A 72,089-nucleotide genomic window follows, 5' to 3' on the forward strand; every position below is an offset into this window, starting at 1 on the left:
CCACGGGCATCTGAAAGTCTAAATCCGGCCCTGGGTGAAGCTAATGTTGACATGGTGTAACAAATAACCTTAGATAGTTTAAAATTTTACTTAACGTTTATATGAAAATTTCCCATACATGATAAAATATTTTTATTGACATTTTATGTTAAAATTTGGACGAAATTAGATATTTAAACGAAGAAGAACAATGTTAGTTATATTTATATCGTAATTCAAAAACATTATTCTTGGGGGCTGAGAACTTTTATGTATATTATATATTTTAATATACGCAAAGACATTTTAAAAATATTTAGATTCAGAGATATATAAAACAACGTAATATCTAGTTTTATACATCTATGTTTCGATTAATTTAAAGCTATTATCTATTGTACCATGAACCGATGAACCTATTCACACTGTTCTATGGTAAGGTGGCATTGACTCAAAAGTTAAAAGTTAATACTTATTAACAATAATGATAGAAATATAAACTATTATAATAATTAAATATTAATTAATATACCTAATAAAATAGGTATCCAATATTTTTGACAAATCAACTTACCATATATCGTGAAATATACTTGATCTCCGCTCAGAATCGATTTTCGTATTTAATGATATCATTGAACTCAAATTTAATACATCTATTACAGTGACACCTATAATTTTACGGTACAGCAGGTATCCACTTTCCCGCCTATTTTTTTTTTAAATTTTAAATTTTGATATCTAAGGTTTAAATAATCAATACAAGGTTTCTCCTAAGTTTTTCGTCCAAGAATTTAAAAAAAAAGTAGCGTTAAGCTACATAAAAATATAAAATCATTTATAAGTGATCGAATTTAAAATGTTGACGAAATTATGCAAAATCGTGAAACATTTAGTAGACATATACGACAGACCCTAAAAATCGTTTTTATCATAATAAAACATATTGTAGACATTTTTTTTCGTACATATATTTTATTTTGACCTAGTTTTTGTGCTATCATAGTAGGTGGTACTGCAACAGTTAAGTACACATCTAGTCTTTACCACTACAACGATGACGTTCCTATAACACGAAACACGATAGTATAATATTAATAGCATCTTATGCCACCGCCATCGCCGGTGTCGTTTATCCGAACCGGATTCAAATAAATAATAATACGCATAGCCATGCAACGACCGTCGTCGCCGCCGTCGTTCAAAACGCTCGGGACCGTCGGCACGATCGCTCGGTAAAACGCACATACTTTCTCAATAACACATTACGCTCAATTTCTTCTAGTCCTCTCACTGGCCACCCCCGCGGACGATATTTGACTTAGCGTGTTGCCTTTATTTTCTCTTTTTTAAACCCCGTCCAATAAATCATCAAAAACGGCGTCCATATTCTCAGAGGTGTTCAACTCGGAGGACTCGTTGATCGGACCCATCGTACTCGGGTTCGCTGTCATCGGGTTCTTCGCCACGTTGCTGCTGATATGCGACGTGCTCCTCGAGATCGCAAAGGGATGTGCGGCACACTTGTTGCCACTGGTGATGCCCGACCGGACTCCACTGAGTGTCAAGTACGGCAAATGGGCAGGTCAGTCGAAATGATGATAAATAGTAATATACATTAGGTCGGTTTTGCAAAAATATACTTATAAAAAAGCCCAAGTCTTGTATACAGTTGAGATTCACAAAAAATTATGGACGTTTTAGGAAAATATATTTGAATGCAAATACAGGTACAAGCATTTTATTTAAGTTCTAAACTCAACCAATTCTTAATATTTTTCATGTTTGTACATGTTAGGTAGTAGATACATATACTCAAATATTTTATTGGATATTTTAAAAATATTTTTACTTATTATAGGTATAGTTCGTTCTATTGTTGATTAGACATAATTTTACAGTAAAATTATTCTTGATGGCTGATGTTTAAGATATATTAAGATTAAAGATCTCTAACTCATAGTTTCATTATTTTTAAGTTGGATTATTAACGGTTAGGCATACATTTCTACTGTGTGTAAGGTTACATATAAAAACGAATAATGTAGGCATATTAAGTACTTTATTTTTCGTATTGTTATTTAACATTTGAGATAAGCAATCTTTAGATCGACATTTTCTAAAATAAAATAACATAAGTATTCATAGCTATTAATTGAAAACTTAATACAAAATTATAGTACAATTTGGATAGCTTACATTGAAAATTCATAAATTTACTTCATTCCGATTGATATTTTAACTTTTAAGTTAAGCTCAATAATTGTAAGGGTAAATAACTAAAAAATGTAATATTAATATTAGTCATTAAAATCAAAATGTATTATTTTGTTGTGTTGTGTTAATGCTTAGTTCGGTCTGTATGATTTAGTTACAAAAAATAAATATTAATTTATATATTTTTAATCAAGGCAAATTTATATTAGTTGAACAGGTTTTATAAAATACGAACTGTAGGAAATTTAAGCTTTGTTGTTAAGTAATGTTATTTACATACCTATATAAATTGTAATATATTCATTTTGAAGCGGAAGGATAGAGATGAATAATTTAACATTTCGTTTACACTCTAGGTCATTTGGTAGGTACACTGTTTCACTGTGATTATATAATTATATCGCGTGTCCATTAAATAAGTGTAGAAAAAACATTTTAATTTTAAATGCAAATTTCACGCAAATAATTTGCACTGGAATTCAAATCATCTGTGTACCTAACTATAGCGATTACACGTATGCAAACGTCATATGTAGATATAGGTAGGTACATAAATACAAAACAATATTATTATTATATTATATTTTTTTTAATTTAAAAAAATAATTATATATTTGTAGTTACTGGGTATACATATTATAAGTAAAATATAATACAATATAAGTAGGTACCTACTTACGTAAGTATCTCGTAAGCATTTTAATAGGTATACAATCTTATAAATACCAAAATGAAAAATAAGTACTTATTAGGGTATTATTATTATTTATTACTTTACTAAAACCTGTACCAGATACCTATATCTTATGCACAAAATACAAAATAAACAAGGTATATGTGGTTGAATTCCAACGTTTTAATCATTTCTCGTTGATGATTAGTAGTTGTAAATTGTAATAAATATAGGTACCTACATACCAGCTAAACAAGCGTAAACCGTGCGTACAAATTAATTTCCTGCATTTATTGTTGAAACGTGTTTACGCTGAAACGTGTGTGATGGCAATTGTATTGCTTATGCTAATTCGTAGACGACTGCGTGTCTCCCAAGTCCTAATATTTGACTTTTTTTTATATCTGACAGCTTATCACCTTTTAAGGTGCCTGGAGGGGACAAAATGTACAATACCTAACATTATGGTTGTAAAATATTGTAAATGAAAACTAACCTGGAACTTATTACACACTAAATGCTTGTTGTGTACAGCCGTATCCGTATGACGTAGGAACCTTCATAGTACTTACTCGTTGTTTTTTATAATTCCAGACGGACAAGTTTTTATGTTAATTTTTTACTGGTTTAATAATAATGAATATAAAATACCCAAGTTGTTATTTGATTTCACAGTCTTGTTAAACATATAAGGAAATGAGTTTGCACCAAATTGATGATTAGGTACTCTGTAAAATTTAAATATTAATTATTCATTGATCGGTGATTTATTACGATATATATATTATAAATGGATTCTAGATGCATTTTAGAGTTCATGAATTAATTGGCTTGTCTATAACTACATTAATCTGAAATAATTATCAGAAACTAGGTAAAAAAGTTACCGAGTTTTAAAGTTAGAACATAGATAAACCCTCAATGTATCGTTACATCGCTTAATTTTACCATTGTTTAATTAAATCTAATAATTCATTATACCTACAATGAATCATTCACGCAGATTCAATAATATAACCTACAATATTTTAATTTAATTTTTAAAACTCAAAATATAACGTAATTATGTTATATGTTTTTTTACTGCTACCTACTAGCCGACAATACAGCATAATTTGTTTTAGGGAATCACTGTAAATCAGTAAATGTATAATAACTAATTAAATAAATTAAACATTATACGCCATTGACGGGCCAATATATTATTATATGTTTTTATTCATCGACGATGTTTTAGTCATAAATAATTCAAATAATTGCAGTACTTTGTACTCATTTACCTTCATTAGAGTTGTTTAACTGACGCCCTACAGTAAGTTTTGTATAGGTTGTAATAATATAATATTATCATCTTTACAATGAACATTTTCGATGATTCTGTATTTCTGTAGTATATGTAACTGTGAACTCGGAGATCGAAAAAATACCATATTATCTAATGTATAAAAATCTCGGGTCATGGTGTATAATATTTAATAGTTTGGTTCTGTTAATATGAAACCATATAGTAATCATCGGTTATTACAAAATAATATCAATTTGGCCAAGAATCGAGTTTTTTTTTTTTTATTTAGAAAGGCATTCGGTGATTATTATTCACTTTTATAATCTTACAACGGTGGTTCCGTGAAAGTCGAGAAATTGTACGACCTGATGACGTTGCGCTACAGTGTATAATATACAGAGTGTATTATCGTGCTTGTCTCCATATTATAACCGCCCACTTACTATACCGGATGATTCATTAAATAGTGAACATTTTTTTTATTTTTTAAACGGCAACTTATACTTATGATTTTATAATATAAAACAGAATACTTTTGTAAACATATTAATGTATCTATATAAAATACGTACTGTTATTATCAAAAGTTAAAAATAAATAGTTAAGTCAGTATAATTTATATATTTACCTATTTAAAGTTATAAATATTGGTTGTCATTTGAAACTTAAAAGTTGTAGACTGTATTCTGATGTTCAAAACCAAAATTAAGACAAGGGAATAATACAACATACAACATAATACAATTTCATTACATATCTTACTCTTTATAAGCAGGAAATATCCAATAAACTTTTCAAAATAATGAATATAGATTGACTGTTAAAATCACTAAAATAATAGATAATGTATATTACTTAGTATCTATATACAGTACTTAACTATTCATTACTCTACTATACCTTCTTGCCTTCTACATATTATGTTACGTGTAAGTACACTGTACATATATTAACAAATTATTATTTAAAACTATAATTTTAGTTTTTATAATCAATGGTAATAGTCTTTTATTAATTTAAAAAAATATAATGTTAAGAACAATCTGTATATATATATATGTTATCCTGACCCGTCACATCCTGATTATCATTATATATCCGTTATTGTGTATATTGCCTATTGCCCTATTATCTATACTAGGTTCTACGTCAAGATATTCCATGACAAAATATAACTTCAATAAAAATGAAAAATATATTATTTATATTTTTAAACTGAATAATATTTTAAATTTTTTAATTAGTTGCTGAGCGATAACATTTTCTGTGGATAATATTTGAATATTTCCCATTTAAAATTGCATTCATATTATAATATTATACCTACCACATGACTTTTTTTAAAAGTTTTTTACTCGATTACCTATTATACGAATATGTAATCTAGACTGGACGAATTATATTCTTTATTTTATTAAGTATTAATGTATTATGTATATTATGTATAGGTATAGTTACTAGTTTAATATTTGCGTTAAGTGGAAACAATAATAAAAAGCAGACACCTACTCAGGAAGAAAGAACAATATTTATTATGAAATTGAATTGCGTTTTATTCTTAGGTACACTTTTGTATAGAATCCGTGCAAACGTGTTTGCGCGTAACTGCAATTATATTATAATGTGTATGTTTTATACTATGTACCTACCTATGTCGTATACAAATATTTTTTATACACGATTTGTTTGCGTCATCTGTGATATAATAGTAGATGACGTATTGACATACATCTACGGCAATTATGTATTATCAATATGACAAAAATAATAGTTATTATAACTTTAATAGATATTGTAATATTGTAAGACAAAAACAAGTAAAATAAAATCACATGTGCATCAAAGTCCACATCGCTCACGGAGGTAAAAATAATTTCACTCATACAAATGGTATAAACGATAATATTGGTTTTATGTAATTTTGTACGCTTGGACATTAAAAATGTGAAAAGCTGAGACTTTGTACAGTCGGGTAAAATGAATATTTCAGAACGTGGACACTTTACCCGCCCGTCAAAGGTATCCTTCTAGAAGTATGGACGTATTTTATAATCATGACATTTTACGGTTTTATGCAATCTATATCTTAATCAACCAACCATTGTCGCACTGGTTAGGTTACTACTATAACTACTATTTATAAAAATAAAATAAAAATTGAAAAACATTGATTAGAATAACAACCAACATCGGCTAAATAATAATGGGCAATCCGTCTAACACAGGTTATCCCTTAAGAATAACGCCACATGTCCATAAATAGTTTGTTAAAAACTGTTTCGTGTGGAACTAGTTACTAGGTAGGTCTTTACGCCCTGTTGAAAACCAAATTTTCACCTTAAAAAGAGAGGAACCATTACCGGTTTAATATCGAATGTATTTTTCTGATATCAGTGATATGGAAAAGTTATTGTTGTCTTAAAATCCATTATTACTATGTTTTAGTTGTTTTGTTTAAATTGAATAATATTATTCCTGGGGACTTGAAGTTTTTTTAAATATATTATTATATTTTATACACACAATGACATTTACAAGTGCAATTTTTCCGGCAAAAATTAATTTAACCTACTGTAGAAACCAGTATACCAATATTAAAATTAATCACTTTAATCACAATAATATCATAAAATATGCTTGGTAATATTATAGGATGATAGACTGTCTTCGCTCAGAATTAGTTTTCGTATAGGTACGAGGTACCTACAATGATTTTATATCAATGAATTAAATTTTAACACATTAATGGCTAATGTACAGTAGAGCGTTACCCACTTATAGGTATATTATTTTTTATTAAAGACAACAATTAAATGAAAATTATTGTATTCATTTAAATGGATCATTCTGTACATATGCATTTATGTTATATAAGTTTATCATGTAATATATATTATGTTGTATGCACAAAACTGGATGTCTGTATGTCTATAGTCTACATTGTGTAATGTATAGTAGTATACATAGATATTTTAATGGTAATGGAAAGTGACACCGCAAATTCACTTTCTTGTGGACTAACTGTACTACCTATTACTTACTAGGTAGGTAACCGGCAATGTGCCGTATGTAATCCACTGACCTTAACGGTTCGTAGCCTCGTAGTATCGTAGGTAATTTATATTTTACTCTCTTTTAGTCTTGTTGATTATTATTTATTATGATCCGCATGCATATTATTGTATTTGCATGTCTATCTAGTTTGACTAAATATAAATTCAAATACATTTCCGGAAATCAACATTTATGAAATCGGTGATAGACCGGTATAAAATGATCCGGATTAAAAAATGTAACTTCACTAAGTGAAGTCATTGAAAACTAAAAACTAAAAAGCATTTATCCCCGCTGACTTATTATAATAGGTACAAGTAAAACTAAAAAAGGGGAAAGAAGGTAATCGCTCTGCCGTACAGTAGGAATCGATTGTACCTTGTCAGTGTGTAATTACATACGAAAAAACGATTCTGAGCGGAGACGATCTGTCAGTCTATTATTATATAATTTATTCTGATATTCATATAAATATATTACTATCTATTCGTTATTATAGTTATTTAGTATCATATAGTTATTATAGTTATTAAGTAAAACGGCAGTACCTATACCTATTAACTATGAATATACAATAGCTGAATAGCATAAAATTAATCTACATTTTTTGAAAATAGCATTGTGTAGGTATATCAAATATAATAAATATAAACAATATATACGTAAAGTTTTCGAATCCCTACGAAAAATAATGTTAAACTATTATAACTTAAATCATTATTTTTGGATTTAAAACGAATGTATATTCTTGAAATAACTATAACATCGTAATTCTTCGTTTAAATATCGAAATTCGTTGACATTTTAACTTAAAATGCCTATAAAAACAACCGTGTAAATATTATATTTTTAGATTTTTTTATTACAATATAAACTTCTTATGAGAAACCTTGTTTTAAATTTTAGTATATTTTTAACTATAAAAGTTTGTTATTTTGTTGAATTTAATTTGAACTTTAAATTATTATTAAAAAATAATCATATCTGTGTATCTTTTAAATTTTGAATAATTTTGATAAAATTTGAACTTCAAATACTATGAGGAACCTTACCTTAGGTATTACATTTTTAAGCTTCTTGACCCAGTAAAACAAATTTATTGAAAATTTTGTGAAAAAATATTTTAAATGTCGATGAATGGCTCAAAATTATTCAACATATACATATACAATTTTAACATGTGTAGGAAATGAAAGTATAAACCTTTGGTGAAAATTCAAGTATCAACGGTTATTTGTTTTTGAATTACAACAAAATAAGAAGATCATTTGATGCGAAGTCTTTATTTTATGCGTGGATTTCCAATTTAGGCAAGAACTTCATACGCTCATAAAAAATATTTGTGGAACTTTTTTTTTAAATTCTATAATATCAACCTACATGGAATCATGCATTAATTTTTTAAATCTTAGGTATGAATATTAAACATTTTAGGAAATTTTAATAACAAAATAATTTGAAGAATTTCGTCAAAATTCGAACTTATAAAAAATATGTCGTAGGTAGGTACTTACATGTATTTTCGATATTTTTCATTTGGTATATGATAAATACGAAGAACCTGGTATTACATTTTAACGCAGTATAAATACTTTTCCTATTGGTTTGCAAAAACAAAATTAATAACATATTTTATCACAAAATTATAATATATTAATTGATATAATAATGTAGTCTTTATAGTCCTCGTTGATATTATTTAATTGCAACTGTTTAACTGTTTCGTTAACTTTCGTTCAACTGTTTAAGTTTAACTAGTTATATCAAGTTAAACGAAAAAATTAATATAACTAGTCGGATAATCTACTTTTAAAAAAATACATCATTAAAAGACTGAGTATTTTGTACATCTTTAAAAATGTTGTAGGTTAGTACACATAATTACAATTGGAAAATTAAATTGTCTAAGCTCCCTAACCATAGATAATATAAGAATGGATATATAATATTCTATATGTGATAGTATTTCAAGTTATTTATACTCATTTGAAATTTTCGATATTTTTTTTATTCTATAACTATCTATAAAACATTTATTGCTCTGTAAAAATGTTTAAAAATGTACCTAATACAAAATTTATCATAAGTTCTTACAGAATTACAAAAATATTAAAATATATATTACAAAGGTATGATTTTTCTCATAAAAATGTTCAATATTCAAATCTTGAATATTTTTAAGTTACTTTGTATATAAAATTGTATAACATGTTAAATTTTTTAGCTACCTAAGAATTAAACAAATTTAAGAAATGTATTAACACAGTTTTTTTCATAGATATTTTTATGGGCATGATTTTATTTTTAAGACAGAATTCATCAAAATCACCAAAATTTGTAAAATGTTCAATTTTTATAGCTAAGGATAGAAAATGTAAAACAAGGTTTCTCATAACTCATAAGTACCTACAGTTAATACTTAATATTGTAAAAATATATTATTACCCCTTTTTTTTATAGTCATTTTAAGTTGAAATGTCGACAAATTTAGATATTTAAATCAAGAATAACGATGTTAGTTATTTCATTGTACTTAATTCTAAAACATTATTCTTGGGGACCTATACAATTATATAATTTACTATATGCTCAATGGCATTCAAAAATATTCAGATTAATTTTAATCTGTTACCTATTTATACCACGAATCTACGGTTTTTATAATTCTACAGTAAAATTGTCTCAAATTGACTCAAAAGTTAATAACGATAATATAGTAGGTTAATAATATAGACTACCTATTATAATAATTAAATGTTAATTTATATCTTAAAATATGCAATATTTTCGGAAAAAATTAAATCAACCTTCCGTAATATCTACTATAATAATAAAATAAGTTACCTTTAATAACAATATTAGTACACATATCTTTAAATATACTTGATATAGGCTGATAAACCTACTCAGCACAAAATCGATTTTGAGGAATGATATATCATTGAATTTTTAAACTTAACGCATGCATTAGGTATGGACATATTATGACAGAGCTGCCCACTTGTCCGCCTTTTTTTCCTGATAAAACTGCGTAAGAAGTTTCACTTCCCACGCGGGTTTTTTATTGATAAGTGTATTAGAGATCTTAAATATAATGTAATAATTTTATTTTTACCTAAATTTTTATAGTGGTCACTGGTTCTACAGACGGCATTGGGAAAGAATACGCCAAGGAATTAGCCAAGAGAGGTCTTAACATCGTATTGATTAGTAGGACAATCGAGAAATTGAATAAGATTGCTACAGAAATAGGTAAGATATAGATACATATAAACATTGATGTACAACTTAATATGCCTACTACAATATCACTATACATAGAATAATAAATTATACAATAATATTTTAAAGTAAATAAATATTTGAAGCACGATCATTTTAATGAAAAAACGTGATCCGCATAAATAGCTTTATTTAAAACGAAATATCATTAAGAATCAACTGGTGCACTCTGTGTGTACCTTCGTACGTTGTAAATTTGTTGAGCAATGGGTATATTTATTTAAAAGTTTGTCCTAGTTATGCGTTAAGGTACTTTAAATACGAATAGGTGCTAACATTGACTTGAATATTGAGTCAGAGTTATTTATTTATCAACAAAGTAGGTAAATATAACTTAAAGTAGGTTTTCAATATACTAACTGGTGTAATTATAGGTAGGTAATTAAATTAAACATAGGCATCTTATGTCATATTTTTAGAACATTGGATATTCACTCGATTTCTGATGTAGCGATTTTGTTATTTTGTTGTAATTCAAAAACTAATAACTGTAGATACTTGAACGTTTTACTGAATGTTTATATTTTCATTTACTATACACCATAAAATGTTGAAAGTTTTTTAGTTGTTTTTTCCATAATTGTCAATTATAACAAAAATTTTATTTATTGGGTAAAAGAACGTGCAAATTTAATACAAGGCTCCTGATATATTGTTACAATAGCAGTTAAAAAATATTTAAAACACATGTGCACAATTTTTTTATAAGCATTTAAATTTGGCAAAATTTATCAAATTTAAAATTGAATAATTATTTTGTAGTTAAAATTTATAAAATGTTCAACTTTTATATCTATGGATTGAAAATTTAAAACAAGGTTCTACGTAAATAGGTTATTCTGTAACCAAAAAATCTTCAAAATATATAAATGCAGTTTTTAAAAAAACTATATTTTTGTCCATGAAATCTTGTGCTTTAGAGGGTTAAGATAACAATAGTAACGTTCTTGGTGTCAGACAATTTTCGCAACGACCCCAGTCATAAGATATATCAAAAAATATTTTATATAAATCATTTTACATTTACTATTTTATTTCACCATTAAAAACAATGTTATTCTTAATACTTTTTGTATAATGAATGAAATGTTTTGCCAACCGACAAAATGGTGACAGCTGAGCTTTACTTGTAACAATGTAAATTGTATAGGAGTTTCTTATTATAGAAGTCTGTTGAAATCAATACATTAATCAGTAGCTAAAATAAAATTAACTCTACTAACTTAATTAATCACCTATAAGTTACAATCAGGCGATTAAAATAGAATAAAATACAAAATTACATTATTTAAAAACCTAAGCATGTAAATTTAAACTTTGGAAAAACTAGAATACAATCTTTTACGAGTAATACCTGTCTAACTAATGTCTTTCAGTACAAGAGTTTAACGTCGAAGTGAAGGTTATACAAGCTGATTTCAGTAAAGGGCAGATCGTGTTCGATCATATCACCAAAGAATTAGATGACATTGAAATCGGAATACTGAGTTTGTAACGTTTATATAAATATAATAGAATTATAGAATTCGATTGCTATATACCTATCATTTTCGGAGTATGCTAGTAGTTATAACTACTGTTTTTTTCATTATGTTTAAAATTATTATTAATATTTGCTAATCATTTATATGAATTGTATCTCAGTAAACAACGTGGGCATGCAATACTTGTATCCAATGTACATGACTGAAGTACCGGAATCTACTGTATGGGACTTGGTGAACGTTAACGTTGGTGCTACCACACATATGACAAAACTCGTTTTGCCAGGAATGCAAAAGCGGAAACGAGGAGCGATCGTAAACGTGTCATCTAGTGCTGAATTGCAGCCCATGCCACTGTTGGCTGTTTACGCAGCAACCAAGGTAAACAGTCCGGTTTTTTTTCCTTCAGTTTTATTTTATTACCTAGACTCTAGGTCCTAGAAGGTAACTTGACAGACACTCAATAGTTGATACTTGATTGAAAAGTCATACAAGAAGTGATTAAATAATGACTGATTTACATTTACAAGGGATGTCACATGATTTCTTAAATTTTTAAATTTTTATAAATTGTGTTTTAAGACACGAAAGATTACAAAACAAATTGTGTTGAGAACGGGTGTACTGATTGAAGCTATTTCAACTTTTTTTTTATTAGATAAATAACAAGTAATATTTAATGATTGGTTTACTTATTCTGATGCAATTGCAAAATGTTGACACATTTTTTAAATCAATTGAGCAAATTCCGTATGTGGGTGGAGGGGGGATTTCACTAAAATTTTCATGTTGTTCTAAACAATTTACTGAAGAACAAATAAGAAATTATTACAATTTTAAATTGCTTCACCGTAAAAACAAATTTACAAAATATGCACAGCTAGATATATTATTAGTATTTATCTGAACTATACATATTACATTTTATCAGTAAGTAGGTATAGCCCAATTAATTTTGAATCAAATTTTGCAGTAATGTGACAATTTCACTTTATCATTTATTGATTGGACTCACGCGAATTATAAAAAACCTTATTTACCGATTTTAAGACTATTGCTACGCACGGGATCCCTCTACTCCGCTCCTACACATAGTTAGAATATAAGAATATTTAATGTACTAGGATAACACATAGATGGTTAGGATGATGTCAGCGTAGTGCACAAGACCCTGGGAGATCAACATTATAATTGTTAGCAACAGATTCAGCATCCGCCAACGGCCAGATGATAGAACCCGAGCTGGTAAGAATATCTGTGGGAACTCCGCGACGCGCAATAGATTCTATGAATTAGATCTTGACACTGTGACAACACGGCCATGGGTATACGCACTTATTACAACGATACCCCGCATCGACCACAAAGGCACATCTGCAACCCTGAGTCATAAGTCAGTGTTCGCACTAAGAAATAGTCAACCATCTAATTATGGAAGGCCCCGCGGACTGTGATAACCACCGGCACAGTCCGCCAGTGATCTAGTAAAGGGAGAGAATAGGACTATATAGGAGCCCTGGGAGCGGTCCATTATTCAGACGTGATCTTGCCACCGTACGTACGCACTCCTGTACCTCTTCGCTTCTGGTAAATCACCATTAACTCTTTTGGACTTAATTTATTTTCATTAACGGCGTATTTCGGACTTAGAGAATATTCGAGCAATCGCTTATTTTCTAAGACACCAGTGATTGTCATTAATTCGAGTAGCTAACCAGTATAAATTAAACTTGTCTTTTTTACAATTTTCAATAAATTATTCATCGAACTACAAATTGTTGATAATTTGACGCTTCTACCATCATCCTACCTTGTCACCATCTCCTGTAAGACGGGTGCACGCAACACTATAATGTTATCATGAATAACTTGTACCTATGCATTCGTTTGTTCATTTTTTTCAGTCATACATAAAAAGCTTTACAGAAGCACTTCGCATTGAGTACGAAGAAGACAATATTACTGTTCAACATCTTTTCCCGTTATTCGTCAACACAAAAATGAATGCTTTCAGCTACAGATTACAAGAGACGACTCTATTCGTACCCGATGCAAAGACGTATGCCACGAATGCCGTGAACACGCTGGGTATGGTTAACCACTCGACTGGTTACTGGGCCCACGGTATTCAGGTAAAGCATCGACGTATCGTTAATCAATTTTGAGTTGAAATTCGTTTTTATTCAACGAAGGGTATAGTAATATCGTTGAGTATAAATTGTGCAATATATATCTACTCAATAGTCAATGGTTTATAAGTAAAATATAATGACAACGAATCTATCGATAACATTTAATTTATTAATGAAAAGTGCAGTATAACTTATAACAGTACCTAGTAAGTTATAGACCTACTTACAAAAAAAAAATTAGGTACCTACATGGTTATTTGTTAATAAAAATGACAGCTTTTTTAAACTGGTTAATGGTTTATTTATTATATATTATATTATATGTACACTATGATATTATTTTCCTCATATCGTTCGACTAAATTTATGGTGTTAGGTACCAGGCGTGCCCAACCTTTTCCAACTTTTCGACATTCAAAATTTATATTTATACTGCGGGCCGTATATACAGGTTTATTTTTATAAAATATACAATAGATAATTTCCATAATATAATATTATCTTTGATCACTAATCGAATTTATGACTCTTATCGTGTGTGTTAAGTGTTTAAAGTAGGAACTGCATATTTCCACGCTAGCCAATAGTTTGTTTTCGTCATTCAAAACTGCAGGCTCGCATTGTTTGTTTTCAAAAAATAATTTATTAAATTTTAATTATTAAAATGTTTCAAAAGCTTATTAAAATAACATTTTTATTTTTATTTATATTTATACCTATACAAATTTCTAATTTTATAAAATGGTCACGGACCTGTGTATACTGTATGTGTAATAAGTATGTTGGTACTTACCTACTATTATATTATACGTGTCTTTTTACAGATAATTTCTCAATATTTTGTTGTAACTTATTAGTGCTCGTTTTTCACAAATAATTAATTATTTTTCGTAGTACTCTGGAAAATTATAATGAAGTTTTAAGAGTTTGATGTCTTCTGCATAGTGCATGACATAGTTTGTTCAGTTTTTTTCACAGATATCTATATAGTACTAGATTGCGTACTCCTACCATGATTTGAAGCATCAAGTTCGAGGGGAAATGTATGGTATTTTATATGGTAAATAAGATTAATTATGATTTATCTTGTATTGTATTTTATTATTTCTAAACCCTGTTGTTTTTAAAAAATAAAAAATATTTTATATAAATCATTTTACATTTAATATTTTATTTTATCATTAAAACGATGTTATTTTTAATACATTTTGTATAATGAATGAAATGTTTTGCCCCCCGAGAAAATGGCGGCCGTCCACAGATGAGCTTCAATTGATAACAATGTAAATTATATAGGAGTACATTATCTAGTTAGAATAGATATCTGTGGTTTTCTTTTTTAAAAGATGCCACATTCGCAAAAAAATATTTTGACCGGGCAAGAATTACTCGGGCTATAGGAGCAGGCTTAATCAAATCGGCCTATAAAAGGCCTATTAACATTTAATACGATATTTTAGCACAACGTTAAATTACTGTTATGTATTTTTAAAATGTAAAAAGTTTATAAATAGTTATTCTTTATTCTGTTAATATTAAAATTGTGAAATTTTTCATTGTATTGTATTTTTCAGCATTTTTTTATGAGACTGCCACCAGTATGGATAAGAACTTTGGTTGGAGAATTTATGACTCATTCCTTTAGAAGCGACTATTTTTCTAAAAAAGGTTTAAAAGTAGAATAATTTTTTAGCCGTTTGTATGTTACAAAATCATTATTTATAAAAAAGTAAAAATTATATTATAGCACTTGTGTATGAATAAATTGTATTATTAATGCCTTACATAATATTACCTATAATATTTCCTTACTACCTATATCGTTGTACCCTCGTATGCTGTGAGCTAATAACTCTCCTAAATTAATTGAATTAACACTGTTAGCCTTGATGAGGTTCGATGGCATAGGTACCGCATACACTTGTCTGTTATACGTCCGTTCCTTCTAAAGTGGAGTGACTCAATATTTCGTATAGGTACCGCAGAGCAAACTTCTTGACTCTAAGTACGTATACCTAATCCAGCGCTATTCTGTTTAAAAAATAAGAACTTCAAACGATTACAATAAAATTCAAACTCAGATTTTGGTCTGAAACACTTCTATTAATAGTCAAAATAATCATCAAAGAAAAACTTAGCCCGTGTTACAGTCGTCTGTGGTAATGTGAAAATAGGATGTGCATGCAATATATACGTATTTATCTCTTTTTTACTTGTATATTATTCACTATTTATAAATATTGCGCGCACACTCTAAATTACCACCAAAAATATATATATGTGTGTACACGAATAAGCACATATATACATATAAGGATTTTATTTATATAATAAATTAACTTACCCTAACTCGACTGCAGATTTGTTAGGTATTCGATGAGCGAAAGAAGAATAAAAAGGTTTAATATTGATTTACTTATAATTATTAGTATTAATCAAGAACACAATTAATATATTAGAGATATTTAAAAAGTACATGTATTATTTAAGACACACAAATATTATACTGAACATACATTATATCCCTCATCACGTATGACTACCACCGAGGGCATACGCAGGGAGACTCGTGCAGTAATTACATGTCAAGATGACGCAACATTTGTTTTTCTATTATAATTATTTAAACAATAATTTAAATATTGAATAATGTATAAAAATATGTATATTGATATATTTTTATGTTCTGTCAAAAATACGACCACACAGACGCGGCACAAGCTACGCGGCTGTCCTTTAATGTATCTATATTTAAAGGACGCTACACCCGCATGTGTTGTCTCCGTCTTACAAATGTACAACATAGCAAAAACTGTTTTGCGCGGGAAAGAACCGAGAAGGCTACAATCATAACTAAGAAACGATATTTTCACCACATAAAAAGGAGAACTTTGGCTGTGCAATGTTGTTATTATTGTTTTGATATCATTTATATGAAAAAAGTTTTTCAAGTTTGAAAAACACAAACAAAATATCATTTCTTAAGCCGTATTCCCACGACTGGTGTACTTGGCCAATATTTGGTACTGGTGGTTACTTGCCATGCCGTCGGATCGGCATACTTGTACAATTATTTGTCGATGATTGTCGGTAAATGTGACACAAGTCAAAGGAACAGCCAATATACTTGTACTACTGATCCCACGACTGGTTCATGTAGATCAGTAAAAACAGTAGCATGATAACTTTGGTCCAGAGGTGCCAAAGTTATAGTAGGTATTAATAATTCAAATTCTATTATATAATATTTTTTTATTGTACATTAATGTATTAACAATTGTTAGAATTTTTTTGTTTATATAGTTGACAATGTTTATATTAAGCACAATGCACATGTTTGAGATCGATTAGCATTTTTTATTAGAATTTTATGGAGGTACTACTTTTAGATTCTGAGCGAAGCGATGAATGTATTGATTCTACAATGATGTGTGTTTTTTTTTTATTTTTTTATTTTTGTGTCTGTCATCACCTTTTGGGACAGTAAAAGTGCTTGGATTTTCTTCAATAGTAACTTTTCTGATAGGAAAGTGAATCTAGTTGGTACTTTGGGGGGTCAATTATAAGCATTATAAGCATTTAAAGTTCAAATTTTGACAAAATACGGAAAAATCACGAAAAATAGCAAATTATTTTGATGAGAATTCATAAAAATTTTTCTTTTTAAATCTAAGATTTGAAAATGTAATATAATATTACTCATAAGTTTGTCTACCTTTATCAAAAAAAAAATGTCTAGAAGAAACTTAAATTAAATTTTTATGAGCGTCTGAAATTTATATTTTTACAACATTTGATATTTACTCGATTTCTCATGTAACAATTTTCTTATTTTATTGTAATTAAAAAACGAATGACTGTAGATACTTGAAAATTTCACTGAATGTTTATATTAGCATTTTCTATACACCATAAAATGTTGAAAATATTTTGACTCTTTTTGAGCTGTTTACGGACATTGTCAGTTTTCAATTTTTTTAGTTTTTTTTTCTATAAATATCAATAAATTTTTATTTGTTGGGTAAAAAGCGTGAATATTTAATATAAGGCTCCTGATATATCGTTCTAATAGCAGTTGAAAAATATTAAAAATACATAGGCACAATTTTTTTTATAAGCATTTAAAGTTCAAATTTTGACAACATTTATCAAATTTATAATTTATTAATTATTTTGTGGTTAAAAATTTATAAATAATTTATAAATTTATAAATTTATAAATTTTTAACTTTTATGGCTAAGGATTGAAAATTTAAAACAAGGCTTCACGTAAATAGGTTATATATAAATTACTTTATTCACAATAATATCATCAAATATACTTGGTAAAATCATAGGCTGACTGACCGTTTTCGCTCAGAATCGTTTTTCTTATACAATGATATTATATCATTGAATTCAAATTTAACACCATCTATTACAGTGACCCACTTGTAACCTACTGTACAGCAGAGCGACATCCACTTATCCACCTTTTTTTCCATGATCTTCTATACAATTTTTATTTGGACAGGTTCTCGAATATCCGATTTTAACAATCTTTTAGGAGACTGAGGGTCTATTAATTCCGGTAACAAACATTCCAAGTAAAATCTAAAAAAAATAATATGTTTGTATTATTTAAAAACTGATCTACTTGCATTTTGACGTTATATTGTTATTGGAATAAAAATAATATTATGATAGAATCTTTACGTTTGTAGTGATTTTGCCATTTTAGTTTTCCAAAAATGGTTATCATATTGGATTTTTTCAACATGCATCCAGTTGGAAGTGTATACTATAAAATAACATATTTCTCAGAGAGAAATATGTAACTGTCCCATGATTTGGAAGAAATATGCATGGTCGTGTTTTAGTACAACCTTGTTATTAATTAAACTGCAATATTGTAACTAAAATATTTAAAAACAATAAACATATCAGATTATAATATCTTTAAAATAAATTTAAATTTTTTAATTTTTATCTTACGAGTTTTTTTTCTATTGCGTCAACTGCACTAACAGTATTTTGTGCTACAAACGGGCGTTTTGTTTCTACAACTGCGTTACTTCCAACCAAACCATCTAAAAATATGTTTAAAACAATTAAATTAATATTTTTTATTCATATTATAATATTTTTTATTCATATTATAGTATAATATATATTATATATTATATATTATATGAACTACAATTGAATAATTATACCTGGTCTAGCAGCTAGGTTTGAAATTATCGGGTCTACTACATAGGCGGACATTTGGTTAAATTTTTAGGGGGGCTATAACAATCAAATGTAAAGTGACTCGCAGGGGCTTCGCCCCCGCAACCCCTTCCTATACATAAGTATATAATATTACTAATACAAATATAAATGTTTGTTATAATAAAAAAAAAATAACATAATATATTTAAAAATAATTAATAGTTAATTTAATTTTAATAACAAATATCTGTTTTTATCATCAAAGATATTTAAAATATCATTGCTATTAATATTTTTGGACATATCTTTTTCAATATATAGTATAGAAAGATTGCTGAATCTATCTTGAAGCATCGATGTCCTTAGCCAAGTTTTTATTTTTTTCATTGCAAACTTCTTTTGCAAGTTGCTGAACTGATAGGTAGGTATCGTTAATGGTATGGTAAATAGTTTTTGCAAATTAGGGAATACTGTTAGGTTTTCTGATAAAACTCTTATAACCTATGTTCATTCAAAAACAATGATATATCACCCCAACGTTCAGAAAAGGCCACAGATGTTCTTAAACTTTCAGAAGAAGCAATGATACCTTCGATAAGATTGCTTGCTTTACCAAGAGTTGCTGTCTTCTCTTATAGTTTACTTGTTAAGATGTTAATTATAGAGAGAACGTTTTGTAATATGAATAAATGAACTGTAAATGTAACTTTTATAATACTTGAAAGTATTCCTATGAAAAAATAAATTTTAACAAAATTAATAAAATAAAAATAATTAGTAATTTAAAATTCAAAAAATTACCTATTGCCTTACTTAATTTATTTCCTGTAGCACCTCTTGAACCACTTAGCTATAGTAGAAGCAATGAAGCAAATATTGACATTTATAAATATATATTATAATAGATAAATACATTTTTTTTAAATAGCTTTCTTTCTTCCAGTCTGAGTAAAACTATCTATGCAATTATCATTAGAGCCACTACTATAATTACGGCAAGCAAAACAATAAATTGCATCTTTAGAAACACTATATTCTAACCATTCATGCTAATTATAATGTGATGCATTAAAGCTTCGATTTTGTGTTCCAAATCTAGTCAAAGGATATGACTGAAATAACGAAATAACATAACAATACAATTTTTATTGTTGGCATAAGCATATATTATTTTTAAATTCGAATACCTATTGATTTTGATGTTCTATAGGTAACAAAAAGTTTAAAAATGCTTAACCTTCAAAAGTGGACCACATGTTTCCTAGATCACTGGTTTCGTTAATAACTTTTTTTAAGTTTACTAGGTCGTCATTGTGATCGATGTTTATTTCAGGATTATTTGCATTTTTTGTTTGTTCATTTTTCACATTAAAAATTTTAAAAAAATTTGCCATGTTCAAAATTTAAAACAAAAAATCTTTCAACCGAACAGTGTACTTATATAGCAATTAGGAATTTAATTTAATTATTCAGCTTTTTTTAAAAATTGTATTCACACCACGAGGCACGAGGCAAAGACTAAGATATAATATCTTAGTAATAACCGCTAAAAGTACATAACCACAAAAACGTTGAAAACAAAACTATTATTATTATGTCAGCGCGGCACGCGAGAGACCGTTTCTATCGTCAGATTAGTCATGACCACGTGAGCTAATTTTCGAAAAAAAATTAAAAGATAATTATTGAAACAAATAATATCAATAATAAAATTTCCAATTAAGTTTCGATTTCGGGGGGTCTATTAAAATATTCAGGGGCTAAGTCCCCCTAAGCCCTCCCCCCCCGATGTCCGCCTATGGTCTACTATCAAACCTCTGGCCTGAATTTGTTCACCAATAATTTTCTGAGCTTCTTTTCGAGCTATATCCTCTATGTCACGACCATATTGTAACGATTTTGATTGGGCTTCAGATGCATATAACATATTATAAACCGTGTTCTTACAACTTGTAGTACTACGCATTTACAAATCTGACCAAACCGAGAAGCCGGAGGACGTAATCTGCGTTCTCTGTACCAAGCTTCACTATTGGTTTGATCTCGAGTATTGGATTCAATTTCATCAATATTTGAGTTTTTAAATTAAATAAGGAATTGATTTTTTTTTTCTTTAAACATTTCTGGTGATAATTCGTCAACTAAAGGCTCAGCCAAACCATAGTCCTCATATAGTCCGTTATCTATACGAGTTTTTTTAAACGTTAACTATTATAACTATTAACAGATATATATTGTGTACAAATTAAAATAACTTACAAAACCAGATGACACGTCATACTTTGTCTTATAGCCCCGTTTGGACCATTGTCCATCCACAACTACTGTAATCATAGGAATACCATCAACATCTATATCACCACAATCTAAAGCTATTCTCTTTTCTTCCTCGCCAGCCTTTTTCATTTCTTCCCATGCAGTATCTTGAACAATTTCGGCTATAGAAGCTTGTGTTTTAACATAACTACTACATGACAATGATGGTAGTTCTAAAAATTCTTTGAACTCGTTCAATTGAGTATGACCAATTCCTAAATTTAAACTTATATTATTTAACTTATACATTTCAAATTGTTTAAGGTTTAAACCTAATAAATATGACTGTGAAATTATAGTGTACCTATCCATATTAAATTGGTTACTAGATATGAATAGTTATATGGCATACATATTATATAAGTACAACATTTAAAAGTGTATGTATATTGATTATGAAAGAATATTTATTTTTTCCTTAGCATTTCTAGTAAAAATAATTCTTCGATTTTCAACTTCAGCAACTTTTCAGGTGGAAAAGTAGATCTATTTTTTTAAATTATTGTGGATAAAAATGTTTTTGCTCGATCAAAATATTTAAGTAAAAAAATATTAAAGATAGTCACGATTTTTCTTGATAAGTATTTAAAGTTAAAAATTCGTCAAAATCTAGAAAATTAGCAAATTATTTTATGGTTACAAATTTATAAAATTTACAATTTTTATAGCTATAAATATTAAAAAATTATGACAATGTATCTCATTAGTAGTTCATACTATCACCAAAAATTTAAATTCAAATTTGGACAAAATGAGATATTTAAACGAAGAATAACAATTTTAGTTATTTTGTTGTAATTTAAATATATTATTATATTTTTACCTGTAAGGTTGTACAATTTAGAATTTTTACTCTTTTAATGCTATAAGTTCACTGACCTGGTAATGATAAATAATTGTTATAATATACAATATAAAAAATGCAAACCTATAGCTAGACATGCATTTACAACTGATTTATTGACTGATATGGACTCGATATCCGAAATATTATCGGTATACAATTTTGACACTATATTACACATTTTACATTTGAAATATAGAATTGATTGTAAACCTTGAATTATTTCAGATTGGTATTCCATATCAATAAAAGAACATCCGAATCCATGTCTTTTTTTGAATCTGGTTAATAAAATATTCAATATCGACAATCCTTCTACCTTCAAGACTTCTAATACAGTCGATGAATAAATACAAATTATTTTATTATAATTGGTCAAACATATAAAATAAATTATTTAATAAATTATTTACTTGGAAAGTATAGGTCCATAAGGCTTATTACTCGATTCCACATACAACGTTTGATCAATAGTAGAATCCATCAGCTGGTATCTTGTATCAGCTGGTGTATCAAATGAGGTACTAGGTTGCTGAGCCATTGCATGCAATTTATAAAATGATATCGGAGTGCTAGTTATTATAGGTTCCCTAGACAAATTTAAAGATAGTTAAAAAATGCATTGGAATTTAATGTCTTATGCGTTTAGTATTATGCTTCCAAAATAAAAAAACAAAGAGACATTAGCAGTTTACTGTTATAAGAGGGACTGGGATTTCGATGCATTTCCCATTGTTTTCCTAGATACGCCAAGCTCGTTTTATACGAACATGTTTCATTTTCGAATCAGAATAAAAAGTTTTATTCTGCATTTTTTGACAATTTTCAATTTTAATGTAATTTTTTTATATTTAAACCTTTTAAAGGTTTTTAGTGCATTTAAGTTCAAATTGTTACGACATTTGATTGATGAATTTAATTTGATTTATTTTAATTAATTCACGAATTCACCCGTAAATTAACTATTTTCTCATTGTACTGTAATTCAAAAAGGAATAACCGTAAATACTAGACATTTTCACAAAACGTTTATTTTATTATTATTTTTAATTCAATTTGAAATTTTTTTTTTATATTATACTTACATTGTATTATCATTTGAAGATATATCAATAGTATTTGTAAATTTGTAATTATTGTTTCAGCTGCCTCTTCCAAATGTTCGTGTTCATTGTATATTGAACTAATGCTGTAATTTATTATGGATTGCACAATATATAAATAAATAACAATAAAACTGTATATTTGTATACATATCTACGTATTGGACATTTAGATAAACTTACTTCCTTTTTGCGCGTATTGCTCTCATTCTAGCAGAAATTGCTTTCGATTTACATAAATAATGCGTTCCTGAATAACCATGTGATTTTTTTGAGCCTCCCATTATAATTTAATTTGAAAAAAAAAACAATATTGTTCAATATAGAGGATAACAGAAAACGTTGCATATTAGGTAAAGTGCTTTTATAGTTCCATACATGTCTTATTTTATTTTACCAGAATATTATTATTTTACCGGTCGCAGACCATAATTGTAATTAGTTATTGGAAACTCAGATAACACCAAGTCGTCGCCCGTATTGCTGAATTTAGAATGTAAAGTGACATCAGTTCGTCGTCGACCGTCCTGTATAATAATATATACTATCCGCTGTATTTCTGTGGCAGCACATACCACGTACGGCCTAGCAAGATTTTCATATTATTTTGATTCAAATTAATTTTCGCTCTATAACCACAATTTGAATAATAATTAATATAAATAGGTAAAATGTTATTCCACCATCTGAAAGTTAGTTATTTTAACAACAGCCTAGCGTGGAGTTTTTTTTGATACCTTTTTTGTTATTATCCAAAAATTTGTGGTTAAAAAATGTAAATTTTCAAATTTTGACAAAAAAAAAATTCTTAAAAAAATGTTTTTAACAAAAACTCAACGCTCGGACCCAGTAAATATTCCCTTCTTTCATAATCTGTGACAATGTTGTTTATACGATTAATACAAAGGAGTCTGTACGCATAGAGCATGTACGTGTTTTATTACAATATATAGAATGGGTGTGTTGCGTCCTTTTAAAGACGATCTCTATGATAAGCCATCCAAACTAATTCATAGGGAATACACAACGCCCGAGCATCTGCAATTCCCAAGCTGCCAAATAATATATTAGATTCACATAATTCATTGAAAGAAAACAGCAAAAGTAATCAATATTTTTTTATTAATTAACGACTATGAAAAAAATATATTAGTTTTTTCAACAATAACTAATTTGAAGTTCTTAAGTCAAGTTGTTACAATACTTGTTGATGGAACTTTTAAAAGTTGTCCTAAGTTATTCACACAATTTTTCACGATTCACGGTTTATAAAATTGAAATAACATACATTAGTATTAACTTACATTAGTTTTTTTTATTAACTCAACCAATTGATGAATCCAAAAACAATGACATATATTCAAAATCTTTGAGAAAACCATGGTTTTATTATGTAGCATACCTATCATCTTTAAGTGATAGGTAGGAATAGCTGTTGTTGATTAATGTTTAATTAAAAAAGAATCAATTAGAAATATTAGGTAGGTACCTAACCTACTCATAGATCAAGTTGTAAAATAACGTCAATTATACGTACCTATTGGCTATTGGTACATTATTTTAACAATAGTTAAGTTAATCATTTATGTTAAATTTTTTACATTAATTGTTAACGGATGATTAATTTTCTTGGAAGAATAACAAAAATAAGCATCGTGTTATATATTTTGCCATCCCGCAGCCGTATATCGTATACGTTTATATTATTTTAATATTTTTTTTTGTCGTTGTTGACCATCGTATTGTTATCACACTACGTTTTGTAATTTGTTATTCTTATCTTATGGTTATGAGTAAAAATATAATATTGCATCTCAAAAACTATTCAAAGATAATAGTTTAATACACGGACTAAGATATATGCTTATTGCTCTGTGGTACTTTGGAAAGGAAGGATCAATGCAGGCAATAAGTGCCCACTTTGATGTAGTTAAATCTTCGGTTTACAATATTTTAAATGATTTCATGAATGTTATTATTTTAAATTTTGAAGCATTTATCCATTGGCCAAGTAGACAAGAATGTCTGGTGATCGAATAAAGATAAGTTAAAAGGAGGTATTTTAGGTACAGTATTAGGAACAGATAACAAAAAAATCATCTAGATAAATATAAAGATAACAACACTACATTTTATCTAAGATACAGATAAAAGATAAACAAATCAAATTCATCTAACAAAAAGATAAAATATTTTATCTAGATAATTATCTAAATATTTAAAAAACAGATAATTTTAGAAATCATAATTAGAACAACTAATTTAAAAAAATATATATACCGTCATGTAAGTTCACAAAATAATACACACACAAGAAAACCCATGGCTAACGGCCGTTCTTGCCGGGCTGGTGGTGTCACGTACTATTATTATTATTATTAATTAACAGCATTGAAAAGATATTTACGAGTATTATGTATTTCTGTATACGAAATAATATTTATTATTATTATAAGTCATGTGCAATTAAAATTGGTTTAGATATTGTTTATAGTCCATAGATTTATAATATAAAACATAAAACCCGAAATATATAAATAGCATCTCATATATTGCTCGTCAGACTTATCAATTGTCATTAATTTCAGACGTATTTGCAAATACGGAAAGAATAGACGGCTGGTTTATCTTTATTTCTCAATGAATAATATTATATTCTATGGAATTTTGTTTGGGACGGTGGTGGTTATAACTTGCCATCCGTTCTATTATTCGTATTTTAGTTATAGTTTAAAAATATTTATAAAATTCTGGGAATTTGACATATTTGTTGCGACAGTAATATACTAATATAGGCTAATTACATAAATTAATTAGTATATTATATTATATATTATTAACCGAATACAGAATATTAATTAATAATAAGTAATAAGTACTAAATAGGAATAATTTATAGTCTTTTCAGAATAACGTCATATATTTTTAGCCCTGGATGTTATTTTACGTACAAGTTGTACCTCAGATAATGAGAATAAAAATAAAACATTTTCGAACAGATCTAGCTAATTTTCTCCAAAAAATTTATCGTGTAAATTTATCTAGATAAGTTCAATTTTTATCTAAAATAAATGCTTAGATAACTTATATTTATTTATCTAGATAAGATAAAAGATAAAAAAATAATTATCTGGAAAATTTATCTAGATAAGTGCCGGCGCTAGGTTTTGCGGGGCCCGGGGCAAGTAAAAAATGTGGGGCCCTCATTCGTATCTTATACATTACATCCCCATTCCAAATTAATTATAGATTTAATTCAAAAGATAATTTTGTCCATCGATTTTAAAACCAACAATTATTTTACATTAAGTAGGTATGTAAAGAAAATCAAAACAATCAATGATAAATGTATAATCATATTATTATTTGCATACAAAATAAACTAATAAGTAAGGTTAAAATACTAGTAGATAAGTAATAACTTATAAATAACTTATAAAAGAAGTTTAAAAAAAATGAGTGTGCTGAACAATTAACAATATTTTTTTTTATATTAAATACATAATAAACTGTTAAAGTAAAATGTTGTCAGTTATAATTCTTTAATTTTTCTAGCTTTTTTAGATGCAAAATCATTTATTATATCTTCATAATTTAGTTGTTCTGAAAGTTCTTTTTCTATAGAAATTGTAGCAAGTCCAGTAAGTCTTTGTTGTGACATGGTACTTCGTAAATAAGTTTTTATAAGTTTTAATTTTGAGAATGTTCTCTCTGCTCCAGCTGATGTAAGCGGAATTGTCAACATAATTCGTAAGGCAATATTTAAGTTGGGAAATGCGTTCGTTTTTTTATTTCAGAAAGTACTTGAAGTGGTGCAGTATTTTTATCAATTAAATGGCGGAAAATTAATATTTCTTCGTATAAATCATAACCATTTAAATCTTTTTTGTCATTATCTGACAAACGTATTTCCAAATCTTTGCAGCAATTTAAAATTTCTAAATCAGGGACATAACAAAGTTTTTCAACATCGTACAAAAATCCAAAAACGTCATTAAATGTATTTATTTGATCGAATCGCTTTGTTATTGCACTTATTGCACCATCCACTTTAACTAAGAAGTAATTACATTTAAATTCATCTTCTGTGTTTTGTATGACGTCATCGGCTCCTTCGTATCCAAAAATTTGTTTTTTTTTTTCGTAATCGTTGTATTTTAAAGACTGGTTCAATTTTTAACTTGTTTGCTAAATCACATGCTTCTCTTTTGGCCGCATTAAAACCATTATTTCTGTACTCGGTTAAGAATATTTTGAGAGCTTTAAGTAACTTTGTAGATGTATTTAAATTAGTTTGTGGATTTTGAAGTGATTTGCTAACAATATTTACTTCATTCAAAACGCTGTACCAAATACACAAACTAATTAAAAAATTGTAAGTACACATTTCTGCAGTTAATGAATTCGTTTCACTCAATATCATGGAATCATTAGTTGTTTTATTAATTTCATCTAAAGCATCTATGATTTCCTTAACCTGAAACCTAATCGCTTTAACACTTGAGTGGTGACTTTCCCACCTGGTTTCTGAACACTTTTTAACAGTCCATTGATGGCAATGTTTTTGAAAAATACCCCATCGAGCAGTCGATGCTGAAAATATAGTAAATATTCTTTCTATAGTCCCAAAAAAGTGCATAGCTCGTGCAGAGGTTTTAGCCGTATCTTTTAGAACTAGATTGAGGCTATGTGCCCAACAAGGCATAAAAAAAGCTCGAGGGTTCTGATTTTGTGGTATTTAAATACAAGTATTTATATTATGTTAAAAATACTCTTAAAAAGTATTCAGAATGTTTAAAAAATACATTAAAAACATTGTATTTAGAATAGGTACCAAAAAATACTTCAAAAAGTATTTTAATACACGTATTCAAATACTTGTATTCGAATACTTTACAAGACTGATTAAAACAAATAAATTATAAAATTACTTACTTAAGATACAAAGAGCTACGTTGAAATATATATGATTTTCTTTAATAGCAGTCCGCACTCCTGCTTCGCTATCTTCAAAATGAAGAAGTAAAAATATAAAATAAATATGTTCTAATGTTATAATATGTTATATGAAACAAAAATTATACGTCGTCGCCCGTCGGCTGTCACTCGAATTTTCCTGGGAATCCGATAACAAATCTACCCGTATCACTGTTTAATCTTTATCGAATATTTTACGTATTTTATTTATATCTATCGTAGAAAGTAGGCAACTATTAGTATATATATATATATATATATATATTATACATGTACATATTATTAGCTACATCAAATGCGATAAGCCAATAACGACGATACAACCGTCGAGCATTTTAGTTTTAACAATCATTATAAACAACAAAAATAATTCGGTAGAACGTAGAAATCAACTTAAATTTAATGTGATACATGGGTATTTTGGGTAATATATTTTTTTTTGTTAGTATAATAGTATATCTTGGGTATACAAAGCCTCATGATCATAAATTAACTTAATTTATGTTTTTTTGGTTTCATTCAGGTGGGAGTACTATAAATATCGGGGCCCCGGTGAGGCCCCAAAATCGCGGGGCCCGGGGCACGTGCCCCGCTCGCCCCGACGATTGCTCCGGCACTGATACCTATCAACAGTAAGTTTATTGATTTTTCTGTTTTTGCTGGAATAGGTGTCATTGGGGCTATCGATGGTACACATATAAATGTAAAAGCTTCATTGAAACAAGCTGATAGTTATACTTATTGTAAAATTGGTAAAAGTATGATTGTACAAGCAGTATGCACAGAGGGAAAAATATTCACCAATATTTCAGTAGGATTTCCTGGCCGCATTCATGATGCAAGAGTATTGGTTAATTCAGAATTATATAAACAAGTAACCGAAAATGGGCAAAGTTCTCTATTTTACAATAAATATCATCTGTTAGGAGACACAGCATATCCCAACCGAGAATGGTTAATCACTCCATTTAAAAATTATGGAAAAATAACACGCCGAAAAACCAAATTCAACTACCTCCATGCTAAAACTAGAGTTGCCATTGAATGTGCATTTCGCTTATTAAAAGGACGCTGGAGAAGATTATATATGAATAAAACAAAGATTGAAAATGCTCCAAAAGTCATCCTAACTTCTTACTTTTTACATAACTTTTGTTTGGTAAACAACGATTCAATGAGTGCAATTTTAACAGACTATCAAAAAATGCAAACACCGCAAGTGGTTATTAGAGAAGACTAAATTGAAAGACAGCAGGGGAATTTTAAAAGAGACGAATTGTTAAATTTACTGGTACCTTCAAATAAATATAGAACTTATATAGTATAGAACTTTATTCTCTCTTTACATAATATTATTCATAGTTAACAATTAATAAAATAAAAACATAAACTAATATTCTTAGGTTATAACTGATAATAAAGAAAAATACTGCTACTTTTCAATACTTATACACTAATAAAATAAGACAATAAAATCCACAAAATAAAAACAAAATTACTCTTTAATAAAAATAAATAATGATTTTTCATAATACTATTATTAATATTCATATACCTAGTTAATTAAATAATCAGTCTCACATGTTTGTTACCTACTTTACAAATACATATGCTTATCAAAGTATAAAAAAATAGTCCGTAGGAAATTAATTAATGAAAATACTAATATTATGTATCTAATGAATTATGAATATACAACTAATCAGATTCAGATGAGCTTACGTCGCGTTTTCTTTTTTTGGCTGGTTTTTTGCTCAAATTTTCAGCAATTGTTTCAAAAATTCCAGCCATCTGGGCACGATATTTAGTTTGTTCATTAAGAACTTTCATAAATTCTAAGTGTTGGTCTTTCTGGATCATCATAATTTCTGAATGTTGTTTCTTTATGGTTTGAATAAGTAAGTCAGATTTATTTGTAGGCTTTAGAGTCGTTTTAGGATTGTGAAGTATTGATGGTGATACCGTTTAAACGTTGCTATTTGGAATACATTCGGACATTGTACTAGTGTTAGTTGATAATGTATCTAATACTGACGGTGGATTAATTTTATGTTTAGAATCCATAAAGCAGTGCAATATTTCATAATGGGGAGGCCTATTTTATGAGGAGCCTTCATAAAACCATTACCTGTTTTTAATGATCTAGCTTTATGGGTCTGATAAGATTTCTCCAAATTTCGCCACTTCTGGAAGCATTTGTTTCCACCTTCTTTTATGTCATCTGCTACATTATAAACAGCTTCTTTCATTTTGGAATATACTGTTTGCCAGACTTTGGTTTTTACTGTTTTCTTATCAGCCATTTTTTTTTGTATTTCCTCACTTATTACAATAGAAATGAAGGTCTCCGTCTCTTCGTTATCTTTTGATGTAGGCCGTTTGCTAGACCATATAAACCCTGTTAACAACTATCATAATTATAATCTCATAATTTATATAAATGTATCAGTTTTGTCTACTGATAATAACTAACTAGTTTACGAAATTAAATTTCTTAAGATTTAAATATTATACGATATACATATATAGACACCAAAAAATTATTAACTTGTCTAAAAAGAAAAAAATACCTAAATTATAGAAAATATTTTAATTATTTTTTACATTAGTATAATAATATTTATACATTTGTTCCATTATTTCTTACCATTTTCAACAGAATCTTCTACTGATTGGTTTTGATTGGCATCCACTGGCTCGTTTTCAGATGCATCTTAAATTAAAAAACATAAAACTAATAATATAATTAAATACTCCTATTATATAAAATTTAAATGCAGTAAAATACAAACCTTGATCATTATTCAATTCAATCGGATCTATTTCGCAAATTGTATTCATATCATCCTGTGACCAAGCACCAATTTCATTTAGGTATTCAATACCCACAAACATTTCATAATTTCTGCCATCTAAAACCAAGTACACATTTAAGTGATGCTCAAAGTATAATGACGTAGTATAATGAATACCAACATCCTTATAAAGGAAAATACGGTGAAGAATGGTACCATTAAAATAATAGTTGTGGTGAATAGGCAGTGTCGGTCAAATGATTTTGTCATGGGAGAAGATATGGCTGATATTTTAACATCCACTATTATAAATATTATATTAAACCATTATTTTGACTACTTATCGTGTATACCCACAAAATAAAACCAAATCATTGGAAAATTAGTACATTTATCGCTCCGCTCAGAATCTTAAAAGGTCATGGGGGGGGGGGGGGTATTCCCCTCATCACCACCAACGTTTGACGCCACTGTGAATATGAGATGGCTGTCTTGGACAATTCATAACATTAAATTTCTTTAATTAAGGCAAAGCTTGAAAAAATATATTGTAGTTTATAAAATTGTTTTTCATTTTATGAAATTATTTTATTGTCTTTTGAGAGGGAAGGAAATGGTTTATCTTAGATTGTTTAAGACCATTTATATTTTTGGGTAGGTGCCCCATTTTATAATTGACTTAAGAGCCTCCAATGGTCTAGTTGCACCGCTGAGTGTAGGTTATAATTTAAGGCAGGGATGGGCAACTGGCCCGCGTACCATTTTTCACTGGCCCATGCTACATTTCAATTTAGTTTATAAAAATATAAAATGTTAAGATTTTTTTGTATTTTATTTTATTTTGTTTATAAAATTATTAAAATCGATGAAATTTTTATAGTAAAACGTAGATATAAATTCTTATCTAGTATTGAACTATTAAATGTAAATAATATTATATTATTTATAGAGGTATAGTTAACATTAGGTTTTTTTTTTTTGCTTCCTATGTTCTCTGAACCACTAGATTTTCAAAATTGGCCCTCGAGTAGCATTGCGTTGCCCACCCCTGATTTAAGGTATTAAGCACTACCTATCTACATCATTAATCTTATGATTATTATACTCGGGAAATAAATAACTTACCTTTGTACAAAAGTTTGCAATAAACTTCCGTTTTTTATTTGTATGCATTCATGTTTGTCTCTGATAAAATCAATGAAATCGTAATTAGTACTTTCCATTATTAAAACTATTAAAATGTAATAGTGTATATAGGTAAATCTACTATTGGTTTTTATTATGGTTAAATTATGGTTTTAATTATATACAATTACAAAAAAGTAAATTTATTAAATTATTATTTTATTGTTATCACGTTTTTATCATAAACTTTTTAGTAACCGAACCTCAGTAAACCCTCTTACCAAGTCGAAATCGACGGTTACAAAATTCACTAAACTCGTTCACGAAATTATACTCCGGGCACCGAGAGAACGCTACTGGGCGGCGACCAAACTACGTCCGTTTTCGCGCATTCACACCACTAAACCTTGTCGAATGCTAGCCGCCGCCACCGTCGTGTTAGTGGTGTTGTTGTATACAGCGTGTTCTATAGTGATTTCCCGTATTTTACGTTTTAGCATACAATAATCACCAAGTTTTTTGTCTTCGCGTGTTTTAGCATACCATTGCTTATAAGTTATAAGTATTTTTACTATTGTGTAACATAGAATACTTAATACATAATCATGGATCTCGTCGAGGTTTCACCTTCCAAAAAAAATCCTCGTGGAAAAGTAAGTATTTGTATTATTATTTTTCTATAGCAAATTCTTAATTTATAAATATAAATTTTTTTCTTTAGTTTGTTGGTACTGGTCAAAAGCAGATGATCATCAATATGTACAAGGATAAGGTCAAGCAACAACTTGAAAACCCAGACAGCCCTAAATTGACCAACAGACAAATGCTTTTAGAAATCTGTAAATCAAGTGGTATTGGCAACGTACCGTACAAACAACATTGACCGAATATAAAACAAAAGGTACAGTATCATCACCAAATAAAAATAAAATTAGACCTATAATACTTGAAAAAGTAGATAGCTTTGACAAACATGCTATTAGACGAAAAATACATGGATTTTGGTTGAACTGTGAAGTACTTACACTCCAAAAAATGTTAATAGCGATTAATGAAGATGATACTTTACCAAATTTCAAACGTTCTTCATTTCGAAAAATATTAAGAGATTTGCAATTTGTTTATGCAAGAAAATCTCGCAATAGTGCGTTAATCGAAAGAGAGGACATAATAATTTGGCGTGGAAGATATTTAGATCAAATAAGAAAATACAGAGCACAAAATAGACCCATATATTACCTTGATGAAACATGGGTAAACGCCGGTGAAACGCATAGCAGAGCATGGCGTGACAGTACTGTGAATTCACAGCGCGACGCATTCCTCACCGGCCTCACCATGGGACAAAAGGAACCCTCGAGAAAAGGCAAGAGACTTATTGTGTTACATATTGGATCAACTGACGGCTTCCTACCCGGGGGCCTTTTATGTTTTGAGTCAAAAACCAAATCAACGGACTACCACGATGATATGAACGGCACTACTTTCTTTGAATGGTTTGTAAAAATGTTGCCGTTACTCAAAAAAAACCGTCATAGTAATGGATAACGCCGCTCATCATTCCGTGAAAAAAGATCGGTTTCCAGTGATGTCTTGGAAAAAACAAGACATCATAAATTGGCTGGAAAGTAAAGGCGAGAACATTTCTTATCCAACAACAAAAGGGGCATTATTATCTCAAGTCAAAACCATACACACGGAACATGACAAATACGTTATTGATGATTACGCGAAAGACAACAACAAAACAGTATTAAGATTGCCGCCATACCACTGCGAGCTGAACCCAATAGAGTTAGCATGGTCGTCTGTTAAGAGCTATGTCCGGACTCGCAATAGTACCTTCAAATTAAAAGACGTAAAAGAGTTGCTGGAAAGAGGCATGCAACATGTAACACCGAAGATGTGGACGAATTTCGTTGGGCACGTCATCAAGGAGGAAGAACAATTTTGGAATATCGACAGCATAACAGGACGAAGAACCTGGACGTCATATCCTAACAATAGGTGATACAAGTTCGAATTCTGACTCGGATTGATTTCTTTGTATTTTGTATTTTTTTGCATTTTTTTGTATTTTAATTATTTTATTAATTAGTAATATTTAAATTGTATTTTGTTCAAATTTATGTTGGAATAAATAAATAAACACATTTATAAAATATTTATATAACATACATACAGTGAAAACTCTTTATAACGAATCTGAAGGACCAAGAGATTTCTTTCGTTATAGAGAGTTTTCATAATAGAGAGGGTTTAAAAAAAACAAAATTTTAATTATTTATGTATAAAGGTATGTACCTATGTAATATTATATATCAAACACATCATTATGTTTACATTATTTTATATATATTTACGTATTATATTAAATTATTATTATTATTATACATACTTATTAAATATAATTTAATTTTTATACTATACATATTTATACTTTATTTAAAATAGTCTGTCATCTTAGTTTGGACTTTTTTATTTTGCCAATACTGTTTTTGTATTTTTCTATGAATTTCTCCCATGTTTTGGGATAACTTTGGATCATCTTCATGAAACAATAAGTACTTTTCTAATAATTTAGCCGCATCAAGTGCTTGTTGAATACTTGGTATTACGACTTCGTCAGGTTGTGTTTCCTCTTCATCTTCCTTTTGCTCCTCCTCGACTTTTGTCACTGCATTTAGGATTTCTTCATCAGTTAACGATTTTGTTGTAACTAGATTTTCGTCTATTTCTACATAGTTTTGTAGGTCCTCAGGAGTAAAAGTATGCGGAGTATTGAACTGAGTAATCCACTCACTCAGTGTATCATCTTCATTCTCAAATTGTTCTATTTCTTCTTCAGCATTGGCAAAACTTCGAAGTCCAGCATGACGAAAAGAATGCCGTATAGTTTCTGCTGTTACCTCTTCCCAGGCTTTACTTAAGAAGTTCACCGCATCAAGCATATTGATAGAGGCATTGCCATCAGATTCGATAATTTCCATTAATATTTTCTTTCTATAGTGGCCTTTCAAACTTTTTATAACACTTTGGTCCATCGGCTGTAAGATACTAGTTGTGTTAGCTGGGAAAAATATCATCTCTATGTTCATAAGATTAGATAGATTGGGATGAGCAGGACAATTATCCACGAGTAACAAAATTTTTCGCCCCTTTAATTCTGCATCCCATTTTCTTATTTCTTCTTCAAAAAGTATTGATGTCATCCACGCTGACTTATTTGCTTTATAAGTGACTGGCAACCGTTTAATATTTTTAAAACATCGCGGGTTTTTTGATTTGCCTATTACCATAATCTTTCTTTTTTCAGTGCCACTCATATTGGCTGCTACAAACGCAGTGATACGTTCTTTAGAAAGTTTACCTCCCACGCATTTTTCCCCTTTGAATTTTAATGTTTTATCTGGGGTCATTTTGTAAAAAATACCTGTCTCATCAGCATTAAAAATATTATCCGGAGTGTACTTTTCATTCAATTTTGGCCACACATTAATTAACCAGCTGTTAGTAACATTCAAGTCGACATTTAGTGCTTCTCCGCTTATTTTCCCATAGGTAATATTGTGAGGTTGTTTAAATTTTCCAAGCCATCCTTCCGAGGCCTTTAAATCTATAATACCAAGTTGTTGAGCAAAATGTTCAGCTTTAGTTTTCAAAACTGGCCCAGATATAGGTACATTATTACAACGTTGTTTATGGAACCACGTTAACATGGCCTGGTCCAATTCTTCAAATTTCGGTTTTCTTATTTTTTTACAAGAACTTCCTTCTGTTTCAGCATGCAATATTTTATCGTTATTCTTCCAGATAGTAGCGACAGTAGATGGGCTGAATCCAAAACGTTTCCCAACATCACTTTTTTTTTCACCTTTTTCAATCGCACGTATTAAAGCGACTTTTTGATCAACACACAGTACTTTTCTTTTACTTGCCATAACGAATATTAGCGCACTACTGTGGTCATGTGTATAATGTTAGACATTACGTCGATAATAAAATGAACATTGTACCTATTAAATATCGATAATAACGATATTAAAAGTAGATAATGAAAGAATGTAATTCCGGAAATGTCGGCATTATTGCCGATTATTTTTATAGTTTATATATGTAATAGATACGATAACACGTAAATTGTATTATGAAACATAAAATATTGTTTCGTTATTGAGAGTGACTAATACGTTATAGAGAATGAATTGTCTAATGGGTTATATAGCAAACCAACCATTATTATGTAATGTTTACGTTATATAGAGTTTTTCGTTGTAAAGAGTTTCGTTATAAAGAGTTTTCACTGTATTATTTCTTGTATACCATAAAATAATAATAATAATAATAATATTAACTCATATTAATTATAATAATAACTGACATAATATTATGTCAGTTGTCAGGAGTTATTATTTTCATTTTACTTGAGCCGCTGTATACAGACACTTGTTGATGCTCGGCGGCGGCGGCAATGTAATTAGTCGACGATCATCGAGTAGTAAGTGGGGGAATTTAGGTCGGCGAGCGATCACGGAAACGCGGAGCTCGTTCATTTAGATGCGCTAAGGAGTAGCGTTCTCTCGGTGCCCGGAGTATAGTTACCTGGTTACAGTAACCGTAATCGCGAAAACGATATCCGTAAACAGTTTACTAGCGGTTAGCGCCGGTTACACCGCCAAAACACGCCTATTAATATAATACTAGCATTTATTACAAATAGTATCTATTGATAATCAATGAACAATGATACCAGGTACGTCGTACGTGGGCTCGATGTTACCTACATGCCTACATTCAACATTGTCGACTAATATGTCTATTCGTGATGTCGTGCTCTAAGCTTAACTAAAACGTATCTAATATTTTTACTCATACTTTAATTTTATTCTAGTAATATTTATCTTACTACATACTACTTATAATGAATATTATACAATATGTTTGTTGTTTATAATAATATTAATTTGGTTTTAATATGAACTTGAAGGTACCTACCACCATTGATTATAAATACTAGTTTTTATAATCAATGCTACCACCTAGTGTATTTTTAATGGATACTATTTAAAAAAAGCAATTGTATTTGTAAGTGGGGATCGGTCTGGTCTAAGAGTATCCACTGGACATTACAAGTAAAAAGTTATGGTGAGACAATGATCGGTGGGAAGTGTATGATGACCTTAAAAGCTACAAATCCCCATGGAAATATTTAAAAAGTAAAATTTTTAATATACACAATATAAAGTTTTTGATGAATTTTATTTATTTTTTTTAGAGATATAAAATTTACGTACATTCTTTTTTAGTAATTTACTGAAGAAAATTTACCATAAATTCTGTAAATTTGGTAAATTTTGAAAATTTTTGTATGTAGGTAACCGTAGGGACAACCCTAGGAACTCCTCGTTCCCTCTTTTTCATGAACTTATAATATTATTGAACACTTATTTTTATTCAATACTGGATATTAATGTGTTGAGCCGTATATGTTTTCGCCCAAAATCGACCTTTTGGTTTTCCCCCCAAATGACCTTTTTTACCCTAACACAAAAAAGAGTGATTTGGTTCTCGCCCAAAGAAATATTATTCATGGCTGCATACTAGTTGCGGTCATGACGATTTTTGAGATAAACAGATATAACAGTTGCGGTCACGCCAACTTAGGTAATATCTTAGTTGCGGTCATAGCTTATCATAGCTGTATATAATGCACACAGCGTATATGTATATGTGGGAACACCACTACTTATCTGTAAAGTTTATAAATAAAATATATTAAATTGTATACTCCGATAGTTTCGAATATTGCTTTCATTGTACCTACGTCTTTTGATACGGTAAAACATAAAAATGAATTCAAAAAATATGTTGAGTGAAAAATTAAAACCATTACGGGTCGTTAATAATTATAAATTTCGATTTTATCGTACATTAGCGAATGACGTACAACGGTGGGTATGTTGTAAAAAAACATGTAATGCGGCTATAAAATACGATGTTAATGGTGCCATTTGTGAACAAAATACAACACATAATCATGAACCAGATGATTTTCAATCAATGTTACGGCAAAAGGTTAGTAACAGTGTTAAACGTAAGGCAGTAGAGCAGTTTAGTGAGCGCCCTTCTAAAATTATTCATCCTGAGATGTCAAGTACAGCACTAAGTGTACTCGACTCAAATGATATTACTTTAATTAGGAAAAATATACATAGGTACTACACGAATGAATATTTATCCGAAGTTGCCACGTGACTTTCCACAATTGCATGCGACGCTTCCTGACGTAATTAATAAAATACAGACGAAAAATAATGAAAATGGATTTTTATAAATGATGTCCAGAACAATATAGTGTGTCTTACAACTCGGATAAACCTTGATTTTCTTAAGCAATGTGATTCAATTTTCATGGATGGTACTTTTTCAAGTTGTCCTTTTCCTTTTAAGTAACTTTTTGTAATTCATGGATTTAAAAATAGTTCATATATACCATTGTTTTTTTCGTTGTTGCCTAGTAAATGTCATAATGCTGTACGCATAGACTGTATTAGATCATCTCAAAAATCATTTTTGTATATCCCAAATAGAGTTTTCAGTGACTTCAAACAGGCTATCCACACAGCAATTAAAGATGTGTGGCCCACTACAAATTTGAAAGCATGCCGTTTTCACCTAGGGCAAGCATGGTTTCGCAAAATGCAGTCATTAGGTCTAGCAAAACCATATATGAAACCCGGTGAAATGTCCGAATATTTGAAACTTTTTTTCGGACTTCCGTTTCTACGACCAGATGAAGTTGACGATTGTTTTGTCACAGATATTATGGCTCTTCTTCCACCTAATAATTCAAAATTGACTGCATTTACAGACTATATTTTAGAAGTGTATGTAAGGGAATTCGAGATATCCACCGTCATCATGGGCTGAATGTTCGTCTTCCATAACACGAACAACCAATGCATGCGAAAGTTTTCATTCAAAGCTCAATAGCATGTTTTACCACTCTCACCCTAATATTTTTATATTTATTGACGCTTTAAATGAAATTCAAATGAATGGCTATTTAAAAATGAATTGTACAAAAACCAGTTGTGTTAATAAAATTTCAATAGAAAAAGAGCATTTTTTAGCGCAACAAATACAATATTATGAAGAAGGTGAAATAAATCGGCTTGAATATCTAAAGTCAATTTCCTTTAAATTTATACCTACAACATTTTAAAATTTAAAATTATTATTATTATTATACTATTATATATTATATTTTGACACAAGTTTACTATTATATACTATACTTTGACACCTTTTTGATGGGTGACCGCAACTAGCATGTAATTTTTGAATATGACCGCAACTAGTACACATCGTTATTCATAGTACCTTAACGAAAAAACAATTTTTTTTTTAATGAAAATGTGTCCATATACCTACATAATATTTAATAAACATAGGTTTATAAGTTTAAAACATACTAGTGAATGTAAATAATATATATAAAAACATAGAAAAGCGATTTGAAATGGTATATACCTATAAGTGTAAAACATATAAAAAAAATAGTATAATATTAAAAATTCAATTATTTGGCAAAATTGTGGCACATAGATTTTATAAATTCGTTTCGTGTGTGCTGACCAGATTTGTGTTTAGTAATTTTTGATTGATTAATTTCTTATCACATGTATTCTTTTGACATTTTCAACAAATGTGCACTATTAATTTTAAGTGCATGGTGTTATAAATTTAATATAAGACTTTATATAAGTACGAAGTAGGTACCAAGAAGATGTGTATTATTGACTTAAGTATATATTTTAAATTATTTTATATGTAGGTACCTATATAAATACTAAAAATTTACCTATAAAATAGATTGTAAATTAATCAACAATCAATCACATTCATTAAGTATCTTTAACATCAACAACAAAAAAACAAAATAAAAACTTTTTTCTCAATTCAGACATTCAGTTATAGGTTTTATTAGGTTCAATACTTTATCTATTATATGCCAAAATGAAAACTATAAACTATAGAATGTGCATTTGTATTACATCTCCTAGTTTCTTAGTTACATTGACATCATAAGAACAAGCAAATGGCTGCAAAACCCTTTTGTTTTGTATAAGACTTTCTAAACAGTGAACAATTGAACCCCATCGAGTTTTAACAGGCATTTTTAAAGTAGTAATTACCTCTTTTTTTACGTTTGAATACTAACAAATGTAGATTTTAAAATGTATCACTATTGTATAATTATTGTATGACTATTGTATCACCGTGTATAACTATTGTAATGTAAACTCCTCCAGATGGCGGGTCGGTCCTGCCGACGACGGCGGCCCCCTCCCTGCCATCCGTGGTGAGGTTCGGCCGAGTGAGGAGTAGGGGTGGGAATTTATCGATAGTTACCACCATCGATATTTTTCGATAGTACTGGTTCGTATCATCGATAGTTATCGATAGTTAATTATTTAATGAACTAATTAATTTGTAAAATAAAATTGGGCAGCGTACATTTGTTTATCATTGAAAATAAAACAAGAATTAATGAATGTAGAAATATGAAGGTATACTTTGCTGCATATTAAAATATACAACAAATATCTATGGTATTTTACAAATTATAAGCATTATTAAATGTGCAATATATTTAAACTGTTTATTTAACTCAATTACAACCTGTCAAAACATATTATTTCATTTAAAAAAGTAGTAAGTATAAGTAATAAATAAAAGTATAAACATTTAACAAAAAAAAAAAATGATTTAAAATAATATAAAAATTATAAAATAGTTACTTTCTTTTTGGCTTAAAAATCAACATATTATCAATATTAATTTCTTCTTAATAAGTCTTTTAATTATCACATTATGAATTACTTTTTAGTTTATTCAATAGGTACATATTTTTCTTGTAATAAATAATATATAAATAAATAGCATATTAACCAAAAGTATAAACATTTAAAAAAAAAAAATGATTTAAAATAATATAAAAATTATAAAATAGTTACTTTCTTTTTGGTTTAAAAATCAACATATTATCAATATTAATTTCTTAATATTATCATAAAAAATATCATAATAATAATAATAATAATAATCATAAAAATTATCATACTATTTATGTCAACCAACAATTTTGGTTTAAGAAAACCAACATGTCGACATTTTTTGGCTTAATTCTAGATCTCTTGTCTGATACCACAATTCCTGTTTTGCTAAACATTCTCTCAGAGGGAACGGATGTAGCCGGTGTACACAATATATTTTTTACACACCGTTGAAGTGTCACAAATTCATTACCATTCATCTAAATTAAATAATAACAATATTTAATGTATCTACCTTACTTACATAATAACAATTTAAATGTAAATGTTTATGATATTACCTTCCAATACATTAATGGGTCTAAATCACTTTTTGCATTTGGACGTTCTAAATACTGTCGCAGCACTATAATAGAGTTTACTGTGTCTGTTCTACTTCTTTTTTTTGCATTAATCCTTTCTTCCATAAAACCAAACAATGAATTTGATGTTGAACTATTTTGACTTACATCATCTTCATCTCGATTATTTTCATTTAATAATACATGGTTATTTTCATGTTGTGCCATCTCAGATTTAAGTAATGAAACAGCAGCTTCAGCATTGTTAGTTGAACGAAATGCTTCTTTTTTCATTCTCGGATCTAAAAGGGTACTTAAACGAGGAATAGTACGTTCTTCAAATGGAAATAATCGTTTTATAACAGACTCTAATACGCTTTGTAATATAATGTTACCTTCAGGTGTAGTTGGTTTTTGAGATGAAAGATTTCTATGAATTCCACATACTAAGGGAATAACAAGAGAAGATGTAACATAATTTCCCGAAATCTTATTTGTGGCTTCATCAAACATACCCAAAATCAGTATTAGATCTTGCAATATAAGATAGTCTTCCAGTGTTATAATGGCAGGTGCTTTGGGCATTGTCGATAACGCAACTGTTATTTCGTTATTTATTAGAGATATTCTTTGGATCATGTGTAAGGTACTGTTCCACCTGGTAGGACATGATTGTACAAGTTTAAGAGGCTTTTTATTTACTTTTTCTTGTTCATCAAGTAACTTTTGTGTTGCTATGTTACTACATTTAAAATATGTTACAATATCTTTGCATTTTTTGACGACTGTTTGAATATCTTTATGACTTAATGCATCTTCAAGAACTAAATTTAAAGTATGCGCAAAACACGGAGTATGTCGAACTTTTAAAATTTCACATGCTTTTATCATAGATGATGCATTGTCTGTGACAATAGATACAATTTTTTCTTTTATTTTCCAGGCATTACAAATTATTTGAATTTCTTCTGCAATATTTTTTGCAGTGTGGTTACCTTTCATTAAATTTGTTGATAAAACTGCACAACGCATGTTAAAATCAGTATCAATAAAATGAGATGTAACAGTTAAATATCCCTCATTTGATCTAGATGTCCATAGATCACATGTTAAACTGATATATGATACTTCTTCAAATATTGCTAATAGTTTTATTTTACTTTCTTCGTATTGTCTTTTTAATAATACATCTGTTAGTGTTTTTCTAGATGGTAAATCATACCTAGGGTCTAACAGTTGAATAAAATTTTTAAAACCAACATCATCTACAATAGAAAATGGTTGAAAGTCTTTAGATACCATAAATACAAGTGCTTTATCCAACTCAAGTTTTCTGTGACTATTGCGGTCATATGCAGTTTGCTTTTTGAAAAATGATGGAATTGTTACAGAGGAAGTATTTGCGTCGTGTATGTCATCTTCACTCGGTTCAGTCGACTCTAATTCGGCGTGAAATCTTTTGAGGTGATCCCTCAAATTGCTAGTATTTCCGCTTGTCTTGTATTCTTTTTTACATTTGTTACATTTCGCTATACTTCTTTCCTTGTTTCTCGTAAAATGTAACCAAACGTTAGAAATATGTCGACGAGACATATTCAAAAAATATTCGACGCGATTACACAAAACACGATTCAAAACTAATAGATGACTATCACGACTGATCACTGAGACTGACATCCTAAATGGTTTTTTCCTTGATTAGTGTTTACTGTTTTATTTTTATACCAAACAAAATACAAAATAATATATAACAATTTTTAAATATTTCCGAAAAAAAAAATTATCGTTAAAACTATGATAACTGGACCATGATAAGGACTATCGATAGCTAAAAATTAAATATCGATTGTAGATGATAGTTTAAACTATCGATAGTATCGATAGTGCTATCGATAGTTTCCCACCACTAGTGAGGAGTACAAAGAGAGTGTGTGACGAGAAGTACGCCTTATGCGTCTATGTGTCGAAACGTGTCTCGTTAAATGTATTGTATCGAATATTATAAGTGTTACGAATAAATGAGTTTAATAAATATTGCGTCTTTTACTTGTTAAGTGTAACCGAAAGGTTAACAGTAATAACTACATACCATAAAATGTAAAAGATTTATGTTTAAACCTCTAATATAAAGTCTTTTGTTTTAGAAGGGAGGTGTTACATACCTATTATCTATGTACAACAACAACGTAACACGTCACGTTTCCAGTAGACAATATAATTAATAAGACAATTAGTACAACATAACATGTCTTGTGTTATGTCCAAATTATTCAAAGTGCCGAGAGGATTTTATTATTTTCGATTTTCCGACCGATTTTCAACGGAGAGTATGGCTTTTAGGCCTGGGAAAACATTTCAAAATATCGAATAACGTACAAGAAGTTTTTTATTGGTATACCGTAGTAGAAAAAAGTTAAGTACCTAGTCGGATTTCCGTTTTGCCGATTTGTACGCGTGTACTCTGTCATTATTTTGAATTTTTTTGTCATCGCAGCTATCAAGTGACAATGTTAATTATATTTTATTGGATAGGTACCTACAACAAAACATTGTTACTTTCAATAAATAAAAATATATACTTATTATTAATATCTTATATTATATATTTAGGTATTGAATATAATATATTTATGAACTTAAAAATGTGGTGGCCCTGAAAAGGGCTCTTTTAAATGGTTGGTTCTTTTAAAAGAACCATTTATATTTACTGCCAACGTACCTATGCGATTTCTGAAAAAAAATCCCAACTTGATTTTTTTTTTAATATTACGTATAAAAAAATTGTAAATTTTTTTAGATAGTTTTAGGATTAATAGGATTAAATACTGTCCCAGTATATGCACGTGCTATGTCAGACATAAATCGTACAAATTGGTCCTGTACACTACCACATATTTCCAGGATAATTGTACGGTAATTTACTGTACTCAACTATGTACGAGTCATATACTAAAAATATGTAGGTATGTTTGGTTTTTACAGGATCTTATATAAATATACGAGAATTTCAAATTAATAAATTACATTTCGTTTAGCTTAAATTTTTGTAATAACAGTCGTTCTATCGGGAACAATTTAAAAAAAATTATCATCTAATTATCTTATTTAAATGACGCCATTGTTACATATTATTTTACCATTACGGCATACGAGTCGATCATATCACCAAGGTGCTAGGTACTATACATTTTATACTTACATAATATTACATCTTGTATTTTAATTGTACACATATTTTGTATAAGTTAGTAGCGATTTAGTATTTATATTATACCTACGTTGTTCTGATCACTATTATTGAATTTATAAATAGTAAGAAATAGGTACTTCTTTAATAGTATTTGAAATGAGAATGCATATTACAATATTACTATAGTTTATAAATAATATTTGAAGTGTCCGATCCAGTCCCGCATTATTGCATTATTTTGGAAACCAATTATTATGGTATAAACTATAATTATATAACTATGAATGAATAAGTCTACTATTTTTAGAATATTAATACTTTTCTGTTTCATAATGTACTAGCAGTACAAAAAATCGACACGGGAGCGCCACACGGGTCTCTGCTTTATAGTTTTAGAAGATTACCATACTATTAATCATAAATCGGCATTCTACTTTTGTTCGTCAATGAGTAATGTTGTTTTAATTTTTTTCTTATAATGGATTTATATACTTTACTTTTATCTAACCATCTCTCAGTATTTTCACTCGGTGCCTATTTAGGTCCAGATTTCACTGATGAGGAACGGAGTAATGCTGGTACCCAAGGTGAATCGTTATGTGTTAATTTCGGTATAATTTTAAGTGAATTTGACATACCTCAATGTCACTGTGGTAGACCGTTGTACCGAGATTATACTCGGAATTTGAGATATAGGTTTAAGTGCTCTGTAGGTCATAAGATTTCGCTGTTCTTAGAACTATGTATACACTAATATTTTTATATTTTATACCTATGTACCACAGATTATATGAAAACAGATTGTGCACTTCCTAAGCTGCAATGTAAATAATGAATAAGGTTCTCTGATTGGTTGTCGCCCAAATCAGTGTGACCACAAATACCAATGCTAATTTATTGTAAATACTTACATACCATAATATTGTACTTTGGTAAAAGTAATAGAAAATTGTTGTCTCCAAAAATATATTAATTTAAATTTATCACAATATCAAACAGTATTTTTACAATTAAAAAATTTTAGAATGCCGGTAAATTACAAATAACTTACAATTTTTACCATAAACAATTAAAAATAAATACATATTATAAATTATAAACATAATTAAGTACAAAATTTTATTATAAATGGCTTTCTTTCTAATTTATTTATAAATGATTTAATATACACAATTTTTTTTTGTTTTTTTGATATTAAATTCCTATTTAAAAATTAAATAGCAGCATGAATCCTAAATCTTATGAAAAAAATTAATTATATACTTTTTATTAAATAGTGGACACGGATGTCGAAATACAACATTAGTCATGCTTAACTTTAACTTAATACCTACTTCATTTTCAATAGATAATTGTGGAAACCTATTTATAAAAATGTTTTCTAACTCATCTATAAAATAATAAAATTCATGTTGTGGCATCATTAAATTGCCAAACATTGATTTTTCTGAATTTTCATATGCTTTGAAATAACAAAGTAAAAAAGAGTCATCCAATTTTTTTTGTGATTTTGCATAATGAATACAAACTTCGGAACTATATTTTTCAATACATTTTTTCATCAAAAACCCACAAACATATTGATAACGCCTAAGGTGACCAAAATAATAATGAACGGCCTTGTCGTTTTATATAATTATGTGGACTGTATATTGTAATACATTTTTGATTGCCCGTTTGGCACAATAATGATAATAATAATATATGATTGAACCAGGCCTGAATGGCTGTAATATACAATGAAATACAAGTAATAAATAATATGCCTTAATGGCTGTAATATTACAAGAATATAAGTAATAAATAATATGTCTTAATGGCTAACAGAACATAATAATGTGATATTTAATATTTAACTGATATATAACACTTTAGGACCCGTCGGTCATACACACACATATTTGGTCGACCAATACTCACATAACAGTTGAGACACACACCTGGTTTTACACCCACGCTACCGCACCAGGGCCTGTAAGTATGTCAATAAGTTACAATAAAAACAAATTGACCCTGCGTACGTTCGAATGTGTGCCAGCAACTGTTGACGATGACTTCAATAACAACAAACACACTGAATGCAGCCGGAACAGGATCTCTAGTGTTCGCACTACTGTTCCCACGAGCAATGAGGTACACCAAAACACGTTGAATCACAACACAAATCTCTGGTAATTTTGACCACCCTATACTGGAGAAACAAATTAGTGATGACAATAAAAATTTCTGAGAACGATAATTACCAGAAACTTAATCACAAATTCACTACAACGTGGTTTGGGACGACTGCAAACAGCTCATCACAAACATGATGAGACAACCATGAAATCACTTGAACCACTCAGCAACGAGCACAAAAAAGGAGTCCGATGTGCCGGAAGCACACACGAGCAACACAAAAACAATAACCGAAGAAAAAACTATGAACTTTATGACACTGAAAGCATGACTACACGAAAAACAACTTAAAGTTTTGAACATAACCAAATATAATAAAAACATTGATAATTATTCCACAGCTGGCCGGTCGCACACGAATACCTGATAAGCATCCGCCGACGAAGGCTGCTGCTGTGGAACGCACTGATACGTGCACATGAAAATGATAACATAAATACACAACATAAATTTGATTGCAGCGCAAACACATATATAAAAGCATTTTTCTCAGGAATCGAATCTTGATTGGTTCGATTTGTATACAAAACATAATTCTCATCAGTATTAGTAACTTTTAGTGACTCCCACAATTGAAATAAACCAGGGATTGAAATTAACCAACCTCGAATAAATTTCATTTGGTTTGTCACTTCAACATCTGTTTTTTGTTAAATACTTGTAATGTTTTAAAAAAGTTTTCCATAAATTTTAAATGGGAAATTTAGGCATTAGTATTTTTAAAAGGTCTATTAGAATTGTTAAGGCAGGTCGTTTAGATGAATTAAATATGTCAAACAGTTAATCCATATTTTGAATGAAGTTAATAGTAGGTAATGAAGTATCAGGTAAGTTGATTGATTCTAAGAAAACTAGCATTCCAACTGCGACAGTCTCACTAAACACCTGTACTGCTAAATATACGCGCATTCTTTCAAAAGGCCCAGGAAATATATGAGAATATGTTATTTTAGGAGCAGTGTGAAGACTATTTTTACTATCTTCATTATAAAATGAAACCAAATGTTTTTTTTTTCAATTAATTCATTATTGTACTTAAAATTATGTTGATAAAACATATTTCTGGTGGCTTTTAAAAGATGTGGAGCATCAAATATATACACTATTTTTTTATTACTAACTTCAAAATATGGCCTTTCGGGACTAACTTGCAGTTTATTTGATAGGCCTATAAAATTGGAACCCATATCACTAACAAATGCTTGAACATTAATTTTAATATTTTCTAGTTTAATAATACTGGTTAAAATTATGTTCTGCAAATCTTAACCTGTACAACTGTTTGATACAAAAAAATAAGCAATCGGTTGCTTCCAATTGACATTTATGCCTTGAATCATTAAGACAAGTACGAATTTTGCTGGATCATATGTTTTGCAATTGTTTGTTTCATTAAAACCTATTATTTCATCCTGACTTATGTTATAGAAAAAATTACTTTTTATTGACATTTCATCTGCACACATTCACGCATTCTAATGATTCAGGTAACATATTTTGTATTTTAAATTGTAAAAAATTAAATAATAAATCATTAAGACCAGGACTTATTTCATAATGTTTTGTTATACGTCTTGTGTACATGGATTATGCAGGGCAAGAGTTGTTAGCCAAAACCTATACACTCTTGGCCTAAAACATGATGCCATCAATGCAACCTGAGCCTCAAATTCTCGCATTTCCTTTTCTTCTCCCAATTTCTTTTACCTTTCTTCTTCTTCCAATTTCTTTTCCTTTTCTCTCTCCAATAATATTTCAGCTATAAATAATAGTTTTATTTTTATATTTAAGTTGTTCATTCATTTGAATGACATAAGCAGATGCATTGAAAAAAACCTTTACATTTAATAATAGTATAATAAATTGTATTTAATTAAAATTCATTATTTTATTAAATTATAATAAACAAATTACAATTTACAATAACACAGATTAAAAAAACTTACTTTACAAGAAGAAAAATATAATATATAATCATTAAATTAATGTAAATAAACTTAAGTCGAAATCTGTAATTCACTGAATACCTTCAGGGCTCTGGGGTGCATCAATAGATACATTTTTAAGAAGAATATTGGTGGCTGCACTATTCATACGTGTAGCCGCAGCAAAAGGAAAAGGAAAACCAAATTAGAATAGTTTCCATTTAGTAATAAAAATATCAACAAATTATAATGCTTACACATTAAAATTATAAAACAAACCTAATCACTCGCCTCAATTGGTCGCTTGGAAACCTGAGTAGCTAATGTTTTTTGTTAGTGACATTTTATTGTTGCAAAATTTGACGGCACAAATAGTCATTTTTGAAAAATGAGATTTTGTAAAATTGTATCAAACAAATCTGACAATATAAATAATATAAAAAAACAATATTTTTTGCGGAATAAAATACCACCTCGATCGAAAATTCGAAAAACAAACGAAATAGTAACTGTTGTAGAACACCAAACACCAAAAGTAATCATTTGAATCTAAAAGACCTATGGTCAAATGATGGCTTCGCTCCAGAATATTTTCGTGCAGTTATGCCTGAAAAACGTTTTTACTTGTTATTACGTGCGCTTAGGTTTGATGATTTTCGCACGAGGAAGGAAAGGTTATCGATAGACAAACTGGCTGCAATTCGATCCGTATTCGATGATTTTGTAAAACGGTGTCAGGACTGCTATACTATAGGTGAAAATGCTACGATAGACGAAATGCTAGAAGGATTTAGAGGGAGATGCAATTTCAGACAATATATTCCCAATAAACCGAACAAGTATGGGATAAAAATCCAAGCGTTAGTCGACTCAAAAACGTTTTACACTTATAATATGGAGGTATATGTCTGGATGCAACCAGATGGCCCTTTCAAGTGTGAAAACAACCCATCAAGTGTTGTGAAAAGGCTGATTTCACCGATATCGAAAACGGGACGAAACGTCACAATGGATAATTGGTATAACTCCATACCACTGGCGACTGAGTTGTTGAAAACACATAAACTTACTGTAGTTGGGACTCTACGAAAAAACAAAAGAGAAATACCAACTTGTTTTTTGGATACAAAAAAAAGGACTATAAACTCAACCATTTTTGGCTACAGATATAACTTACTTCATACGTCCCAAAAAAAAACAAAAATGTCCTTATGATATCCACTATGCATGAACATGGAATCATAGATTCTGAATCCGGAGACCAGAAGAAGCCAGAAGTAATTACATACTATAATTCCACAAAGATGGCGTTGATGTAGTTGACGAGCTCAAGGGGGAGTACTCTGTAGCAAGGATCAGTTTCAGATGGCCATTTACGATATTTTTTGCCCTTATGAACATCGCGGGAATCAATAGTCAAATCATTTTCCCAGACAATTCCAACCAAACTATAAGCCAACGGTTGTAATTGAAAACCTTAGGAAAAGAATTGACTAAACATTTTATGATTCAACGTTTACAAAATAAAAAATTATCAATTCCTCTTAGACAGACTATTATGAAACTGACTGATCAAGTAGAAAAACCCACGGTAGCACCGACTCCTGAATCTAGTGATCGCCCAAAATGTAGATTTTGTCCGAAAAGAAAAAAATCGTAAAACTATGGTAATTTGTTTTATTATTTACTAAATGTAAACATTTTTTGTATTATTCTAAATTATATTTACAATGATTTTCAGGTACGTTGTGAAATGTGTAATGTTTCTATTTGTAAGGAACATACAGTGGCAACATGCACGTCTTGTGGTAAGAATAATGAAATCGAGTCTGATAGTGAATAACGTTAGGAAGTAAATGCTTATTTTTTTAATAATTTTTTCCATTTTTTTTTCATTTATATATAATGTTGCAATTAATAATAATTCTTACGAAATTTACTAAATTTATCATTACTATTTTTAAAATTGTGTATAAGGTATAACAAAGTATTATTGATGTTTATAATTTTGTAATTTTAAATTGTTATTATAAAAAGTTGTATTGAAAAGATGATGTGTATTTGATTTTTAATTTCTAAATATATTATTTTTAATCATTATAAGAAATAAAAGTAATATTTTAATGCATTATTTTTATTTCACCGACAACCACAAAATTGAATTTAAGATCTTAAACTTATTCTAATGAAAATCTTATGCAAAATTGGCTAAACAACCAAACAGGTATAAAGAGCGCCACGCTCACACGCGATTAACGGTGTTATAAAAATCATCGCGACCACTCGAACCACTGACGGGTTAATTGTTTTCGTTTTTTGTGTTTTTTTTTGTTAAATAACGTTTTCTATCCCTGAAAAAAACAAATTCAAAATGTCAATTTCACGTGTAAAATAAAAAATATTTAACTTGGCCAGGATTTCTGTACAATATACATTGTACGTATACTGACTTACCCAATAGTTAATAAAATAAAATCCATGTCAATACTTATAGTCTGTATTACTTTACTTTTGACAAAAAGGTTTAAGTCTCAAAAGAAACAGCCTTAGCGTTTTGCGAATACTTCCGCGATGTTGTGACATAACGAAGAGACGACCTGCCGTCCAGCCATACAAATTTGATACGTGGGTACACTACCCTCTCGGGTCGGGACTACCCGAGAGGAAGTCAGCCGACGTGGTCTACCAGCGGGTACCGGTGTACACCGACGATGTTAGGAGGTCGCTCTCCGTAGCTTTGGCAACGCAGGCTGCCATAAGAAGGGCGAAGGCGATGGTGGACATCGGTGCCAGTATTCCAAAAATGTCCCACGTCAGGGAACTATTTGTGAACGCGTTAACTGGCAATGAGATAGGTGAGTTGAGTATTTCGATGTTTTTGTTTTTGTTTTTTTTAATAATGATAGTTGTTTTGCAGATACATCGGAACAGCCTAACGCGTCACCACCACCTACACCTCACCCTGTCACCCTTTACCCGCCTCTCCGAACTTGGCCAGTTCTGAGAGAGGACGTGTCGATGCAGAGGCGGATAGGCTAAATTAATGTTACCGGGAAATGTATTACCGTAAGGACCCAATAAAAGTAAAAGAAATAAATTTTTACCACGCACATTTAATACATATTTTTTATATTTACAAATGTTATAATTAATCAATTTTTCATATGATAGTCAAAAGTTTAAATATACATTTTCATAATACCTATAATAACACTATAATAATATTATATCAGAATTTATGAACTACAAAGCCTTAAATTTTAATACTTAATCTTAATACTATTCAATACTGAAGCACTTTTTTGAGGAGATCACTTTTGGTTGAAATTTTGTTTATTATATCATTATTATCGAGATCCATTAAAATGTCTTTTTCTACACTCATTAACATGAGTGTTTCAAGGTTCTGCTGACTTAAAGTACTACGAATTGATGTTTTCACATGTTTTAATTTAGAAAAACTACGTTCACATGACACTTGGCTTACTGATAAAGTGAATAATAGTTTGTAAGCTAAATAAAGTCCTGGATATGCATTGGTATACAGATTATAGCGAACCAATACAAAAAAACAGCAAATGTGACACTTTTTGTCAGATGATTTACAACAAGAACTTTCTTGTGGTATATTATCTAATATTGTTTCATCTATCAAATCATTGTTTTCATAATCTTCTTTATCGGAGCTATTATTTGATTTGGTATTGTAATACTCTTCTGTCAAACTTTGACTCAATGTTTCCCATTTTAAAGCAAAATCCTGCAATTCTTGCTGTAAAGATTGTAAAGTTATATCATTATTAAATTTTTTTATTATACTAAATACTTTTTCTAAAGAATTTGGGGGTATTTATTTTGAAATTTCTTTGAAATTTTGTGGATCTAAGCATGAAAAATCAGCGCAGAGTTTTCCGTGTTTTTCAAAACGGGTTCCCAAACTATTAATAATTGTATCAATCATTAAATTATAAACATTACATTCATAATTATAAATAAGATTAATGCTTTGTTCATCTTCAGATTCATAAGAGAATAAACGTTTTTTTTTGACGTTAACTCAATATAAAGACTATTTTCTTGTTCATTAAATGTCCAAATATTTTTGATAAAGCGATATCTTTTGCCCACCATCTAGTTTGTCCAATGGTACCAAGTCGTTTATTTGAACACTTTTCTAACCAAATATCATGGCCGTATCCAGGATTCATTTTTGGGGGGGGGGGGGGGGGGGTTCATTATAATATAAAACTACACCATCATTTTTATGAATTTTAATTTAATATAACCATGTCATTGCTTAAGGTACCAATAATACAAGAATAAATAAACCTCATTATTCTAAATAGTAAATACATAAGTTTTTATTTTTATTTATACTGTATTTAACAACATTTTTTTTATTAAATTTACAACAAAGTACAAACCAGAATTTTTCAAAATTTCATCATTCTCCTCGACTGTTTTGCAAACCGATTTAGCACCTCTTCTGGATCAACATTTATTTCCCTGTGTATTGACATTAACGCTAATCCGTTGAGACGAGTTTCACCAGTCGAGTTCCTAAGATACGTTTTCAATCTTTTTAAAGAAGAAAATGTTCTTTCTGGTGTCGCTGTTGACATAGGTATAGTGGCTAAGACTTGTAATAGTTTCCATATGTTTGGAAACAAAAGTATGTTACAATTGTCAAGCCCTTCAATCGCTGTATTAGGGCGTGACTCTTCTTTAAGCCACTTTGATTTCCATATTGAAAATTCAGCTTTGAAAACAGTAGGTTCTGTCAATATCCGGAAATAAAACTGTACACAGTCATTCATTTCTTCACTAGTGGAATGTATACATTTACTTGGAATAATTTGTTGTAATGATTTTATTAAAAATTTGTGTTTTTGAAATCTATCAGAAAGCTGTATTCTTATATGGTCAAGAAATGGCAAAAAAATGTTAAGTTTGTAATACTCTTCAGAGTTATTAGTGGGCACATTATTACGCTGTGTTTGTCTATTAGCGAAACGAGGAAAATCTATTTCTTCTTTATTTTTATTCATCATTATTGCAGCAACGGAAAACATGTCTGAAAAATGTTTATTGTTATTTTCTCTCATTTCGTCCAAAATTGCCAACACGTCATCTACATGATTACATGCTTCGACCAAATCAGCATTTATTGTCTGTAACTGTTTACACAATGTTAACGTATAGGAAAAAATATTTTCAATTATTATGAGAGGTATAACAAATTTAGCGTCTTTAATTGAACTTAATAACTGACAAGACTTTTGAGCTGTTTCTTTATTTATTAAAGATTCTAATTTTTCTAATGCAACAATAATGGCTGGATATAATTCTTTGAACCGCAAGACACTTTCATACTTGTAAACCCAGCGTGTTTCACATAATGCCACTAACTCATTAATTGTGTCTACTGTCTATAACCCTCGGTTGGCGATACGATAACGTCACATATTTATTATGATTGTATTCTATTTTTAATTTACGCGATGTTTAACACAGGACGTGGTTTGTCGCGACGGGCTGTTATATCGTATATTGTATTTAATTACAATTGTATCGCAGACCGTCGCGACAAGACCGCGTTCTATATGCCTGGGCCTTTAGAATTATCGCGGAAATTCAATAAAAATATTTTTGATGACTGATGACATTTCGGGGAGGGTTTGAACCCTGAAACCCCCCCCCCCTGAATACGGCCATGCCAAATATCCATTCTTTTGTATGATTCTCTAATAAATACAGCACAACTATTGAGTAAACCAAACAAAGATAATGCTTCTACTTTATTTTCAGTAACATCGCAAAATAATGACTAAGTTTAAGGCGTGTGCATAGCACCAAATATGTAGTTGGGTAGCCCCCGTTTCACTGAGTTTAGCCGAAAACCCTCTATATTGCCCCTGCATATTAGCCGCTCCATCAGTTGAATTTCCCACGCAATTTAATATATCAATATTTGCTGTTTTAAGAACATTCAGCAATAGTTCAACAAATGCTTCTCCAGTAGACGATTTACATTTTACCATAGCTATTAATCTTTCTTTTACACTAAATTTTGAAACGTATCTTATTATTATTGAGCATTGATCACTTATTGAAGTATCTTGGGTTGTATCCAGCTGAATTGAGTACATCCCAGCCTCGATAACTTCTTTTGAAATACTAGATTTTATCATAGAAGAACAAGTATCCAATATATAACCTACAGTAGTCTTGATAGAAACGTTAAGGTACCACCTCCTTGTTTAGAACCGGAATTATGACATAATTTACTTTTTTCAATTGAAGAGTCAACGTGTAATTTTAGAATAGGGTCATATTTGCTTAGTAAAATAACCGTTTCAAGAAATGTGCCATGGTCTATTGTATGGTAATTTAGGGTATACGCAGCTTCATTGGAACTTGTTCCTCTATAACTAAGTCCATGTTTTCCTATCATTTTAATTATATCAATGATTCTTGTTAGTACCTGTCTCTTTTCATCTACTTGTTTTTTTCTCAAATTACATTGGTCATATATAAGTAATTGATCAACCAAACTACTACTATTTTTCAAGAAGTAAGCATCTACACTATTACCACGTGTTTTACTTTTTTCATGCTCTTCAATACGTTGGTAATATGTCGCCAATCATTAACGCCTACTGTAAATGTATTTTTGTCACACACAGTTCCAAACGCTAGACATATACTACAAATTAAAGCTGAATGTTTGGAACTATAAGTTAACCAAATTCGTTTACTACCATCATAACGATAGAATGCTCTATTTGATGTAAAAGGAATGTCTCTATCTGGTTGATTTGTATGATACAACATAAAATGATTAATAAAATTATAGTTCGGTTTTCTAAAATAGTCTATCTCATTAATTTCATTGATATTATTTATCGGTTTTTCAATAATAATGTCCTTATTTGTTTTCAACACACTCTGCTCATTCTGACTAACATCATTTTTATTTAAAATTTCAATTTCAAATCCAATTGTTTGATGTTCAATAGGTAAAGGCAGTTTTTTGATATTATTAACATTTTGTTCAATATTATCAGATGTTTCAGAAGTTGTTGAAAATTTAAAAAAATTATTTATTTTCATACAAGTTTTTCCTCGTTCAATTAATAATTGTTTTTGTTTTTCTAGACGTTTTTCATTGCCACTTTTAAATTTTTTATTTTTGGTTGTTGGTCATCCATATTATCTACTTGTTCGATCGAATAATATGAATTATTAAGTGTAAAATTATTTTTACTCACTTGAAAACAGAAGGCAGAGACCGAGGAAAGTATTCAAAAATAAAAATCTGTTTGTTGTTTCGGTAGCGAAATAAGGAAAAATATAAAATGGTTTAGAACGCACTACGCAGTCGGATCGTCAAATAATATTATTGTGACAGTTCACATTAGTATTTGGTAAAAATGTAGAATGTACCGATATTCGATAAAACTCCGATTAGATAAGGTCGACCGCCACGTGCCGATGCTATATAGATTGTATTAATGTAAGCATGTGGGGCAATACGTTCTATTATTGTTAATTTTAGTATTTAGCTTAATTTTCATTATCTGTAAAATTATTATTTATTTTATTAGGTGTAAATTGTATAAAAAGTTACATATTAGTTCGGCCCTGTGTGGCTGTGTATATTTTTAAGTATTGACTATTGAGTAGCTACTATATCGAACTCTGTAATTATAAGTGTATGAACAAAAAAAAAATTATTATAGAGAGGAGGGCCTACCGGGATTTTCCCGGTATTCCGGTGAGCCTATCCGCCCCTGTGTCGATGGTACTGCTCCTGGCGGTGAAACACGATTGAGCACGGTCCCTATTTTGAAAAAACCCGATTGAGCACGATCCATATTTTTTAACAACCCGATTGAGCACAGTCAAATGAATGCAACGTTGCCAATTTTTCTGTCCGACTACAACCAGCTAGGCTACACTCGTATTTTGAAATACTAGTACCTATATATAAAGCCGGTGGGAATATTTGTCAATCTTTGTGCTTTACTAGTCGTATGGGAGGTATTTAACATAGAATGGTGATTATTTTCAATCGTGGTTTCCCATCTTTTGAAAGCGGCACGAGTATAATCGATAAATAATATACGAGTCGTGTAGGAAATTAGGATCGACATAATCGTCGAAATAGGTACACTCATGCATTGTCTATTACGCCAATTAAGATTATCTGTACGACTGTAAGATTGGATATTATTTGTTATCTATATAATATATAGTCATATAGAAGTGGGCTTTTGTATTGCCAAAATATAAGTAACTTAGACTCAATACTATCAGGCGTTAGTGGTTAGTGGTCGTTCGTCGTTAAGCGTTAGTACGTTACACAGTTTTATTTTAGATAACTTTTTTTATATACGTAGAACGCGATGGACAATAGTGAAATAAAAGTTATTTTATCCGAGAGAGGAAAAGAATTAGCCAATGTTGGTACTTTTAAGTACAGATTTATTGGATCGATTAAAAAAGGCGAGTTATTAAAATGGCGATGCACAAAATATAATTGTACAGCTATGATTTATTCTAGACCAGATAAAAATATCGTTATTAAATCAAGTGGACAACATAAACATAAAGGAAATTCACCTAATAAATTAGAAAGGCAAGTATTACGTGAAAATTGTAAAAGACGTGCTGAAGAGTCACTATCAACTCAACCTTTAAAGTTGATTAGAAGTGAACTTTTAAATAAACAATCTTCAATTGTTCATAAAGATTTAAAAACGGTTCGTAAAGCTATGTACGATAGACGACGAAAAGTACTTCCCAAGTCACCGGAAGACGTTTTTTTACAGTTGAATTTAATGAAAACTCAAGATGATTTTAAGTTTCGTGGACAACCATTCATACATATTCCCGAAGACAATAGTTTTGTATGCATTACTTCTGATTTCAACCTACTATTTATGATTAAGCATGATTGTATTGATTTTTTCGCCGATGGTACATTTAATTACGCACCCAAATATTTTGAACAACTATATACTATTCATGGATATAAAAATGGCTATTATTTGCCGTTGGTTTATTTTTTTTTATTTAAAAAATCAAAAGATACATATAAAAAAATGTGGATATTCCTACAAAACTTATGTGTTGAATATACAGGAAGTCAGTTCATATTAAAAAAATTACACGTTGACTTTGAAAAGGCAGCCCACCAAGCCGCGTATGAAGTTTTTGAAAATGTACAATTAATAGCTTGTCGATTTCATTTAGGACAATCATGGTGGCGAAAAGTAAGTTCAAAATAATTTCAAATCAAAGAATTATACATTCTTAATTATTATTATAGATAAACAGCGATTCTATTCTCAGAATAGCCTATAAAAAAGAAAACGACGAACTAGGAAATTGGCTTAAGAGTTTTTTTGGGTTAGCTTTTTTACCTAATCATGAAGTAGCCGATGCATTCGTCGAACTCATGAGTGTCTGCCCAAATGATAAAGTCTGCTCAGAATTTAGCGATTATGTTTTCAATAATTATATAGATGATGAATCTTCATTTCCCCCAAATATATGGGCTAAAGAACCTATGTTTGATCCAAGGTAGATCATCCAAAATCTAATTATATTAAATATAAAAAAAATGTTAATTTAATTTCTATGAAATGTTTTTTTTTAGGACAACCAACGCTGTTGAAAGTTTTCATAGAACTTACAATTCACAATTTTATAAGTCTCACCCACACATACACTTGGTAATTATGGTTTTACAAGAAACGCAAGCTGAAACGATGACAAAAATTCGGTCAATTGAAACCGACAGTTATAAAAGTATGAGTTTTATTGAAATGCAAAAAATTAATGCAACTATAATGGCTTACGATGAATATTTAAGAAATAAATGTTCTAAAGATTTACTAAAATATTTATTAAAAGTGGGAAACAAGTATTTAGGGATACCACTTTAAAACGTTGACACATAATACAAATATTCAAATCAAATATATAAATTAACTTTAAGACTAATCTGTATAGGATATGAATTATATTATATATTTATAAAACAAATGAACTTTAATATTGTTTATTATATTATGTAATTATTATTTTATTATTAACTTTAAGACTAATCTGTATTGGACATAAACTATGTATATTGTATATATTTGTAAAATAATTTCATTTTATATTTTTATACACTAATTAATAGCTTGATGATTATTATAAAATAATTCCTGTAAATATTTCAATTTTTTTAAATTTTTATTTTGATGTGTGGAACGGCAACATTGTACTTATTTCTATGCTCAATCGTGTTATATTTTGGATTTCTATTGTTTAATTGTATCTATGCTCAATTGGGTAATGAAAAAGGTAAACTGTGCTCAATCGGGTTCCAGCCGCTCCTGGACCTCCGACCATCCGTGCTCTAGATTATGTTGTGACTTGTGGTACATTTGATTCAAAAACCTCTTCAGAAGCCACATTTTTGAGAGATAAACTATGTGAATTCCAAATCATATTAACTACTAACCTTTTCTTAAACATATTTTCCATAGTCGGGTCTTACTTCAACATATTTACAATCATCCAACTTGGATTTACTCCTGAGAAATGATTGAAAAAACAACTAAACATATTTCTACAATACATTTTAAAGATATATTTAAAGAAGCAGAACAGTTTTCAGAACAAATGAATAATAGAGGCTCTTAAACTATCTGAAAATGTAATTGTCGAGTGCGAAACACCTAATCTTGTCTTAGATCAAAAAAACGAATGGCCGATGAACTGTGTAGAGATGAAACTCCACTTAATGTGAAAGATAAATTTCGTGTTTAAGAGGACGCCACACGGGCAAAAATACCGTACAAAAACATGCCAATTTTGTTCCAATAATACGGCTTACTGAATGGTTTTAGAGCAAAATACCTTTATTAAAAGTTGTAGAGGAGAGTTATATCGGGTGACGTATAAGACTCGATTTTTGATATTTTAATTTTTTATACCAATTATTTGCAAGTAAAAAAGTGAAAAAAAGTCAAAACGCAAAACGATTTTATCGATTTTGAGAAGGAAATATCGAAAATCGAGTCTTATACGTCACCCGATATAACTCTTCTCTACATCTTTTAATTAAGGTATTTTGCTCTAAAACCATTCTGTAAGCCGTATTATTGGAACAAAATTGGCATGTTTTACAGTAAAAAAAATTTAATTACGGCCGTCATGTGCTGCTTTTGTTTCTAGCGGCAGCGTTTGTCCCCTCCTAGCTCCGACATCCAGACTCGCCGGCCGCCGGCAGGTCAAAACCGGTCTGTTATCGGCGGTCCGCGCTTCGCACGTCGTTGCATTATTTTTATATATACCTATTACGTTCATATTATTATTTACGTGAAATAAAACATAGTATAATTATGCTCGATTTATTACGATGCCCGCGACCGTCCTTGCATTACCGTATTGCCGTGACATCCGCGGCTGTGAGTAAAAACTTATTTTTTAGTTCCAAAAACACGGCTGACTGACTGGGTTTAGATCAAAAAACCTCTTATAAAAGTTGAAGAGGAGAGTTGAATCTGTTAACGTATAGCACTAGATTTTTGATATTTTAGCTTATTATACCAATTATTCACAAATCAAAAAAGTGAAAACAAAAAACAAAAAATGCAAAACGATTTTATATATTTTGAAAATGAAATATCGAAAATCGAGTCCTCTAATTTTATATAAAATATTCATAAGAAACTCTTCAAAAACATTTAAAACTAATTTCTATATAACATATAATATTTTTTGTGTTAAAAATATAAGAATTTATAAAAACTAAAACTCATTATTTTATTATTATTTATTTATTACGGGCAGTGAGCCCAATATAATGTACAAAAATATATAAATTCAACCTAAGTGGGTGTTTTAGTTACCCAACTTTACAAGTAGCAATTTTATAGAGATAATAGTAATAATAAAAAACACACGATATAGTATATAATGAGACATATATATTAAAATTTTTAGGTACATAATAGTAATAATACAATTTTTTTTTTAATATCTAATAAACAAGTGAGGGTGCTCATTGCCAAGGCAAATCATAAAATAATTAGTGTATTAGATATCTTTACAACACAACTATACAAATTAGTAATTACTTTAAAAGTAACAAATAAAATTGAATTTATAAAGGTGATGCATTTCAATCCGATTATACATTCGATTATTTGAACAATTTCATTAAAGTATGTTATAAAATAAAATATATTTATACAAGAACATTTATACAATATATAAGTGTAGAAAAAAGTAAGATAAACATATACCTACATACTAATTATTAACTTCCGAAAAAATAATATAAATGTTGTGAATGGTATTTGACAATTATATAATAATATATAATATCAGGTATACGTACTAAGAACCTTTACTAAATTAATTTTTAGAACTTGGAGGATTGTAACTTAAATTAATGTTTTCTATAGCTAATTTTTTTGCTTTCCTATTTAAATAAAATTTTGCTATAAAATATATTAAAAAAACTATTATTATGACAACTAAATATTTGTTTGTGTATATAAATTCATACGTTTTATCTACAATAAGCGAATTTATTAACATATCTTGTTGGTCTAATTGCTTATTTATTGTATTGAACGCATCTTTATTAAATTTAATATTTTTTATTTCATCGAAGTGGATAGGTTTGGGATAGGCCTGATTAGAAAAATTGAATACATTACAGCATGAATCATTTGTAAGAGATAAGTCTACTGGAATCAGGAATTGAGAAATATGTTTGATTTAATACTTGTTCAGTTTTTAGTACACCTTTCGAGGTGTAAGCAATACACCCAGACTTCAAGTATAACTTTCCAGAACTTTTAACTTTAATTTTTTGAGTGAAAGACTGTTTATTACAAATTATAGTAATTGTAGTGGGTTTTTCACATACGAAAAACCAATGATTTTTGAAAAATGAGGGATACCACATTTCTGTTTTGAATTCAGAGATATAAGTATCACATTGAGGTGGTTTAGTTAAAGAATTTTTTAGTAATTCTGTTACACATGTGGGGTCCGTGTCACAATTATGTATAATTTCATTAAATCCACAAACAAATATTTTATCCACTACTTTACAGTTATTTAAATCTGGCCATATAAAATATTTGGTCATTATTTTGTCCATTAACAAATACATAGAATTTTTAGTCATATGCAGAAATTGACCATGTTCATTAATTGGAATGTAAATAGGTAATATGTAATAAACGTTGAAATTTTCTATAAGGCACAGAGGAAATTTTAAAGAAAAAATAAATCTGTCATTTATTGTGTGCATTTCAATACTTAATATTTTGAATATTTCTTGAATATTATCCTCATCAAATTTAACAGGGATTTTCAAATCATCCGGGAGTATACTCTGAATATTTTTTATTTCCGAAAGCAATTGGTCAGGTGTTATTATAAACGCATCTACTACATTATTCTGTACGTTAGAAATTATTCTTTGCAACCTACTAATAAACATGTCCAATTCAAATATAGTGTTTTCTAAAAGAGTTATCGAACTCAGAATAATGATTTTTCTGTCTTCCTTAGCTATCTCAATAATCAATTCGTTCACTTTTTTCTCGCCTTCTTTCATATTTGCATCAAATATTTTCTTATTTTCATTAAATGATGTAACGGAATCATTAAAATTAATTACTGTGCTTTTTAGTATAGATATCTGATCATGAACAATACGCATAACATCTTTCTCATTGTTTTCTAATTTATCGATCGTACTATCATATCTTCGTACATCGTCAGCATCGGCTACTCCAAACATCCATTTTAATGCCGCACCCCCAAACTCAATAGATCGCTTAACTTTTTTGTTATGTCTACCCATTTGTACAATTAAACCTATCTCGTTTTCCAATCTGTTCGCGTGTTTTTTTAACTGATACAAAGTTATAGAAATGTCTTTGAACGCAATTAGTTCAATTGAGTTTAACATTTGTCTAATATTTCTAAGACTGTTATTTAAAAATTTTAAATCCATATATGTGTTTACTGTCCAACTACTTCCGCAAGCTCTACCATTACCTATGAGTTCGTACTGCAAACCCGGGCTATCGCTGGTTGATGTTAATTCGAACAAGTCTTCTTCATGGTTACCAAACGTCGTAGAAATTTCTATGGTAAATAACAACAGCAGTATTTGATAAACGACCTTCTGAAAGTCCATTTTTTTTTTTACTTTTTTTCTTCTGTGTCCAATAATTATATTTGACGTACTATGATCGTATATCTACAATAATAAGATAAAGTCAATTTAGATCATGTGTAATAAGTATGAACAAATAATGATAATACAATAATATCAATAACACTAAGGTCATGATTACATTTTTTTAAACATAAAATTTAATTTAATAATATGAAAATTTGTTGCATTTTTCTTTTTATATTTTTCAGTATATTTGGCTTTGTTTGTTTTACTTGTAAAAAATTAAATTTATTTATGAAAAACACCTCTAAAGAAAAACCTAGGAAATCTAGGTATAAGTATATAAAGAGTCACCAATTTCTATAAATCAGGCCCCAATTGTGGGATCGACATGTATAACAATTAATATTGAAATCAGAGTTTGGCATCATCGTTCGAATACAATTTTATTTAGATGATTATTTTGATAATATTTTATTCGAATAAAAAATTATTTTGATAATTATAATTTTACAATTATTCGAATAATTTGAAAACAATATTATTCGAATAACAAATGATTCGACTAATTTTTCATTCGAATAATTATCTAGATAATATTTTGCTCAACTCTGATTGAAGTACCAAAATTAATTAAGAATTGAATTTTAAAAAAAATTGGTAAATAAAATCAATTTTCTTACCTGTTTCAATGTTTGAATTTTGCTTGACGAATGCTGTCGAATACCAAAGTCCGTTGATCTTTTAACTTAAAGTAGTAGAATGGCGTTATATGTTTATAAGAAACTATTCAAATAAACACGGAAAATAAAGGATTGTCGAAACACTGTGTATTATAACGTACAAAAAAATTGTTTATTCTATCTTGAAGGCTTGCATTCGATGGTGTACTATGAAGTACTGATCAGTAAAATGTATTCGATAACGCGCGGGATATTGAATATTGTTTGTTACAATGATATTATTATTATATTATAATTGATATTATATAGACTAATATTGTATTGTATTATAATTAGTATATTATTTTCATAATATACTTATTAAGCATTCTAAATTATTAACTTTTTAATGCGTTTGATAATAACCAAATGTCTAATGACAAACGCAATTTTTTTATTTTTTAATTTCTTAGATTGCAACTCAGTAAGTTGTAAATCCAATTCAAGTAGTTTATTTATGGCTGATTAAAATGTAAGAAGAGTTATACCGAGTGACGTATAAGACTTGATTTTCGATATTTCATTCTCAAAATCGATAAAATCGTTTTGCGTTTTCAGTTTTTTACTTGCGAATAATTGGTATAAAAAATTAAAATATCAAAAATCGAGTCTTATACGTCATCCGATATAACTCTCTTCTAAAACTTTTAATTAAGGTATTTTGCTCTAAAACCATTCAGTTGGCCGTATTATTGGAACAAAATTGGCATGTTTTTGTACGGTATTTTCGCTGGTTTAGCGTCCTCAGTGTAATATAGAATAATATAAATAATAATATGTATTATAATCAATGGTTTTATGGTAATACATTCGAAAATATGGGTAAGTATAAAAATTAAATACATAATAGTTATGTCTATATTGATATTTTTACAAACAAAATGTAAATCGTAAGTTATTGTACGTGTAAAATATTGTCAACTCGAATAACTAAAAAGTTAGTACTAATAGTACTACAATTAAAGGTACGGTAGAAACTAGATTTTCTTGGCAACATAATATTGTTATATACAAATAGGTATACAATTGGGCAGACAGTGGCTTTAATTAAAAGATGGTTAGTGCATAAGAGCGAATATTTAAAATATTATGGTGGCAATGAATTTAGGTGTATGCATTTTATTTCGATTCGACACATCACGGACGAACGTTCATAAGATAATAAACTAGGGATGGGTAATTCTTGAATGAATCGATTCACTGAATTGATTCAGCTAGATGAACCGATTGAATCGATTCAGTGCTGTAAAATGAATCGGTTCATCGGTAACACTGTTTGTCTGTTTCAAAACTGAATTAGGTAATATGGTTTTATATCTATGGTTAAATTTTGTTCAATGTTCATGAAAACGACATCTAGTATACAATCATTATTTTATGCCAAAAAGCAAAAATACCTGTGCCCATGTTATCATTATTATTTATGATCAGTTATCATAAACAACACATACAAATTTAACAACATTTTGCAATTCATTATTTTATTTAATAAAAAATAAAATATTTATGACTTATCGACTTAAAATCAAAAACAAAGTTATGGTAAGTACTAAGTATGCTATTCTTATAATTACATAATAATAATCAACTTTTTAGTGTAAAATAATTTAGTATTATAATTGTATAATTTATTTTAAATTGAAATTTAAAAAAATAATTTACTCAACCCTTTTACTTGATAATCTGTTTCGTTTTTCAGTTACAACTTGTCCACCTTTGGAAAACACACGTTCACTCGGAACAGATGTACCTTGTATGCAAAAACGCCGTTTCATTATTTCAAACAAAGTAGGGTAAATATTTTTATTTTCATTCCACCATCTTAATGGATCGTTTGATCTTGCAATTAAAGGTTCTTGAAGATACTTATCTATTTCGATAATCATCAACGCTTTTGGATCCTGAGACTGAACTATATCAGTAACTTCCAAATCAAAGTCGTTCCAAATTGAATCTTCTTTATTACTCGCTGTCGGTGGTATCGGGTAAGTTGTCAAGTTACGTTGCTGTACATTTTTTTCACTTATTATAATTTTTCCTTTATTGACAATAGATCTTTTGGTGTCTTGAAAAGCAAAATGATTTTTGAATCCATATTTTTTAAACCGAGGATCCAAAAATGTTGCCTCAGCTAACAGCATATCTTTTTCTAAGTGACCAAATCTCTTATTTGTTTCTTCAGTTAATTTATGTATAAAGTTGTCTATGCATGGAATTGACTGATGTTGGGTCATTAGTTTGTTACAAAAGTTAATTAAAGCCTGGGTAAATAAAATAGTTTTAGATATTGTTACTCCTTTTTCACATCTCATTTCAAGAGTTATTTCTTCAAATCGTTTCAGAATATCGCAAGATTTACTTATTATCTGCCAATCATCTGAAGTTAAACTGACATCATAATTAAGATCTGCTAAGGAAGACAGTATTGGAGTTTTAAATTCAAAAAACCGTTGAAACATATGAAACGTAGAATTCCAACGGGTGACTACGTCTTGTATAAGTGTATGGACTGGAGAGTAACCTAATTGCTCCTGCATTTGTTTCAATTTTTCAGTGGCGAGTGTACTTTTTTTAAAGTACTCGACAATGCTTTTAACTTTAACTCTAGTTTCTTTGATTTGTTCCAGAGAAGATTGAACAATAAGATTAAGGCTATGGGCAAAACATGAAACATGTCTCCACTGACATTGCTGAATCGCTGAAATTATGTTTGAAGCATTGTCAGTAGTACAAGCTGCTATTTTATATTTTAAACCCCATTGACTTACAATATTTTGAAGACAGTTTTTAATATTTTCACTTGTGTGTCTCATTGGAAATTTTGCACATGAAAGTAAATATGATTTTAATTCACAGTTCTGATCTATGAAGTGTACAGTAATTGCCGTATAACTCTCATTTTTAAGTGATGTCCACGCATCTGTAGTTAAGGCAACATACTGTGCATTAACTTCAATATCTGCTTGGACTTTTTTGTATATTTGATTATAAAGAACAGACAATAATGATGTTGAAAGGGTTTTCCTAGAGGGAAGGGAATAACCAGGGTTCAACATATTTACCAGCTTTATAAATTCAACATCTTCAACGATACTAAAGGGGTAATATTCTTTAACTATCATTTTAATTACCTGTTGGTCAATTAATTGCCTTTTTGATGCAGTTACTGGTTTGCTGAAATAATTAGAAATTTGACATTGCTGTGGACGAATTGATGATGACGGCTGGCGATTAAGAAGAGGATATCTATCTTTATTATATGTTGCAGTCGATACGACTCCAAAATTAGAAGATGTTGATGCTGATGGATTGCCATTATTACTAGAAGGATCATCTGGGTTATTTTCTTCTACATCAAAATTAGGTCTTGAACGTTTGGACAAATCAGTTGTTGGATGTTTAGATTTTATATGTCTTAATAAATTAGTTGTCGAAGATTGATTAAATTTAAGCACTGTTTTACAAAATCCACACTTAGCTTTATCACTTTCAATTACTGTGAAATAATCCCAAATCACACTGGTCTTGCGATTCATTTTTATAAAAAAAAAAAGAATTTAATTAAAACACCTGTAATTTTAATTTAATACACAAACGTATTCAAAAAATATGAATTGACATTTGACAAGACACAGTACAAACTTCAGTGGTCACTGGTGTGTTGTGAATGATGATTATTTATACAAAATATAAACAAAATTAAAAGTATCTATCAAACAAATCTAGCCTGCAGGAACATGATTAATCATGTTGCTTATTGTATGTAAACAAAGACATAATTATATATGTATGTTCTGTAATATTATTTTGTGAGTATGAAATAAATGATTTTGATGTAAAAATATATATTATAGACTATATTATTTTATTTATAAATAATATACACCATATCTCAAGATGTTCTGACGTATTCAATAATTTGTCTACATTAAATATTATAGTTATTTGTCGTCGTCATGCAAAAAGCGATCAAGTGAACAATTTCATAATTAATAACTGCACAATTTGTATTTTTTTCTCTTGGTCGATTTTTTATGACTGCAACTGAGTTGCGATATAGTATAGCAATTATTGTGCAACGAGTAAGCAATTAAAAAAACTAAAATTGTTTTAAAATTAAAAGTAAAGTATTGTCAATCAAACAACTCGATTTATTTCCAATATAAAAATATATATAAATTATAAATATTTTCACAAGTGATGATTCATAACCAATTAACTTTTATTTATTTAAAAATATTTTAGTTAGTAGCTAATTCTATTGAAAAATGTATTCCATAAATGTATTTAAATTAGTCGTTTCGTTGTACCCAATCAGTATATATCATGCATTTTTCATGAATTGTAATAATAATATTTTCTTTTTGGAAAAACAATTTAAGTCTTTATTCTTTAGTTATGTGTAGAAGTTGCAATGTCATGTTGGCTTCAATAGCTATATACATTACACAGTATAGATAAACATCCATATATTTAATATCTATAACTTTTTCAATTATTTTTACTTATATTTTGGTAATACGTATAAAATGAGTAAGAGTAATATTTTTGAGGGAATGATATATAGATTTTTTTAAATCATAAAAAAATTTAAAAATGTCTAAAGAATTAAAAAATTTAAATTTACAACATTTTTTTGTTTATTATTAAAGTCAACCACATATTCAAAAATAACAATAAATTATATTATCGATATGTCATTCCTTAAAAAAATATTCTCCTTTATCTTTTTTGTAATGGGTGTTTTTACTATATGATTACTTTAAAACTTATAAAAAATGATTCTGTGTAAATGCGTTTTGTATGTTGATCGTGGGCCGGAGAGAGAAAACAAATAGTGCGCTGACATCAACTTAATGCGAAAAGCCCTACATTGCAGTGGGAAGATGAATTTGTTACTAGCGTAATTAACCAGGATTCGAGACGCTTTTTTTAAATATCTTTATTCATTTTTATTGATTTTTATCCAATAATGTTTTGTAGCGTCATGATGCTTTCTTATATTTTGATTAAACGTTTAGGTACGTAATTACGTTATAATCAAAAGATTCAGTTAAGTAAATCATTAATGTTTTGATTCATATTTTATCTGAATACTTTTAGGTGAGTAGTTGATTGAATCGAGATGAATCACTGAATCGATACATTGAATCGATTCATTTAATTGAATTGAATCAAGAGAATCAATTCACTCAAATGATTCATATTTCCCATCCCTATAATAAACAACGCTCCCGAACGAGCAATTCGTCGGTCGTTACACGGCTGTGTGTAGTGGGCGCGGCTTGAACGTCGCGTGCTTGCGGATCACGAAAACACCTAACAGCGCATTCTCTTGGTCATTGCATGGTTTCGTTTGCCCGTGTGGCGTCCTCTTAAGTGTTTAGATGCATAATAGTAAATAGACCGATCGCAGAATGATTTCACAGAAAGATTTTCTCGTAATAAAATATTAATTACAGATATGCAATATTTACTCCCCAAACATTTTAAGGATGTTAAAAAAGGTTAACCAGGTACTGCACTGCAAAAATTATCTGAACCTGCACCAATAGACCACTTACAAATAGTTACTAAGCTTCGTCATTTCACAACTATTTACTATGATATTGTTGGACATTTGAACATGAAAACGAAATGTATCTAGGTACAGTGAAGTTGAAAATTATGAAAACTATGACAATTTTTCATTGGAATGGAACGAATTTAATATTGATTTGGAAAATAATGGTAAATGCAACTTCCAAATTAGTAAAATTGTATCCTAATTTAATTATTTTAATATTATTTTTTTTTTAACTACAGGATAATACAGGTAATCAGCCATTAAAATCAAACAATGACTGTTCTAAATGTTTGATCTGTTTTCAAAAACTACTCTACTCGTTAAATACGCATTCTACTGCTTACACAAATGTATGTGCTGCATACCTATGATATGTCTAAAGTTTATCAGTCAGTCAAGTTAACTTTGAACGTGCATTTAGTACTCTGAAAAAAATAAAAGATAACGTTCCTCATTGAACCAAGAACAATTAGAGGTCTTTATAATGATGTCGGCAGAAAACCTAGTTTTGGAAGAGGTTGTAAATAAAAAATTATATATGCCAAATAGGGAAAGGAACAACGAATGATACAAATACAGCTCGTAGATTTTTTAAAAATTGTGAAAAATCCTCTGAAATAACAGGAGTTAAATTTAATTAAACGATTTGGAACTATTTTGAAATTGATGGCAAGTGGTTATGAAATTAATATAAATGCATTCCAACAGTACACTATGGATACAGCAAAACTATATGTTAAACTATATCCTTGGTATTATATGCCTGCAAGTTTTGTTCTCTCAATCAAGAATTATTTAAACCAATAAATATATCAAAAAGAACATGTACTGGATCAAAAAAAAATTTTACTAGACCATCTAAATTCAGCAATCATTCATTTATTATGCAAATGTATGAATTCATAATTTCATTTCTTTTTAAAACTAAATTAATTCTTTGAAATAAGTAATTATAGTTTAGTTTACTTACAGACAGTGTCACAGTTGAAAGAAGTAGACGATGAAAAATGTAACAAATCGTTAAGAACGGGAGAAAAACTACAACCATATATTATAGTTTTTGTCGAGACTGACAGTCAGGTGACTTATTTTTATATAGTAATCAACAAATTTTTTTATAAAGTTGAGAGCGCAATAAAGGCTATTGATATATGTTTTAAATCTTTCTTCGTTTTCAATTTACATTATACACCACAGTGTGAACAAATTTGGTATTTTATACAAACATTTATCTATGAAATAAGTACAGTTTGACAAAAATTGTAGTCCAAATGTCACTACTTTAATTAATGACTTAAATAAGTGTAATTTAACCAAAATGTATTAATAATTTTAATTTTAACAGTTGCAAATTTAATTTTTACTTTAAAGCATTTAGCTTTTTAGTTATTTGTTGTACTAAAATTCTTTCAGTAGACATTTGTGAACTCATACTTTAGTGAACCAAGAGTATTCTAGCAATTTACATATAGAACCAACACAGATTGATGATATTTTGAATCAACAATCTAATGAACAACTAGAAATAAGTTCTTGTAGTAACATATATATTAAAGCATACAAGAATCTAGTTACTGAGGATGAAATAATGCTTATATCAAAATGGTATAATGAAGCGGTTGTACCTAGAAATAAAGTGCAAATTCTTGTAAATGACTTTAATGGATTTAATGATAAGTGTATGCAAATTCTAAAAAAAGAAGTATTAGATAATTTAAAAAAAATAATTCTGATGAAAATTCAATTAGTAAAATATCAGTTATGTTCGGTGTTATTAATAATCCGTTTCAAAATTTAAAAACCGAGTATAAACGATAAAAAGTCGTTTTACATAGAGTCTATGTAAAACCAATTGAAATTGCTATAGGTAGTAGATATAAAAATATTACAAAAATCATAATATTGTAATTAATTTAGTTAATGTAAATATTTGTTTTATTCTATTAAGATGTATTTTTAAAGTGTTTTTTGAACAACAAAATGTATTAAAAACAGTTCTTGAGTATTTTAAACGTTTAAATTCTATGACTGGGGGAATTGTTTGTAGTTTTGTGCAAAGTGAAGTTTGGAAAGTTAAATGTCAAAGTAGCCCATATAAAATAATCATTCCTTTTTTTTTTTCATATTTTGATGAATTTGAAACAAATAATCCTCTTGGTGCTCATGTCAAATCAGTTTGCTACTGCAAATTTATGGGGTTACATTGGAAGGTAATTGCTTAATATTAATACATATTATTTTACAGAAGGTTGATTAAATTAGAATTGGTTATAAATGAAATCGTGTTTTGAATGTTGGCTGGCTGAAGGGCTTCGGCGAGGATGGATGGTACTCCTGCTTCCCGTTTTACTCTCTCAAATTGGCGGCATTCTGTTATGATATGCTTGATTGTGATCTGTGTGCCGCAGCTTGTACAAATAGGGGGGTCTTCCTTCTTCAT

General features: G+C 29.1%; 7 protein-coding genes, 1 long non-coding RNA gene and 2 pseudogenes across 8 annotated transcripts; 4 read left to right on the plus strand and 6 right to left on the minus strand.

Annotated features, from left to right (window-relative positions):
- Positions 1-1,161: 1,161 nt before the first annotated feature.
- Positions 1,162-15,871, plus strand: LOC132935856 (inactive hydroxysteroid dehydrogenase-like protein 1). The gene is made up of 6 exons (XM_061002493.1): positions 1,162-1,564; positions 10,338-10,460; positions 11,867-11,977; positions 12,135-12,355; positions 13,879-14,106; positions 15,681-15,871. The coding sequence occupies exons 1-6, from the start codon at positions 1,519-1,521 to the stop codon at positions 15,789-15,791; spliced, it is 840 nt and encodes a 279-aa protein (XP_060858476.1). The 5' UTR covers positions 1,162-1,518; the 3' UTR covers positions 15,792-15,871.
- An 11,223-nt stretch (positions 15,872-27,094) lies between these two features.
- Positions 27,095-28,201, minus strand: LOC132950689 (uncharacterized). Its single transcript, XM_061022228.1, has 3 exons — positions 27,760-28,201; positions 27,435-27,617; positions 27,095-27,282 (listed from the first exon to the last, which is right to left on the minus strand). Exons 1-3 carry the CDS (start codon positions 28,199-28,201, stop codon positions 27,095-27,097), a joined length of 813 nt encoding a protein of 270 aa, XP_060878211.1.
- A 48-nt stretch (positions 28,202-28,249) lies between these two features.
- Positions 28,250-29,779, plus strand: LOC132950695 (uncharacterized). Its single transcript, XM_061022236.1, has 2 exons — positions 28,250-28,310; positions 29,208-29,779. The coding sequence occupies exons 1-2, from the start codon at positions 28,250-28,252 to the stop codon at positions 29,777-29,779; spliced, it is 633 nt and encodes a 210-aa protein (XP_060878219.1).
- Positions 29,780-33,064: 3,285 nt separating this feature from the next.
- Positions 33,065-34,007, plus strand: LOC132950703 (uncharacterized; annotated as a pseudogene).
- An 893-nt stretch (positions 34,008-34,900) lies between these two features.
- Positions 34,901-36,400, minus strand: LOC132950712 (tigger transposable element-derived protein 4-like). The gene has a single exon (XM_061022256.1). It carries the CDS (start codon positions 36,398-36,400, stop codon positions 34,901-34,903), a length of 1,500 nt encoding a protein of 499 aa, XP_060878239.1.
- Positions 36,401-41,589: 5,189 nt separating this feature from the next.
- On the minus strand, positions 41,590-43,536 carry LOC132950720 (E3 SUMO-protein ligase ZBED1-like). The gene is made up of 2 exons (XM_061022266.1): positions 41,860-43,536; positions 41,590-41,778 (listed from the first exon to the last, which is right to left on the minus strand). The coding sequence occupies exons 1-2, from the start codon at positions 43,534-43,536 to the stop codon at positions 41,590-41,592; spliced, it is 1,866 nt and encodes a 621-aa protein (XP_060878249.1).
- Positions 43,537-47,514: 3,978 nt separating this feature from the next.
- LOC132950729 (uncharacterized) lies at positions 47,515-48,285 on the minus strand (annotated as a pseudogene).
- A 4,150-nt stretch (positions 48,286-52,435) lies between these two features.
- Positions 52,436-57,029, minus strand: LOC132950739 (52 kDa repressor of the inhibitor of the protein kinase-like). The gene is made up of 5 exons (XM_061022284.1): positions 56,909-57,029; positions 55,759-55,961; positions 53,634-54,581; positions 52,759-52,924; positions 52,436-52,638 (listed from the first exon to the last, which is right to left on the minus strand). The coding sequence occupies exons 1-5, from the start codon at positions 57,027-57,029 to the stop codon at positions 52,436-52,438; spliced, it is 1,641 nt and encodes a 546-aa protein (XP_060878267.1).
- Positions 57,030-61,786: 4,757 nt separating this feature from the next.
- LOC132935737 (uncharacterized) lies at positions 61,787-64,965 on the minus strand. The gene is made up of 2 exons (XM_061002355.1): positions 64,045-64,965; positions 61,787-63,442 (listed from the first exon to the last, which is right to left on the minus strand). The coding sequence occupies exon 2, from the start codon at positions 63,377-63,379 to the stop codon at positions 61,889-61,891; it is 1,491 nt and encodes a 496-aa protein (XP_060858338.1). The 5' UTR covers positions 63,380-63,442; positions 64,045-64,965; the 3' UTR covers positions 61,787-61,888.
- A 530-nt stretch (positions 64,966-65,495) lies between these two features.
- Positions 65,496-66,517, plus strand: LOC132935329 (uncharacterized). Its single transcript, XR_009663215.1, has 5 exons — positions 65,496-65,625; positions 65,783-65,871; positions 65,936-66,068; positions 66,137-66,348; positions 66,426-66,517. It is a non-coding gene; the product is annotated as an uncharacterized LOC132935329 (long non-coding RNA).
- Positions 66,518-72,089: the final 5,572 nt, after the last annotated feature.

The sequence above is a fragment of the Metopolophium dirhodum genome, chromosome 1 (genome assembly GCF_019925205.1).
Source record: "Metopolophium dirhodum isolate CAU chromosome 1, ASM1992520v1, whole genome shotgun sequence".
NCBI lineage: Eukaryota > Metazoa > Arthropoda > Insecta > Hemiptera > Aphididae > Metopolophium > Metopolophium dirhodum.

What these genes read in the sequence shown, in the direction of transcription:
- LOC132950739 (XM_061022284.1), bottom strand. Translation starts at nt 57,029, where the DNA reads ATGGATCGTGCTCAATCGGGTTTTTTCAAAATAGGGACCGTGCTCAAT. An exon ending in GGAATACCGGGAAAATCCCG is followed by an intron (nt 55,962 to 56,908) that starts GTAGGCCCTCCT and finishes CAAATCAACCAG; the next exon opens with ATAGAGACATTCCTTTTACA. An exon ending in TAAATGTTGATCCAGAAGAG is followed by an intron (nt 52,925 to 53,633) that starts GTGCTAAATCGG and finishes CAATCTTTACAG; the next exon opens with CAAGAATTGCAGGATTTTGC.
- LOC132950695 (XM_061022236.1), top strand. Translation starts at nt 28,250, where the DNA reads ATGTGCCCAACAAGGCATAAAAAAAGCTCGAGGGTTCTGATTTTGTGG. An exon ending in TTTGTGGTATTTAAATACAA is followed by an intron (nt 28,311 to 29,207) that starts GTATTTATATTA and finishes TTGCTGGAATAG; the next exon opens with GTGTCATTGGGGCTATCGAT.
- LOC132935737 (XM_061002355.1), bottom strand. Translation starts at nt 63,379, where the DNA reads ATGGACTTTCAGAAGGTCGTTTATCAAATACTGCTGTTGTTATTTACC.
- LOC132935856 (XM_061002493.1), top strand. Translation starts at nt 1,519, where the DNA reads ATGCCCGACCGGACTCCACTGAGTGTCAAGTACGGCAAATGGGCAG. An exon ending in CAAGTACGGCAAATGGGCAG is followed by an intron (nt 1,565 to 10,337) that starts GTCAGTCGAAAT and finishes AAATTTTTATAG; the next exon opens with TGGTCACTGGTTCTACAGAC. An exon ending in CATTGAAATCGGAATACTGA is followed by an intron (nt 11,978 to 12,134) that starts GTTTGTAACGTT and finishes ATTGTATCTCAG; the next exon opens with TAAACAACGTGGGCATGCAA.
- LOC132950689 (XM_061022228.1), bottom strand. Translation starts at nt 28,201, where the DNA reads ATGCACTTTTTTGGGACTATAGAAAGAATATTTACTATATTTTCAGCA. An exon ending in TGCGGCCAAAAGAGAAGCAT is followed by an intron (nt 27,618 to 27,759) that starts GTGATTTAGCAA and finishes ATTACTTCTTAG; the next exon opens with TTAAAGTGGATGGTGCAATA. An exon ending in TGACAAAAAAGATTTAAATG is followed by an intron (nt 27,283 to 27,434) that starts GTTATGATTTAT and finishes CGCTTACATCAG; the next exon opens with CTGGAGCAGAGAGAACATTC.
- LOC132950720 (XM_061022266.1), bottom strand. Translation starts at nt 43,536, where the DNA reads ATGTCAGTCTCAGTGATCAGTCGTGATAGTCATCTATTAGTTTTGAAT. An exon ending in ACCCATTAATGTATTGGAAG is followed by an intron (nt 41,779 to 41,859) that starts GTAATATCATAA and finishes TATTTAATTTAG; the next exon opens with ATGAATGGTAATGAATTTGT.
- LOC132950712 (XM_061022256.1), bottom strand. Translation starts at nt 36,400, where the DNA reads ATGGCAAGTAAAAGAAAAGTACTGTGTGTTGATCAAAAAGTCGCTTTA.